Source organism: Mobula birostris, chromosome 13, assembly GCF_030028105.1.
Source record: "Mobula birostris isolate sMobBir1 chromosome 13, sMobBir1.hap1, whole genome shotgun sequence".
NCBI lineage: Eukaryota > Metazoa > Chordata > Chondrichthyes > Myliobatiformes > Myliobatidae > Mobula > Mobula birostris.
The window spans coordinates 8,326,310-8,380,023 of NC_092382.1; the positions used below are offsets into that span (position 1 = coordinate 8,326,310).

Below are 53,714 nucleotides of genomic sequence, written 5' to 3' on the forward strand. Positions count from 1 at the left end.
TAATTCTGCAGCACCTCATATTGATGAAACGAGTGAGGACATTGAGTATCACTATGCACAGAGCTAAAGGAAAACAGAATTTGGGAGCCAACTGTGCGACGAGGCATTGATAATGGCACATGCACCGTTCATCAAAAATGGAAAAATCGATCGAGAGATTCTCGATTGTATAAAGTTGAAAATAGATATCAATGGAGAATCAGTCCACGACGAACTCAAAGTGAAATTGATAACAAAATGATTCTGATTAGGAACATGATTTCTTGTGCACCGGATGGAGCACCATATATAACAGGTTGCCATGCTGGTTTCGTGGAATTTATGAAAATGAAATTGCAAGTCTATTGTGTCATTCATCGTTACCATCCCGCAGCTACTGGGCAGCGGGCAGGTGCCGTAAAATCTACGTTTAATGATAAATATGAAGTTAAAGCAGAATATCTTTCTCATGTTAGCATATGGTAGCCATGTTTTTACACTATGGGGGCGATGGAAAGTATATTGTGCTTAAGTAGGACGTTGGAAAGTAAGAAGGTGCTTTAGGAGGGCGTTGGTAAGTATGAAGGTGCTTCATGAGGGCGTTGGGCTAAAAAGGTTGGCAAACACTGCTATAGAAGAAAGAGTTAGCCAACGGATAAGCATAACTGTCCATGGATGAAATCTCTGCGATCTGAGCAGACTAGGTGTCAACGAGAAAGCGTTCAAAGACTGGCTCAAATTTGTAGACGTCTTCCCAGAAACAGAATGTTTCCTTGTAGCAATACAGGACTAGGTGCTTAAGACAAAGACATCAAAAATGCACAATAAAAAAAACTAACAAATTCAAGATGATAAAAGTCGAATATGCCATGTGAAACCAGAAAATATCCTGCAGTACCTTGCAACAGATTAATTCAACCTTACACAAGTACAGGCAAACATCTTTCACCAAAATCTTGCTTTAACATGCAAAACATTCTATACAATATTATACAGTAAATACAACCCTAATCGAGTTTTGGAGTCTCTTATGACCAATCTATTACTAGAGATGGGGCAATACCTGGTACCCGTCGGATCTAATATTACAGGGTAATAGGGATGGTCATTCCGAACACACACACCGCATGAAAATCAGTAAGTAAGAAACACCAGAAGTATGCTGACTTGAAAGAGGAAAATGAAAGGCAGTGGTATATGAACATTGTCCCATTTGTGATATACACGACTGGCATCATTCTAAAGTCACCACACAACAGCATTAAACAATGCGACCCGCACGACAATATCTATGTAAATCTCCAGACAGCCACAATACGCAGCACCATCAGAATCGGCCGAAAGTTCCAAGCGATTGAGAAATCAGTGGGCTTCTCCGTGTACATGTCCATACCGCAATTTTTATCAGATTGAGCTGAGATAGAAAATAAAAATAATAATAAATATGCGATTCTACCTGAGTGAATGCAGAGGAGAGTCAACACGCAATTTGATCGGATGGAAATTTATTAAAAATCAGGAAGTGAGATGACATCATTTTCTTTGAAGCAGACTAGGCATCGGAGGTTTCCGTGAAAATTTTGGCAATTATGCATGAGTTCTGTGGTGTTAAACATACCCCCGCAACATCTTTGTCTAATGCGACGGACAAGTGCGAGCTTTACTGTAAGTTCGTGCAGTCTGTTGACTTTTTTTTCCATTTCATTCTTATGCAAGAGACCGAAGTGACTAATGAGTTGCATTTTTGCCTGTTTGGTCTTGAATGTCCCCAGAGCCTGTCTCGCTTTATCATGACCGAAAAGGGTCTGGCGGTGGCGAGCGCGGAAATATGGTGGAAAACTAAACATTAAAGGTAGGATGAGTTTAATAATTGGTAGCAGTGGAGGTGGCGGGGTGCGGGTGTCGGAGAGTCTGTTCCTGTGCTGCGTCTCTCTCTCGGGCTCGAAACCAGATTTACTCTCCCCGCTGCCACCTTCTCCGATGATCATTGGTTCTGCAGAGTCAAGATCGGAAACATTGCGAATCCCTCCGAGAAGAGATTAGATATGTTGTTTGTTAATTTGTTGAATAATTGACGTGAGCGGATATTTCGCTGTGCTAATGGACTGCTCTCTGAACTTGGACTGAGTTACCCCACAAATAAATGTGTTTGTACAACAGCTTAACATCATCGGCATGTCTCCGGAGTGTTGAAAAGTGTATTCAGAATCGTTGTAGTCATTCCGATCCAACCCGGCGATGGTGTAATAAAGGAATTCGGCAACACTCACCGACCACAGGATGATGAAGCTGCCGGAGATGGTGAGAAGTAAGATCACAGACCTCCTCCTGCTCTCCATCTCCGGGTCACTGCGGTTCTCCGCCTTGCTCTGACCCCTCAGCCCCTTACGGACGCGACTAGTCACTAAAATGTGTCTGACTGTCAGAGCGTTAAACAGGAGTATTAACACGAATGGGAGTAACGGCGTTAGGACGGTAGAAAGCCGGTCATATCCCACCCACTCGGGATCCGTACAGTAGCCCGGTATTTCAGTACAGTCCCGGGGTATAATGTCGACTACTTTCACAGGACGATATATAAAGAAGAAGGGCACATTATTAAAACAGAACAGAACGCCGGTTGTTGTCAGAACCACAGCCGCAGTTTTCCCGGTGCAATACTTTATTTTCCACTTCTGGCAACAAATGGCGACAAACAGGTCAAACGTGAAGCTGACGGTGAACCAGACAGAACAGTCTGTGGCTGCCTCTCCCAGGGCAGCGATCACACCGCACACGGGGGTGATGTCCAGGAAAGTCACGGGGAGGTAATAATAACAGACCCGCCACAATATCACCGCAAACACGATGGTCAGTAGATCCGCCCCTGCCGTGGCCATCAGGTAGCGAGTGGTGCGGGTGGAGAGGCCGCACTTTCCCTGGGACAGGATCACCATCGCCACTAAATTCACTGGGAAACAACCGAGAGCGCGAGTGAATTACTGTCTGTCCACTCCGTGGGTCTCGGGACAGGGAGATGCTGGAAACGGAGAGCAGCTCATTCCCGGAGGTTTAAAACGGGGAAGGCACGATCGCCGGCGCCTCAAAGGTGCCAATACCGGGAGAAACGTTACGGTCCGGGGCGCTGACTGCACTGCAGGGTTCGGGAAGGAGACCGGGAACGCTTTGGAAAATCAGTGTAAATCTCTGTCCATCAGGTTTCCGACTGATGTGCAAAGCCGAGAAAGCCTCGGCAACTTTCTCAGCCACAGTGATTCCCGCGGTCCCGTCACATCTGTTCACAATGTCCGGTGCCGCTCAGCCCCGCTGTCTCCGACTTTGTCCATGGATAGTTTCTAAAGCTCGTTGCAGATTTACTTCCCCCGTTCGCAGGCATCGATCTCCTCATTGGCCTCCGCCCACACGGGCCCGGCTCGGCTCGGCTCGGCTCGGCTCGCTTATTTTAAAATCCGCAGCTACTCTTCGTCGCGGTTCCTTCACACTCTGTCAGGGGTTCGGATCAGAAAGTTCCCATGTTGGTTTTATTTAATATTCTCCCTGACCAGCTCCGAATTACTGCGACGTTACTCTAAATGCTCCGGTGCTGGTTGTCCCGGAGCGGAGTGTCGCCGCTAACTTACCCCGTCTGACGTGTATCGGACCCCGCTGTGTCGGCTCTGAACTCCCTCTTCACCACATCGATATGGAAACAAACCCCGGGAAACAAAAACGCACAGCCACTCTCATTTAATTTTTCCAAACCCCCGTAACTCTCGGGTTCTAATATACAGTTGGTGTCATTTTCAGGATATAAATATACATTTTTTGTCAATAAAAGACTCCGGAATGTTGATTTGGTCCCTCAACCAAATTGTTGACACAGTTTGGGAACAACGGGGCTCCGAGCACTGGTTCCTATAATACCGACTGGGACATCCTGCAGGCCCAAGAAGAGTCTGATTATTCCTTGTATCTAACACACACAGACACCAGGAACAGCATCAGTTCACTCGGCCACTCTAGCACGTCCTGTCATTCAATAAGATCAGGGCCCCAAACACCACTCCCTTCCCCACTTTGCCCGGACCATCGGCCCCGCTTGCAGGGCAACAGTCTGCCGGTGTTTGCCCCCCAATGTGGTGAATCCCTCTGCTCGCCACCACCGTGGGCTCAGACATTTCCACAGATGAGCCCCTCCTGTCCCCACCGGGACAAACATCCTGTCCGCCCCCTCTCTCACCATCTTCATCCTTTCAATAGCCCGCCCCCTCCCTCCCCGGGGAACCGGCATCAAACCGACGGGCCGAGCGGTCTCCTCCTACCTCTCAGCGATACATCAGACTCCGGCCGCAGGAGACGCTTCACAAACGCCCCCACCTTCGCTCGGAGGAAAGAGGAAATGAATCAGAAAGCGGACATTTACTTTGGGATTTGTTCCGCTTTTACTGGGAGGTCACTTCGGCAAGGAGTCAGGTCGGCGGGGTAACGCCCCCTCGGCTGGTCCGCCTCCACTATTGGGCGTAAACAGTGATTGACATTGCCTTGGGCCAATGACTATAGCGCAGCGGCGGTGAGGGGTCTCGTGGTCGGTAGAACCATAGAAAACTACAGCACAGAAACAGGCCATTTGGCCCTTCTCGGCTCCGCCGAACCATTTTTCTGCCTAGTCCCACTGACCTGCACCCCGACCATATCCCTCCGTACACCTCCCACCCATGTACCTGTCCAAGTTTTTCTTAAATGTTAAAAGTGAGCCCGCATTTACCACGTCATCTGCCAGCTCATTCCACACTCCCAACACTCTCTGTGTGAAGAAGCCTCTCCCCCCCCCCACAAAATGTTCCATATATAACCATATAACTATTACAGCACGGAAACAGGCTATCTCGGCCCTTCTAGTCCGTGCCAAACTCTTAACCTATCCTAGTCCCACCGACCTGCACTCAGCCTATAACCCTCCATTCCTTTCCTGTCCATATATCTATCCAATTTAACTTTAAACGACAACATCGAACCTGCCTCGACCTCTTCTGCTGGAAGCTCGTTCCACACAGCCACCACTCTCTGAGTAAAGAAGTTCCCCCTCGTCTTACCCCTAAACTTTTGTCCTCTAGCTCTCAACCCATGTCCTCTTGTTTGAATCTTCCCCACTCTCAATGAAAAAAGTCTAACTACGTCAACTCTATCAATCCCCCTCATAATTTTAAACACCTCTATCAAGACCCCCTCAACCTTCTACGCTCCGAAGAATAAAGACCCAACTTGTTCAACCTTTCTCTGTAACTTAGGACATGAAAACCAGGCAAAATTTTAGTAAACCTCCTCTGTACTCTCTCAATTTTATTGACATCTTTCCTATAATTCGGTGACCAGAACTGTACACAATACTCCAGATTTAGCCTTACCAATGCCTTATACAAATTGAACATCACATCCCAACTCCTATACTCAATGCTCTGATTAATAAAGGCCAGCAAACCAAAAGCTTTCTTCACCACCCTATCCACATGACATTCCATCTTCAGGGAACTACGCACCAATATTCCTGGATTCCTCTGTTCTACAGCATTCTTCAATGCCCTACCATTTACCATGTATGTCCTGTTTTGATTAGTTCTACCAAAATGTAGTACCTCACATTTTTCTGCATTAAACTCCATCTGCCATCTTTCAGCCCACTCTTCTAACTGTCCTAAATCTATCTGCAAGCATTGAAAACATACCTCATCATCCACAACTCCACCTATCTTAGTATCATCTGCATACTTACTAATCCAATTTACCACCCCACCATCCAGATCATTAATATATATGACAAACAACATTGGACCCAGTACAGATCCCTGAGGCACACCACCAGTCACGGGCCTCCAACCTGACAAACAGTTATCCACCACTACTCTCTGGCGTCTCCCATCCAGCCACTGCTGAATCCATTTTACTACTTCCATATTAATGCCTAACAATTGAACCTTCCTAGCTAACCTTCCACGTGGAACTTTGTCAAAGGCCTCACTGAAGTCCATATAGACAACATCCACCATTTTACCCTTGTCAATTTTCTTAGTAACCTCATCAAAAAATTCAATAAGGTTTGTCAAACATGACCTTCCACGCACAAATCCATATTAACTGTTCCTAATCAGACCGTCTATCCAGATAATTATATATACCATCTCTAAGAATACTTTCCATCAATTTACCCACCACTGACGTCAAACTCACAGGCCGATAATTGCCAGGTTTACTCTTAGAACTTGAGAAACTCAGTTACAGAGAAAGGTTGAATAGGTTAGGACTTTATTCCCTGGAGCGTAGAAGAATGAGGGGAGATTTGATAGAGGTATATAAAATTATGATGGGTATAGATAGAGTGAATGCAAGCAGGCTTTTTCCACCGAGGCAAGGGGAGAAAACAACCAGAGGACATGGGTTAAGGGTGAGGGGGGAAAAGTTTAAAGGGAACATTGGGGGGGCTTCTTCACACAGAGAGTGGTGGGAGTATGGAATGAGCTGCCAGACGAGGTGGTAAATGCGGGTTCTTTTTTTAACATTTAAGAATAAATTGGAGAGATACATGGATGGGAGGTGTATGGAGGGATATGGTCCGTGTGCAGGTCAGTGGGACTAGGCAGAAAATAGTTCGGCACAGCCAAGAAAGGCCAAATGGCCTGTTTCTGTACTGTAGTTTCTATGGTTCTATGGTTTTCTATGGTAACCCTTTTTAAACAATGGAACCACATTTAAACTTTTTAAACTTTTCCCCCTTCACCCTTAACCCATGTTCTCTGGGTTTTTTTTCCCTCCTCCAGCCTCAGTGGAAAAAGCCTGCTTGAATTCACTCTATCTATACCCACCATAATTTTATATACCTCTATCAAATCTCCCCTCATTCTTCTACGCTCCAGGGAATAAAGTCCTCACCTATTCAATCTTTCTCTGTAACTCAGTTTCTCAAGTCCAGGCAACATGCTTGTAAACCTTCTCTGCACTCTCTCAACTTTATTAATATCCTTCCTGTGATTTGGTAACCAAAACTGTACACAATACTCCAAATTCGGCCTCACCAATGCCTTATACAACCTCATCATAACATTCCAAGTCTTAAACTCAATACTTTGATATACAAGGGCGAATGTAGCAAAAACTCTCTTTACGACCCTATCTGCCTGTGTCGCCACTTTTAGGGAATTTCTATCTGTATTCCCAGATCCTTCTGTTCTACTGCACTCCTCAGTGCCCTACCACTTACCTTGCATGTTCTACCTTGGTTAGTCCTTCCAAAGTGCAATACCTCACACTTATCTGCATTAAACTCCATCTGCCATTTTTCAGCCCATTTTTCCAGCTGGTCCAAATCCCTCTGCAAGCTTTGAAAACCTTCCTCACTGTCCACTACACTTCCAATCCTTGTATCATCAACAAATTTGCTGATCCAATTTACCACATTATCATCCAGATCATTGATATAGATGACAAATAACAATGGACCCAGCACTGATCCCTGTGGCACACCACTAGTCACAGGCCTCCACTCAGAGAAACAATCCTCTACTACGACTCTTTGGCTTCTTCCGTTGAGCCAATGTCTAATCCAAATTACCACCTCTCCATGTATACCGAGCGACTGAATTTTCCTAACTAACCTCCCATGTGGGACCTTGTCAACGGCCTTACTGAAGTCCTTGTGGACAGCATCCACTGCCTTCCCTTCATCCACTTTCCTGGTAGCCTCCTTGAAAAACTCCAATAGATTGGTCAAACATGACCTACCACACTCAAAGCCACGGTGACTCTACCTAATAAGTCCCTGTTTAACTAAATGCTTGTCGATTCTGTCTCTTAGTACTCCCTCCAATAACTTACCTACTTACCGGCCTATAATTTCCCAGATTACTTTTTGATCTTTTTTTAAACAACGGAACAAAATAAGCCATTCTCCAATCCTCTGGCACCTCACCCGTAGACACCGACATTTTAAATATATCTGCCAGGGCCCCTGCAATTTCAACACTAGTCTCCTTCAAGGTCTGAGGGAACACCCTGTCAGGTCCTGGGGATTTATCCACTTTAATTTGCCTCAAGATAGCAAGCACTTCCTCCTTTTCAATCTGTACAGTTTCCATGATCTCACTACTGATTTCCCTGAATTCCATAGACTTCATGCCAGTTTCCTTAGTAAATACAGATGCAAAAAAATACATTTAAGATCTCTCCCATTTCTTTTGGTTCCGCACATAGCCAACCACTCTGATATTCAAGAGGACCAATTTTATCCCTTACAATCCTTTTACTCTGAATATACCTGTAAAAACTCTTCGGATTATCCTTCACTTTGATTGCCAAGGCAACCTCATGTCTTCTTTTAGCCCTGTTGATTTCCTTTTTAAGTATTTTCTTGCACTTTTTATACTCCACAAGCACCTTATTTACTTCCTGTTTCCTATATATACATAGAATAGTACAGCACAGTACAGGCCCTTCGGCGGACGGAACACATCACTTGTGACCACCTTTCAGGGACCCAAACAGTCCTTCCTGGTGAGGCAACACTTCACTTTTGAGTCTGTTGGGGTCATCTATTGAATCCGGTGCTCCCGGTGAGGCCTCCTCTACATCGATGAAACCCGACGCAGATTGGGGGACCGCTTCATCGAGTACCTCCGCTCCATCCGCCACAACAGACAGGATCTCCCGGTAGTCACCCACTTCAACTCTGCTTCCATTCCCATTCAGATATGTCCATACACGGCCTCCTCTACTGCTACAATGAGGCTAAACTCAGGTTGGAGGAGCAGCACTTCATATACCGTCTAGGTAGTCTCCAGCCCCTTGGTTTGAACATAGAATTCTCCAACTTCCGGTAATTCCCTCCCCCTCCCTTCCTCTATCCCTATGTAACTCTGCCTCTCCCCCAGCTGCCTATCACCTCCGTCATGGTTCCGTCTCCTTCTACTACCCATTGTTTTCCTGCCCATCACCTCCCTGCTTCCCCTCCCCCACCCCTTTGTCTTTCAAATTCCTGGTTTTTCAACTGAACCTACCAGCCTTCTACTACCAACCCTCCTCCATCTTCTTTATAGGGCCTCTGGGACAGTCCCTCGTCAGTCCTGATAAAGGGTTCCGGCCCAAGACGTCAATTCATCGTTTCAACGGATGCTGCCCAACCTGCTGAGTTCCTCCAGCATGTTGTGAGTGTCAGTAGGATCTTTATTCTTTTTAAGAATTAGAGAAATAGAAGCTTCATAAAACGATTGTGGTAATTTACCTAATCTGATTGATTCTTTGAATATTCTAGACAACCAAGGAGAGAGAATAGTGGAAAATTTAAATTTTATTATTTGAAATTTTAATTTTAATTTTTATCCGATATTTATATCGTTGATTAAATTGTTATATTATACCCCTGTAGCTTCGATTTGTACTAATAATCAAAGATCTCCCTTTCATCGTCTATCTCGGGGTACTAGGCAAGGATGCTCTCTAGTCCATTATGATTTAATATTGCCCTTGAACCTTTAGCAATTGGTATCCGAGACTCGCCCAACATTTTTGGTATTACCCGCGAAAATGAAATACATAAATTATCATTATATGCAGATGAGTTGTTATTATATATCTCTAATCCGGAGAAATCAATTCCTGTTATTTTATCTTTGTTGGCTCAATTTAGTAACTTTTCTGGTTATAAATTGAACCTTAATAAGAGTGAACTATTTCCCCTAAGTAAGCAGGTTCCTATTTATGGATGTTTGCCATTTAAATTGGTTATTGACTCTTTTATATATTTAGGGGTTAAAATCACAAAAAGGCATGAAGATTTATTTAAAGTTTTTTTTTACCTTTAATTAATCAGATTAAACTTTTGTTTACTAACTGATCAGTCGGATCAATGCTATCAAGATGATTATTTTGCCTAAATTTTTATATGTATTTCAATTGGTACCAATTTTTATTCCAAAATCTTTCTTTGATAATATTCATTCAAAAATTTCCTCATATATATGGTAGAACAAAAACCCACCAATGGGAATAGCACAGGTCCTGAATCCTCTGTTGACAGCGGTGGGGTAGGGTCTGGTCACGTGATTAGTAGCCCAGCCGTTAAACTGATAAAGCTCGAGCTTTCCAGCGCCTGGGTGACGTAAGACATGTGAGAGCAGATGTGCTTGAAATGGGGGAGATGCATTTGAGAGCAGAGTTGCTAGTGGCGGAAGGGTAGCCCCTCTCACTCCATCCTCCCACTGCCCCACTAGGAATAGGGTTCCCCTGGTCCTCACCTACCACCCCACCAGCCTCCGGGTCCAGCATATTATAATCCGTAACTTCCGCCACCTCCAACGGGATCCCACCACTAAGCACATCTTTCCCTCCCCCCCCTCTCTCTGCTTTCCACAGGGATCGCTCCCTACACGACTCCCTTGACCATTCGTCCCCCCCCATCCCCACTGATCTCCCTCCTGGCACTTATCTGTGTAAGCAGAACAAGTGCTACATATGCCCTTACACTTCCTCCCTTACCACTATTCAGGGCACCAGACAGTCCTTCCAGGTGAGGCGACACTTCACCTGTGAGTCGGCTGGGGTGATATACTGCGTCCGGTGCTCCCGGTGTGGCCTTTTATATATTGGCGAGACCCGATGCAGACTGGGAGACCGCTTTGCTGAACACCTACTCTCTGTCCGCCAGCGAAAGCAGGATCTCTCAGTGGCCACCCATTTTAATTCCACATCCCATTCCCATTCTGACATGTCCATCCATGGCCTCCTCTACTGTAAAGATGAAGCCACACTCAGGTTGGAGGAACAACACCTTATATTCCGTCTGGGCAGCCTCCAACCTGAGGGCATGAACATCGACTTCTCTAACTTCCGCTAATGCCCCACCTCCCCCTCGTACCCCATCCGTTTTTTTATTTTTATACACACATTCTTTCTCTCACTCTCCTTTTTCTTCCTCTGTCCCTCTGACTATACCCCTTGCCCATCCCTTCCCCCCACGCTTGTCTTTCTCCCCAGATCTCCTGTCCCATGATCCTCTCATATCCCCTGTGCCAATCACCTATCCAGCTCTTGGCTCCATCCCTCCCCCCCCCCCCCCCGCTGTCTTCTCCTATCATTTTGGATCTCCCCCTCCCCCTCTCACTTTCAAATCCATTACTCACTCTTCCTTCAGTTAGTCCTGACGAAGGGTCTCGGCCCGAAACGTCGACTGTACCTCTTCCTAGAGATTCTGCCTGGCCTGCTGCGTTTACCAGCAACTTTGATGTGTGTTGCTTGAATTTCCAGCATCTGCAGATTTCCTCGTGTGTGCATTTTTTTTTTAGTTTAGTTGATTAATTCTGTTTAGATTAGTTTTTTTGGGGTTTTTTTTTCCTTTTTTCATGTTTTTTTAGATTTTTTCTTTGTTTTATATGATTCATTTATATCCTATACGATTGGGAGTTTTATTATTTAAGTATTATCTGGCTTTATAATCACATGCTAATTACAACAATATATTCCCAATAACTTTGTACTACTATTATGTTATGTTTATTTTTATGAAACTAATAAAAAGATTGAAAAGGAAAGAAAGGAAATGGAACTGATGCTTGCTGAAAGCTTTCATGGCGCCGTAATTCCCCATAACTCCCTGCGCCCAAAACTTCGCCGTCGTCGAAGCACAGATCAAATGCGCAGGCGTCAGTATTGTGACGTTGCCGAATATCACGCATGCGCGCAGTACACGGAAGGCCTCAGCAGCCCGATAGCAGGTAAGAACGAGTCTCCAGGGTGCTGGGGAAAGGTGAGGGTTGGGGTGCGGGGGGAGACATGGAAAGGGGAGAGCGGAGGGGGAGGGACAATTGCTGTGACTCCGGACACCATGACCCGCAATCCCGGGATAGTCCTGCTCTCTTCCCTCTCTCTCAGCCCCACCATCCGTACACGGGCCCCGGGGAGCTTCCGGCTGATGAGGGAATGGGAACCGATGGGTCTCTCAGACAGAGCTGAGCTCCAGCTGTCTAAATGCAAGGATCGGGAACTCGGAGAAAGGGAACAAAATCTTTTACATCAGCTGTTGTGAAAATCACCTTTGTTCTGCCTCCAATCACAAACAAGAGAAAATCTTCAGAGAGGGCACAGTTTTAAGGTGCTTGGAAGCAGGTACGAAGGAGATGTCGGGGTGTTGTGTTCTTTATACGTACCGTGGGTTACTAATAACAAACCATATTCTGCAGAATTGAACTTGTATTTAACAGCAGCAAAACCATGTTTTACACTGTCATGCTTCTCGATCATTCTTCATTTCTGCTCATGTTGGGAACTCTGTCCAGTCACGTCCTGACACGTGATATCACCACAAGGGGTAAGTTTTTTACACAGAGTGGTGAGTGCGTGGAATGGGCTGCCGGCCACAGTGATTAAGCTGGATACAATACGGTCTTTTAAGAGGCTCCTTGATAGGTACATGGCATGTAGAAAAATACAGGGCTATGGGGAACTCTAGGGAATTTCTAAAGTAAGTAATGTTCAGCACAGCATTGTGGGCCGAAGGGCCTGTATTGTGCTGTATAAATGGGGAAGTCACTTACCCATGACCTCTGGTTGTCATCCCACCCAACATCAGTGGTAAAAGCTGCTTGCATTTACCCCATCGATACCCTCATAATTTTGCCTACTTCCAACAAAGCCTTTTTTAGGTGGATAAGATGATGAGGGGTATTGATCGTGTGGATAGCCAGAGGCTTTTCCCAGGGCTGAAATGGCTAACGTGAGGGGCATAGTTTTAAGCTGCTTGGAAATAGATACCGAGGGGATGTCAGGGGTAAGTTTTTTTACACAGAGAGTGGTGGGTGTGTGGAATGCACTGCCAGCAGTGGTGGTCGAGGCAGATACAATAGGGTCTGTTAACAGCCTCTTAGATAGGTACATGGAGCTTAGAAACATAGAGGTCTATGTGCTAGGGAAATTCTAGGCAGTTTCTAGAGTAAATTTCATGGTTGGCACAACACTGTGGGCTGAATGGCCTGGAATATGCTGTAGATTTCCATGTTCTATGTTGAACGGCGAAATAACTTTGCCTATCCTACAATCCTCTGATAACTCTCCCTTCACTAAGGATGATTTAATTATCTCTGCTGGGGCCCAACGATTTCTGCACTTGCCTCCCATGGGGTCCGAGGGAGCACCTTGTCATGCCCTGGAGATTTATCCACCCTCTTCTTTAATCTGTGCAGGGTCCATGATTTTAATGCCGCTTTTCCACACTCTCATTGACACTGTCTCCATCTGAGTAAATAGGGATGAAAAGAATATTTAAGATCTCCACCATCTGCTTTGGTTCCAGACATGGATTGCCATTCCGGTCTTCCAGAGGACCAACTTAGTGCCTTGCAATCCTTTTGCTTTTAATCTATCTCCAGAATCCCTGAGGATTATCTTTCATCTTTTCTGTGAGGGCAATCTCATGCCTTCTTTTAGCCATCCTGATTTACTTCTTATGTGTTCTCTTGCATTTCTTCTACTCCACAAGAACCTACCTGCCTATCCCTGTTCTGCAACTCCATTTTGTGCTTCACCAGGGTCTCGATATCTCTTGAAAACCAAGGTTCCATACAGTTTCTATCCTTACCTTTTATTCTGAGAAGCACATACCCGCTTTGTACTTTCAAAATTTTGCTTTGAAGGCCTCAATTTACCAAGCACGCCTTTGCCATAAAGCAGCCTGTCCCAGGCCACAGTTGCCAGACCCTAGTGTATTAATTCCAGGTGTTGATCCATGCCCTGAACCCATCCGCCTTTCCTACACTGCTCCTTGTATTGAAATATACAGGGCTCAGCCTATTCACTGCACCATGCTCAACTTTTTCATTCCTGACTTTGTCTGAGGTCTGAACAACAAATGTCACTGCAAACCCTGCACTATCTGTTCTGTTATTCAGGCTCCCATTCCCCCTGCAACTTTAGTTTAACACCCCCCCCCAACCCCACCCCACACCATGCAGCTCTATCACCCCTTTGGCTTTCATCTCCCAGATCAATAAAAAGGAGGTGCATACCAGGTACAGGCAGATCAGAACAAATGGGTAATTATGAAATACAGGGAATTCAAGTGAACACTTATGAAAGACAAAGAAGGCATGAGGTTGCCCCAGCAGACAAGGTGGAGGAGAATCCTCATGGATTCTGCAGATATGTTCAGTGTGAAAAGATTGCAAGGGAAAAAATTAATCCTCTGCAAGATCAGAATGGTAATCCATATGAGGAGACAAAATAGATGTGAGAGATATTTTTTGCTCAGGAGATGAACGCAGAGTCTATAGAAGTGAGGCAAAGCAGCATCAAATTCCTAGATCCTGTACAGATTACAGAGGTGGAATATGAGAGGTGGATCAAGAAGGTTCAGTCACTCAGCATTCAAGATGAGATAGTAAATTGGATGAGACACTGTCTTTGGGAGAAGCCACTGTGTGGTAGCAGATGGTTGCCTCTCTGACTGGAGGCCTGTGACTAGTGGTGTGCCACAGGGATCAGTGCTGGATCTGTTGTTGTTTGTCATCTATATCAGTAATCTGGATGATAGTGTGGTTAATTGGATCAGCAAATTTGTAGCTGACACCAAGATTGGTGGTGTAGTGAACAATGAGGAAGACTATCATGGCTGCTGTGCGATCTGGACCAACTGGGAAAATGGTTTGAGAAATGGAAAATGGAATTTAATGCAGACAAGTGTGAGGTGTTGCACTTTGGTATGACCTACCAAGGGAGGTCTTTCACAGTGACTGGTAGAGCACTGAGGAGTGTTGTAGAAGAAAGGGATGTGGGAATATAAGTCCTCAATTCACTGATGTTGGGGGAGTCCAGAACCAGAGGCCACAATTTGAGAATAAGGGGTAGGTCATTTCGAATGGAGTTGAGGAAAAACTTTTTCACCCAGAGAGTTGTGAATCTGTGGAATGTTCTGCCTCAGAAGGCAGTGGAGGCCAATTCTCTGAATGCTTTTAAGAAGGAGTTGGAGAGATCTCTTAATGATAGCAGAGTGAAGGGATATGGGGAGAAGGCAGGAATGGGGTACTGATTGTGGATGATCAGCCATGATCACAGTGAATGGCAGTACCAGCTCGAAGGGCCAAATGGCCTACTCCTGCACCGATTGTCTATTGAAAATGGTGTCATAGATGTGATGGAAAGAAAGATTTTGGCCCATTGGCCTTCATGAACCAAAGTACTGACAACAATAGATAGATGTTATCTTGACTTGTGGAAGACATTGGTGAGGCCTAATTTGGAGTATTGTGTACAGTTTTGGTCACCTACCTACATGAAGGTTGTAAAAGAGGTTGAAAGAGTTCAGAGAAAATTCACAAGGATGTTGCCAGGTCTGGAGGACTTGGGTTATTAGGAAAGATTGAACAAGTCCGGACTTTATTCCTTGGAACATAAAAGATTGAGGGGAGATTTGATGGAGGTATACCACTATTATGAGGGGTATAGATAGGGTAAATGCAAGCTGGCTTTTACCACTGAGATGGGGTGGGACGACAATCAGAGGCCATGGGTTAAGGGTAGAAGGTGAAACGTTAAGGGGAACATGAGGGGAAACTTCTTCACACAGATGGTCATCCAGGTGTGGAATGAGCAGCCAGCACAAGTGGTGCATGCGAGCTCAATTTCAACATTTAAGAGGTTTGCATAGGTACCTGGATGGTAGGGGTATGGGAGTGGGCAGATTAAATAGTTCAGCACAAACCAGATGGCCCAAAGGGCCTGTTTCTGTATTGTAATTTTCGATGACTGTGACAAGAACCTGAAATAATACAAAAATTCCCTCTAAGTTCTTTTAACAGCTGTGCAGACCAACCATTCATCTCAGCAGGAATTTTGTATATGGTGTTAAAACTGTGGCACTTTTAAGTTAATAATGCATAAAAGAAAATCCCAGGTGCATGACAAGAAAGACAATTTGTCTGATACTCTTTCAGTTACTGTGGGGCCAGGCACCCATGCTGCTCAGCAGGAACAGGGAATAATACAAATGGAGAGAGGCAAACTGAGCCAGGTCACAGATTGGAGATGGCAGAAATGCCCCATTCTTATAGAGACAGGAAGAGCATCAAGGAATTGATGGCCATTCCAGATACCAGCACTGTGCCCAGTCAGAAGATGATTTCTCTCTCCAACTTGGGTTGAACCTCATTGCAACAGTGTGATACCAGATCAAACCTTGAGAACTCAAGTAATCTCATCTGAAATTTGGTCCTAACCCAATGATGGATTTTGTAAATCTTTTTACAGGTTAAAAACGAGATGGAATTTAGCTCCTAGGATTTTAAACCCAGTACGCCAGTTTTGCTGTCTCTGTCCAGATGTTTGAGAAGTGGAGCAAGGATTTCAATCAACCATCCTTCCAGCTCAGACTGTGGGGAGGGATTCACTTGGTCATCTGACCGACTGGCTCGACCGTCATTTTACACAGGGGAAAGGCCGTTCACCTGCTCAGACAGTGGGAGTGGATTCACTCGGTTATCTCAATTGAAGGTACATCAGCAAGTTCACACTGGACAAGGCCATTCATCTGATCTGTGTGCGAGAAGGGATTCAGTCGGTCATCCCACCTGTGGACACACCAGGCAATTCACACTGGGCAGAGGCTGGTCATCTGCTGAACTTGTGGGGAAGGATTCACTCGGTCATCTGACCTAATGGCTCACCAGCGAGTTCACACCGGGGAGAAGCCATTCACCTGCTCAGTCTGTGGGAAGAGATTCACTCAGTCATCCAACCTACTGGCACATCAGCGAGTTCACACTGGGGAGAAGCCGTTCACCTGCTCAGTCTGTGGGAAGAGATTCACTAATTCATCCACCCTACAGAGACATCAGCGAGTTCACACTGGCGAGAAGCCATTGACCTGCTCAGTCTGTGGGAAGAGATTCGCTGATCAATCCACCCTACAGAAACATCAGCGAGTTCACACTGGGGAGAAGCCGTTCACCTGCTCAGAATGTGGGAAGAGATTCACTGAGTCATCCAGCGTACAGAGACATCAGCGAGTCCACACTGGGGAGAAGCCATTCACCTGCTCAGTCTGTGGGAAGAGATTCACTGAGTCATCCAACCTACGGAGTCACCAGCGAGTTCACACTGGGGAGAAGCCATTCACCTGCTCAGTCTGTGGGAAGAGATTCACTAATTCATCCACCCTACAGAGACATCAGCGAGTTCACACTGGCGAGAAGCCATTCACCTGTTCAGTCTGTGGGAAGAGATTCACTGATAAATCCACCCTACAGAAACATCAGCGAGTTCACACTGGGGAGAAGCCATTCACATGCTCAGAATGTGGGAAGAGATTCACTGAGTCATCCAGCCTACAGAGACATCAGCGAGTCCACACTGGGGAGAAGCCGTTCACCTGCTCAGTCTGTGGGAAGAGATTCACTAATTCATCCAGCCGACAGAATCATCAGCGAATTCACACTGGGGAGAAGCCGTTCACCTGCTCAGAATGTGGGAAGGGATTCACTCAGTCATCCAACCTACAGAGTCATCAGCGAGTTCACACTGGGGAGAAGCCGTTCACCTGCTCATTCTGTAGGAAGGGATTCACTAATTCATCCAGCCTACAGAATCATCAGCGAGTTCACACTGGGGAGAAGCCGTTCACCTGCTCAGTCTGTGGGAAGAGATTCACTCAGTCATCCAGCCTACTGAGTCATCAGCGAGTTCACACTGGAGAGAAGCCGTTCACCTGCTTAGAATGTGGGAAAGGATTCACTCAGTCATCCAAACTGCTGGCACACCAGTCAGTTCACACTGGGGAGTGGCCGTTCACCTGCTCAGACTGTGGGAAGGGATTCACTTGCTCATCTAAGCTAATGGCTCACCAGCGAGTTCACACTGGAGAGATGCTGTTCACCTGCTCAGTCTCTGAGAAGAGATTCACTGAGTCATCCAACCTAGTGGCACATCAGCGAGTTCACACTGGGGAGAAGCCGTTCACCTGCTCAGTCTGTGGGAAGAGATTCACTCAGTCATCCACCCTACAGAGTCATCAGCGAGTTCACACTGGAGAGAAGCCGTTCACCTGCTCAGTCTGTGGGAAGAGATTCACTCACTCATCCACCCTACAGAATCATCAGCGAGTTCACACTGGGGAGAAGCCATTCACCTGCTTAGTCTGTGGGAAAAGATTCACTCAGTCATCCACCCTACAGAATCATCAGCGAGTTCACACTGGGGAGAGGCCATTCACCTGCTCAGTCTGTGGGAAGAGATTCACTCAGTCATCCAACCTACAGATTCATCAGCGAGTTCACACTGGGGAGAAGCCGTTCACCAGCTCAGAATGTGAGAAAGGATTCACTCAGTCATCCACCCTACAGAATCATCAGCGAGTTCACACTGGGGAGAGGCCATTCACCTGCTCAGTCTGTGGGAAGAGATTCACTCAGTCATCCAGCCTACAGAGACATCAGCGAGTCCACACTGGGGAGAAGCCATTCACCTGCTCAGTATGTGGGAAGAGATTCACTGAGTCATCTAACCTACTGGCACATCAGCGAGTTCACACTGGGGAGAAGCCGTTCACCTGCTCAGTCTGTGGGAAGAGATTCACTAATTCATCCACCCTACAGAGACATCAGCGAGTTCACACTGGCGAGAAGCCCTTCACCTGCTCAGTCTGTGGGAAGAGATTCGCTGATCAATCCACCCTACAGAAACATCAGCGAGTTCACACTGGGGAGAAGCCATTCACCTGCTCAGAATGTGGGAAGAGATTCACTGAGTCATCCAGCCTACAGAGACATCAGCGAGTCCACACTGTGGAGAAGCCATTCACCTGCTCAGTCTGTGGGAAGAGATTCACTTGCTCATCTAAGCTAATGGCTCACCAGCGAGTTCACACTGGAGAGATGCTGTTCACCTGCTCAGTCTCTGAGAAGAGATTCACTGAGTCATCCAACCTAGTGGCACATCAGCGAGTTCACACTGGGGAGAAGCCGTTCACCTGCTCAGTCTGTGGGAAGAGATTCACTCAGTCATCCCTCCTGCAGAGTCATCAGCGAGTTCACACTGGGGAGAGGCCATTCACCTGCTCAGTCTGTGGGAAGAGATTCACTCACTCATCCACCCTACAGAATCATCAGCGAGTTCACACTGGGGAGAAGCCATTCACCTGCTTAGTCTGTGGGAAAAGATTCACTCAGTCATCCACCCTACAGAATCATCAGCGAGTTCACACTGGGGAGAGGCCATTCACCTGCTCAGTCTGTGGGAAGAGATTCACTCAGTCATCCAACCTACAGAGTCATCAGCGAGTTCACACTGGGGAGAAGCCATTCACCAGCTCAGAATGTGGGAAAGGATTCACTCAGTCATCCCACCTACTGGCACACCAGTCAGTTCACAATGAGGAGTGGCTGTTGTTGTGAATCTGTAGATTTCGTTTGTTGTGGACTGTCATTTTGAGAGAGAGAGAGAGATTAAGAATGGTAATCAGTCTGACTTGCATCTTGTTTACATCGCTCACAGCTTGTTTAGTTTTAACCAAGGACACAGATACTCAGTCAGACAGAGATGAAGGAGGAAAAATGGAAGGTTCGAAACAAGGGAACTACTGGCCAAGGGTCACTGTTTCGAACTTTCCTCTGCCCATAAGGGTGGGTTAATTATCGATTCAGCATACATTGAATGTGTGATTGTCATCTCGTTTGATCCATAGGAGTGGATCTGATTTGGGGTATCCTGTGAAGACCACTTATGTGTTAACCCTTGCCTGGGTGTGGTGTGGAAATTCACTTGAAGACGATACCTCTTGTGACAAGTCACTTTTGGTGATAATTTGTATGTGGATTTGGAACAATGACGGATAAAATCTACAGCGACTGTTCCCTCGTTTTACCACCATGGATGCTGTGGAATTCAACGTTATTGCCTTCTTTCGACATTTACCCTGGATTACAAATATCTCTCTCTCCTCAACTATTCTGTGGTTGTACTGAACTTTCATAGTTTACCATCTCAAGACTCCAAGCCCTGTTTCCCCCGAGCTCAATAGTTTGGGAGTTATATTTACCCACATATATACATATAACACTGTTAACTTTTGTTTATCTTGCTTAAGTTACGATATTGTTAGTAGGTACTAATAAAGATAGTGGATTTAACATCAAAAACAGACTCTAGGTGTAGTCTATTGCTGCTGACTCATTTCTATAGTGTTACAGGGTCAAAATTGGGGCCTGCATCCGATATAGGAAAAGATTTGGAGGTGTATTAATTAGTTATCGGTTTCATTGGAGTAATCCCTTTTGATTTATTTGTGTATGGAAAATCAGCAGCAATGGATGTTGATTGATGTCTGGAAGTGCCAACCTCTGAGGCGTTAGAGGACACCAGAAGGATTGAGTTGCTGAGTATTGCTGAAAGGTTAAAACTTGTGAAGGTGAAATCGACAATGAGGAGGTCACAGATGCAGAGGAAAATAGCTGAGTATTATGTATCTGAGGGTGTGTTTAAAGTGCAGGAGTTGGAGGTGTTTCCTGAAAGTAAACCTAGTGAGCTAGAGCTCCCGCACAAGTTAGAAAAAATAAAGATAGAGGCTGTGGAAAGGCAGAGACAGGTTGAGACTAAAGACGCAGAAAAACAGAGAGGAAGCAGAAAGACAGAGGCTGTTCGAGCTGGAAAAGGTAGAGAGATTGCAGCAAAGGGGTCTAGTGTTAGACTCTGGTGATAAGTTTGAGGCCAGTCGGGAAGTTAAATTAGTGCCTCCATTTGACGAGGCAGAGGTTGATAAATACTTTCAGCATCTTGAGAAGTTTGCTCAGGGTTTAAAATGGCCAAAAGAGGTTTGCCCTATTCTCTTACAAAGTGTAATTAAGGGGAAGGCTCAGCTAGCCTATTCTGCTTTGACAGTTGATGAAGCAGCTGATTATGACATAGTGAAACAGGCTGTGCTCAAAGCTTATGAGTTGGTCCCAGAAGCATACAGGCAAAAGTTTAGAAATTTGAGGAAATCTATGAACCGGACTTATATGGAATGTGCTTATGAGAAGTTTGTGTGTTTTGACCGCTGGTGCAGACATAACAATGTAAATGATGATTTTAACAGCTTGAAAGAGTTGGTTTTAATTGAAGAATTCAAAATGTGTGTCCCTGATGACATAAAGATGTATTTAAGTGAAAAGGATGCTGCCACTTTGCAGGAGTCTGCTAGATTAGCAGATGTGTTTGCTTTAACTCATAAGGTTAAGTGTACCCAGAATAAGAGCTTCCAAAAGAGTAGCAGGGATAACCAGGGTAAACCAGAAATTAAAGCTGGGACTAGTGACGAGACTAAGGATGAAGGGAAGCAGTTGAAGGAGAAATATTCTGGTCTGCCTTGTTACTATTGTAAGAAAGCTGGTCATATGGTGGCTAATTATTCTGTCCTGAAGAAGAAAAAGGAAAAGGAGGCAGTCCCACATGCCTGTGATCAGTATGTTGAAGCACCTATAAACCCACAGGGTTCTGAACATTCTGCTGAGGCTCAGTTAAGGACTGAGAGGTCTGACTGAGTTAAGTAGGGATTCCATCATTTTATGTCAGATGGGTTTGTATTAGTAATGGAAGGGTCAACCCCGGTACCAGTGAACATTCTTCGAGATACTGGGGCTTCTCAGTCACTTATATTAGACAGCCTTCTAAAGTTTAGTGGTGAGACTAACATTGGTGAGGTAAATCTTATTAAAGGCATTGGGGGCAGCATTGTTTCTGTGCCATTGCACAAGGTAACTTTACAGTCAGGGTTTGTTTCAGGACCTGTTAGGATCGGATTATGCTCCAGTTTACCGGTGGAAGCTGTTACTTTGCTGTCAGGGAATGACCTGGCAGATGGTAAAGTTGTTCCTGCAGTGCAGTTGACAACTAAGCCAACCACTGACGACCCACAGATGGATTTTAATATTTATCACAGTAACTCGAAGTATGGCTAAAATGTCTGCCAATGCAGACGGTTCTGTGCAGCATGATTCTGATACCCATGATAGCCAAAATCAGGTTGACCAGGATTCAGGTTATGATGACTTGTCAGGGACCTTTCAGCCTTCATTGTTTCAACAGGATTCAGGTAGTAAGTCTGATGAGAAAAATTTATCCCTGTCTAGGAAGGAGTTTATAACAGAACAGAACCAAGACCCTGAGATTGAAGCTTTATAAGAAACATCTCTCTCAGATGATGAGATTAAGAAAATGTCAGTAGGGTATTATCTTCAGGAGGGAGTGTTAATGAGGAAGTGGAGGCCACCTGCTATACCTGCGAGTGAGAAATGGGCAATTGTTCACCAAGTTGTAGTTCCTAAAGTTCATAGGACTGAAATTTAAACTTTGGCTCACAGTATGCCCTTCGGTGGCCATTTCGGAGTGAATAAAACTGTAAACAGGATTATGAAAGAAGTTTACTGGCCGAATTTGAGGAAAGATATTGTGACCTTTTGCAGAACCTGTCACACTTGTCAAGTTGTGGGTAAACCTAATCAGGTCACCCCAGTGGCCCCACTCCGGCCTATGCCTGCATTCAGAGAACCCTGTTCCAAATTTATAGTGGATTGTGTTGGCCCATTGCCAAAGACTAAAGCTGTCCATCAGTATTTACTAACTATTATGTGTACTGCATCCAGATTCCCAGAGGCAATACCTCTCAGAAATATTAAAGCTAAAACTGTGACGAAGGCTCTTAAGTTTTTTTTTACTTTATTTGGTTTGCCTAAAGAAATCCAGTCTGATCAAGGAAGTAATTTTACATCTGGATTATTCCAGCAGGTATTTTATGAACTGGGAGCTAAACAAATTGCATTGTCTGTGTAGCATCTGGAATCACAAGGGGCTTTAGAAAGATTTCATTCTACTGTCAAAAAATGATTAAGACATACTGTGTTGAAAATAGAAAAAATTGGGATGAAGGAATACATTTGCTTTTGTTCACCGTAAATGCTGATTTATACTTGTGCGTTCGAGATACGCCATATCCTACACCATAGGCCTGATTTAATTTTTGCGTAGCGAGCATGCATAGTTGTGTCTGCATTGCTCTGCACTTCACCACCAAAACGCAAGTTGGCGGTGGGGTTTCTCTGACACTGTTGAGCTTCTTTGTGAGAGACATGGACGACGAGATGCATTTCAAATATTTTCCCATGTTGGCAGGTAGATTTGATGATCTGGTTCATTGTCTCCAACCATTTATTTTGCATCAGTGTACAGACATGGCAGAGAAAAGCAACTAGAAATGCAATGCTACCAAGCAGACCAATCACAGTTGTTGCGGTCTGCATCGCCGCGACGCGTGAGTTACTTTTTTGAGGAGTTGCACGTTACCCTGCAGCGTAGGGTGCAGCGTGGGTATGGCGTAGGGTACGTGGTGCCTATGGCGTACACTTGACGCACAAGTATAAATCAGGCTTAAGAGAGTCGGTACAAGAATCATTGGGTTTTAGTCCATTTGAACTTGTATTTGGTCATAGAGTGAAGGGACCTTTGACCTTGTTAAAGGAACAGTGAATTGATGGGGATGTACATGTTAACTTGTTAGACTATGTTTTGAAGTTCAAAAATAAACTATACCAAGCCTGTCGTCTAGCGAGACAAAACTTAAAGATTTCTCAAAACAAAATGAAGTGTTGGTTTGATAAGCGGACCAAAACAAAAGAAAATACTAGGTGGGGGATAATGTGCTTGCCTTATCTCCAATGTTGACAAGTCCACTTCAAGCAAAATTCAATGGACTGTATGAAATAGTCTCTCAAATTAATGATGTGAATTATGTTATTAAAACACATGACTGACGTAAACTAACACAGGTGGTACACATCAATATGATAAAGCCTTATTCTGGCAAGCAGGCACCATCGGTGAGTGTTGTCAAACATATAAATCTGACAACCCTGAGAATGAAACAATTGACTCGCGTGAGAGTTTTCACAAGCCAAACATGGTCCCAGTTAGGCTAATGAACTCGGTTGTTCTCGAAAACACTGACAACAAGTTGGCTCATCTGCAGCCAAAGCAACAACAACAGCTGAAGGAATTAATTCTGAAGTTTAAAGGTTTATTTCCTGGTGCTCCCAAGCAAACCATGGTCGCAGTACATGATGTAGATATAGGTCAAGCCAAACTGATTAAGCAACACCCATATCACATGAACGTAGAAAAGTGTAAAGTGGCTGAGCAAGAAATTGAATATATGCTGAAAATGGTATTATTAGGCCTTCAACATCAGATTGGAGCTTACCCTGCGTTATTGTGCTCAAACCTGATGGTAGTGTTAGATTTTGCACTGATTATAGGAAGGTAAATGCAGTAACAAAAACAGATGCCTATCCTATCCCTAGGGTGGATGATTGCATTGATAAGGTTGGAAAAGGTAATTTCTTACAAAGATTGATCTGTTGAAAGGGTATTGGTGTGTTCCATTGATGGACTGAGGTAGAGAAATTTCTGCATTTGTGACACCTTCTGGGTTGTATGAATACAATGTTTCACCATTTGGAATGAAATATGCTCCAGGAACATTCCAGAGAATGATTGATTCTGTAATTCAAGGGTTAGGACACACAGATGCCAATATTGATGACTTAGTCACAGGGAGTGACACTTGGGAAGAGCATATCTCTGCTGAAAAGCTGTTTGACAGGCTTTCCAGGGCCAATCTTACAGTTGACTTAGCTAAGAGTGAATTTGGCCATGCCACTGTGATCTGTCTTGGCTGTGTTGTAGGTCAAGGCAAGTTGGCTCCTGTGCGAGCAAAATCCAGGCAATTTCTGAAGTTCCTATTCCGACTGTGTGACGAAGGCCCGTCACTGATTACAGATGTCGCATGGCACACTCGGTAAAACACCCAAAGGGTCATCCACACACATTATTCCCCTCTGTTATTGTGGTGAGTGCACGTATCACAATAAATCAACAGTCACAATTTTACACTCATCCCCAGCAGTAATAGGTATGAAAAAAAGAAACACACTATGTCACAGTTTTATTATCTCAGGTCAATTTATTCATATTCATCTTTCCAATAAGTGTTTTGCCGAAGAGTCATGATAATCTGACGTCTCTCTCCTCCACAGTCACTGGGTCTGAAACAGAGCTGCTGCATAGAGCTGTCTTATATAGAGGCAGCAGCAACCTGCACAGGTGTGCCGATGGTGGAGGATACCATCTTTACCTGGGACAAGGGTTATGTTACCTAATTACTCATCTTGTGGTAAAGTTTTGGGGTTTATTTAAGTTATTTAACCGGGAAATGGTGAATCCTATGATGAAGTCTATGTGTTTATTGTGAGAACTGGTGGTAGAGTTTCAGATTGTGTGAAATGGAAGATAATTGAGTCAATTAGCTTCAGGTTGGTCTAGGGGGATTGGCTTAGCTGTTGTAAGCCTTGGGTTACCAAGGCTTTGGGTTCTTTTTTTGTCTAGTCTGAGGGTGGCTGTTAACTGGACAGGTGACAATTGCAAGCTGTATATATATATAGTTTTTTTTTTAAATTTCTTGTTTTCATGTGGACATCCAAGTTTTTGTTTTTCCACTCTTTTTGTAAATAAAAGCACCACAATCTATTTTTGCCACTCAAACCATCTTGTTATTTTTCTTAGACAGTTGACCCACAGTTTTTGTGACAGACTGGTAAGAAGGCTCTTGAAAGGTTTCTGGGAATGGTTGGATATTATCGTAAGTTCTGTAAGAACTTTGCTGATATCGCTCTTCCTCTGACTAATCTCCTGAAGAAGGGTGAAAAGTTTGTTTAGACCGAGCCTTGTCAGGAAGCATTTGATCGATTGAAAGTTATTATTTAGGATTAGGCCAATCAATGTAGTGTCGTCAGGAAATTTAATGAACAGATTGGTGCTGTGGGTGGCGACACAAGTCATGGGTGCACAGAGAGTAAAGGAGGGGGCCAAGGAGACAACCCAGTGGGGCATGTGTTCTGAGGGTAAGAGAGACAGAGGTGAGGGAGCCCACTCTTACCACCTGCCGGTGATCTGACAGCAAGTCCAGGATCCAGCTACACAAGGCAGGGTGAAGGCCGAGGTCTCTGAGCTTCTTGTCAATACTTCACGCTTTCATATGGCTAAAGCTCTGCCCATGACTGCAAGGAACTGCAGAGAACTTTGGTCTCATCTGGGAACATCATAGAAACAAGCCTCCCCTCGATGGACTCTTTCTACACGTCCCCTGCATTGGAAAAGCAGGCTGTGTACTCAAAGATGCTGCAAACCCAATCCCCCATCGCGGAATAGATACAAAAGCCTTAAAACGCGTACCACCAGGCTCATGGATAGCTTCCTGTTTGCGATTGTAAGCCAAATTAATGGTCTCCGGTCCAATAAAATGGACTCAACCTCACAATGTAACTCGACGTGACCCTGCCCCATATGTCTATCTGCACTGCACTTTCTCTGCAGCCATAATGCTTTGTTACAGTTATTGTTTTGTCGTATATCAGCTCAATGTACTGTTGTAATGTATCGATCTGTGTGGATGGTAGGTCAGGCAAGATTTTCACTGTAGCTCAGTACGTGATAAGAATAAACAAATTCCCCCTTTTAATTTTGTGGAAATATTAGATAGACTGAGCTTCTGCTTTGGAACCACAAAGGGAAACTTAACACAACTGAGGAACACAAATAAATAGAAAAGGCTTCAATCTCGCATTACGATCTGCGGTAACCGGGATCAGGTGACCGGTGATGTGTCTCCCAGACCAATTATCAGAATCAGGTTTAATAGCAGCGGCAGATGTCATGTAATTTGTTGTCTCTGCGGCAGCAATAGAACCTAATTCATAACAATAGATTTTAAAAATTGTGATTTAAAATAAGAATATACATATTAAATAGTTAAATTATATAAGTAGTACAAAACAAAAAATTTAAAAATGTAATACTGTAAACTTTTAATTGTGTGGAACTATTTGACTGAATGGGTTGTTGCTTTGGAAATTCTGGAGTGAAGCTGAACTAAACTGTACTAAAGTATAACTAAACTTATGAAAAGCTCAGATAAATACAAAAGGCTAAGTTCTCACATAAATGGGTCATATAGCCAGAAACATTGGCTGCTCTTCAGCAGGTAAAAACAGTGGAATGAGGCCTAATCCCAGGCCTCAGTCCAGTGGTTATGGTTTGAGGCCTAGGACGAGGTGAGAGAAAGCATTTGGCACGGACTAGAAGGGCCAAGATGGCCTGTTTCTGTGCTGTAATTGTTATGTGGTTATATGGAAACATGCTGAAAATATTGCAGAATAAATCATTGTCCACCCACAACGAGAGGACGTGATAGATCCGGATCTCACTGCCTTTTCTGAACGGGCGAAAGATGAAGCTACACGTACACTCCAGCAGTGACTGGCAGATGCTGCAGATTTGTGGAAAAACATGAACAGGAAACAGGATCACGTGATGGGTGGAGGGTCTCCCATCTGATCCGGTGACTCTGCTCCTCGCCCCTCACACGCTGCCCGACCCATCTGCCGCATTTCCCACATTATTCCATATTTACACCAGATACATTTTTACTTCTTCCCTCCATATCTTCCCTGTCCCTTTCCCTCCACCCCAAGGTCACAGAGTCACGGGCTCGATTCCCATCCTGGTCCAACACACAATTCAGACCCAAAACGGAAATGTGCAGGTTTCATTTAAATCCGTCCATGTTTGTAAACACTCATTTCTATTCACATTCCTCCAGCCTCACTGGACAGGAACACTGAAACATCAAGTGAGAAACAGCAGGAGGTGGCCATTCATCTCCTCTAACCATCAACAAGATGATGGCTGCTCTCCCATCTCAGCCACATGTTTCTGCACGATCATTATTTCTTCCATCCCTCTGGTCTCCACACATCTGTCGGCCTTTGTTTTATGTGAGGACGATCACTGAGTCTTCACCGCCCTCTGTGGTGGGGATTTACAGACATTCACCACCCTCGGAGTGGAGACATTTCCCCTCATCTCAGTCCCGGACAGTCCACCCCCTTTTTCAGAGACTGGGATCCCTGGTTCAGCCGGTAATGATGTTGTGCATTTCAATGTGTTCACCTCTCAGTCCTCAATTCTCCAAATGAAAGGGTTATTGCATTTGATCTTTCTTCATATGATGACCCCACCACTCCAGGGATCAGTCTGGTGAATCTTCATTGCACTCTCTATAACAAATACTCTCTAACCTCTTTGTTAATCCTCTATGGAATTAATTTCCATCTTCTGCAGCCCCGTGTTGCCCCAACCACTCACCTCCCACCCCCGTCACTATTTCCACCTTCCCACCTCCCCCTCACCTGGATCCACCTCTCACTCCCCAGCTCTTGCCCCATCCCCACCCCTCACCTCTTTTCTCGGACTATTTCCCGTCCACTCTCAGTCCAGAGGGAGGGTCTCGGCCCGAAATGTTGACGGTCCATTTCCCTCCACAGATGCTGCCCGACCCGCTGAGTTCCTCCGGCAGTTTGTTCTTTGGTCTGTGTGACCCGTGTTAGTGTGGGGAGCGGGATTTTACACCATATTCCCGGTACAGTCTCAACAAAACACAAATAATTGTCACTTTGCCCGGACCATTGGCCCCGCTTGCAGGGCAACAGTCTGCCGGTGTTTGCCCCCCAATGTGGTGAATCGCCACCACCGTGGGCTCAGACATTTCCACAGATGAGCCCCTCCTGTCCCCACCGGGACAAACATCCTGTCCGCCCCCTCTCTCACCGTCTTCATCCTCTCCCTCCCCGGGGAACCGGCATCAAACCGACGGGCCGAGCGGTCTCCTCCTACCTCTCAGCGACACATCAGACTCCGGCCGCAGGAGACGCTTCACAAACGCCCCAACTTCCCTCGGAGGGAAATGGAAATAAATCAGAAAGCGGACATTTACTTTGACGGTTGTCCCGCCCTGACGGAAAGTTCGGGAGACGGTGTCAGCGGGGGTAACGCCCTCTCGGCTGGTTCGCCTTCGCTATTGGCTGGAAGCAGTGATTGACATCGCTTCGTACCAATGGGAATAGCGCAGCGCGTGACTCCTCTGTTGACACCGCTGGGGAAGGGGCTGGTCACGTGATTAGTAGCCCGGCCGTTAAACCGACCAAGCTCGAGCTCACCAGCGCGCGGGGCACAAAAGGCCCCGGATGATCGGTTGAGGTGAGAAGGGGTCTCCGGGTTGGGGGTCTCACCGGGCGGCGTTTCCAACACCGACTTCGGGTAGTTGCTGTGACTCCGGACTCCGTGACCCGCAATCCCGGGACAGTCCTGCTCTCTTCCCTCTCTCTCAGCCCCACCATCCGTACACGGGCCCCGGGGAGCTTCCGGCTGATGAGGGAATGGGAACCGATGGGTCTCTCAGACAGAGCTGAGCTCCAGCTGTCTAAATGCAAGGATCGGGAACTCGGAGAAAGGGAACAAAATCTTTTACATCAGCTGTTGTGAAAATCACCTTTGTTCTGCCTCCAGTCACAAACCAGAGAAAATCTGCAGATGCTGGAAATCCGAGCAACACACACAAATTGCTGGAGGAACTCAGCATTAGTACTCTTTTCCATAGATGCTGCCTGGCCTGCTGAGTTCCTCCAGCATTTTGTGTCTGTTGCTTGTTCCACCCCCTCTTGTTCTGGACTTTCTACCCGTGAGAACATGTTTTGTCCCACTCTCTCTGGGTACATAATGATATCAAACACCTTTGTCCAGGGCAACAAGTAGCTTTCACATCACAAATGTGCCAGACTCCAATGAGACAGACTACTGCCCTTCCCTTCATATTCATTGGCATTGCCATCACTGAGTTCACCACCGTCAGTCACCTGGGGGAGGGTTCAGGGGAAATATTTATGTACAATACAGAAACTGGTGTTACCTGTGTGTATTGTGGTGATGTAAAAGTTGCTGGAGAATTTGCAAGTGGGAAGAAATGGAGTGATATTTGAAATCTGCCTTTTTCAAGCATCATTTAGCAAGCAAATCACATATGGACAGTGTGCAAAAGCTGTGGTGAGAAAATCCTTCATTACCCACTACGGGCCTGCTACATAGGTTATGTGAGAGTGCAGATGAACTTGATCAAACCTAGAGGACATCAAAGTTTTTATTGACAGTGATTGCTAGCTGTTAAAATGAATAGCTCAAAATATAAAATTTAGTGCCCACACATTGTCACCAGGCAAAAAATTGCACAGCACAAGATTTTTCCGCACACTAGTCATTACAAATTAGAGGGGAGACCTCCAGTGTCCCCGATGCCCTCACCTACAAGATGTGCACCCAGCTGCAGCTTGTAACCCTGCACTTTAAATAGTTGGAACTTGAAATGGATGAATTCTGGATCATCTTGGAGTCGGAGGGGGTGATTGATATGACATGAAGAGAGGTGAGTTACACCCAACGTGCAGGACACAGGAAACTGGGTGAGAGTCAGGAAGGGGAATGAGGGTAAACAGCCATTGCAGGAGACTCTTGTTGCCATCCCCCACAACAACAGGTAGACCACTTTAGAAACTCTTGGTGGGGATTACCTGACTGACCAAAGTCAAAGGGATGATAGGGGATTTGTTAGTTGGGGAACAGAACTAAAAGGGAATGAATATCCTAATGGTAAGGCTTGCTAGTGCATACCTGTGGGGTGGGTGGTTAAACTGAAGTTACAGGGAGTATTGGAGCCAGAATGATAGAACAGATAGTGAAGAGGGTGAATTGAATTGAATTGACTTTATTATTTTCATCCTTCATATACATGAGGAGTAGAAATCTTTGCATAACGTCTTCATCTAAATGTGCAATTTATAGTAACTTATAATAATTAATATGTACAACAGGGCATTCAGTGTAACATAGAAATACAATTGTACCAGCATGAATGAATCAGTCTGATGGCCTGGCGAAAGAAGCTGTCCTGGAGCCTGCTGGTCCTGGCTTTTATGCTGTGGTAGTGTTTCCCGGATGGTAGCAGCTGCAACATTCTGTGGTTGGGGTGACTCAGCTCCCCAATGATCCAACGGGACCTTTTTACACAATAATGTTAATATCCTGGATAGGGGAAAGTTCACATATACAGTTGGGCTGGGCTGTCTGCACCACTCTCTGCAGAGTCCTGCGACTGAGGGAAGTATTGTTCCCATCTCAGACAGTGATGCAGACTCTCAGGATGAGCTCAATTGTGCCCCTGTAGAAAGTTCTTGGGATTTGAGGAGCCATACCAAACTTCTTCAACAGTCTGAGGTGAAGGAGGCACTGTTGTGCCTTTCTCACCACACAGCCGGTATGAACAGACCAGGTGAGATCCTCGGTGATGTTTATGTCGAGGAATTCAAAGTTGTTCACCCTCTCAACCCCAGATCCATTGATGTCAATAAGGGTTAGCCTGTCTCCATTCCTCCTGTCGTCCACAACCAGCTCCTTTGTTTTTGTGACCATGAGGGAGAGGTTGTTTTCTTGACACCAGACAGATGTTGTTCAGATCTCAAAGAAAGTCAGTAATCAAAAGGTTGAGCATGGTGCAATTTACTCTCCTAAGCTGTCTATATCACAATGCAAGAAGCATTGGAGGAAAGCCAGATGAGCCCAGGACAGGGAATTATGATATTACTGGGAGTTGGTTGCTCCCAACAGTGAGGGATTTAGAGGAACAAATTTGTAGAGAGATCGCAGACTGTGCCAAGAAACAAGGGTTGAGATTGTAAGTGGTTTTAAATTTCCATATATTGACTAGGACCCCACACCATAAAAGGACAAGATGGAGTAGAGCTTGTCAAATGTGCCTTTAATCAGTACGTAGAATTTCCAGCATAGAAACGTAGAATAAGCGATTAGGAAATGATCCAGAATTAGTGACAGAAATTAGTGTATGGGAACACTTTGTATCCAGTGATCATAATGCCATGAGATGTTTTCAGCCATCTTCTGTTGGTTTTTCAAAGTTTCCAAATATTTTTTGCTCTATTATTTGCCATCTCTTTGGCTTTTATGTTGGCTTTGGCTTTTCATTTCAGCCACGGTTGTGTCCTCCTGCCTTTAGAGTGCTTCACTGGGATGTATCTACCGTGCACTCAGCTCCCGAATTGCTCCCAGAAACTCCAGCCGCTGCTGCTCCATTGTCACTCCTACCAGTTTCCCCTTCCAGTCAAGTCATAGAAACATGGAGAAGTTCAGTGTGGAAACAGGCCAGTTGCCCCATCTAGACAATACTAGAAACATTTAAGCCGTCCAATGCAATGCCCTGCACCAGTACCATAGCCCTCTATACCCTCACCACCCAGGTACCTGTCAAACTTCTCTTAATGGTGAAATCAACCTCACATGCAGCACTTGTGCTGACATCTCATTCCACACTCTCAGAATTAATTCAGTGAAAAGGATTTCCACGTGTTCCTGTTAAATTTTTGTTAAATGGGGAAGTCACTTACCCATGACTTCTGGTTGTCATCCCACCCAACCTCAGTGGAAAAAGCCTGTTTGCATTTACCCTATCTGTACCCTCATAATGTTGCCTACTTCCAACAAATCCTCAAAGCAGTATATAATTTCCTTGTTTATGCCTTTTTTAGGTGCATAAGATGAAGAGGGGCACTGATTATTGTGTGGATAGCCAGAGGTTTTTTTTCTCCCAGAGTTGAAATGGCTAACACGAGGATCATAGTTTTAAGGTGCTTGGAAATAGCTACCACTCTCTGAGTAAAGAAGTTCCCCCTCGTGTTACCCCTGAATTTTTGCTCTTTAACTCTCAACTCTTGTTTGAATCTCCCCCATTCTCAGTGGAAAAAGCCTATCCACGTCAACTCTATCTATCCCCCTCATAATTTTAAACACCTCTATCAAGACCCCCTCAACCTTCTACGCTCCAAAGAGTAAAGACCCAACTTTTTCAACCTTTCTCTGTAACTTAGGAGATGAAACCCAGGCAACATTTTAGTAAACCTTTTAGAATGCACGATTTCTCTCCCTCTTTCACCAAATTTCAATCCCTCATTATGATATTGTAGCCATTATTGGGACTTGGTTGCGCCCGACAGTCTGAGGGATTTAGAGGAATAAATTTGTAGAGAGATCGCAGACCATGCCAAGAAAGAAAGGTTGATTCAGTAAGTGATTTTAACTTTCCATATATTGACAGGGACTCCCATACTGTAAAAGGACGAGATGGGGTAGAGTTTGTCAATGTGCCCTTGATCAGTAGGTAGAACTCCTGACACAAAAGTGTGCAACGAGCTGTTAGGAAATGATCCAGGGCTGGTGACAGGAATTAGTGATCATAATGCTATGAGATTCAAAGTAAGTATGTGAAAAGATGGATCTGGACCACGGGTTGAGATTCTACGTTGGAGAAAGGTCAATTTTGAACGTATCAGAAATGAGCTGACAAGTGTGGTTTGGGACAGACGTTTTCTGGCAAAGGAGTACTTGTAAGTGGGAGGCCTTCAGAAGTTAAATTTTGAGGGTGTAGAGTTTGTATGTGCCTGTCAAAATAAAAGTTGAAAGGTAACTGGTGCAGGGAACCTTGCTTTTCCAGAGATATTGAGGCCACGGATATTTTGTTCCTCCAAATGCCTCAGACTGTTTGGTGCTACCAAGACCCGTTAATGACTACAGTATCATAATTCCACGCACTGAGCTCATTGGACTGTTTTTTAGTCATCTTCTGTTGGTTTCTAATAGCTTCCCAATAGTGTTTGCTCTTTTGTTTGCCCTCTCTTTGGCTTTTATGTTGGCCTTGGCTTCTCATTTCAGCCACAGTTGTGTCCTTCTGCCTTTCCAATGCTTCCACTTCTTTGGGATGTATCTATCACTCGGCTCCCGAATTGCTCCCAGAAGCTCCAGCCATTGCTGCTCCGTTGTCACTCTTACATTTTCCCTTCCAAACAAGTTTGGCCATCTTCTCTGTCATAGAAACATGGAGAAGTTCATTATGGAAACAGACTAATTGTCCCTTCCAGTCAATGCCAAAAAGCATTTAACCTGTCTAATGCAACTATCTGCACCGGAACCATCGCCCTCCATACCCCTACCATCCAGGCTCCCATCCAGACTTCTTTTAAATGGTGAAACTGAGCTCATATTCACCACTTGTGCTGGTACCTCATTCCACACTCTCACGACCATTTCAGTAAAGAGCTTTTCCAAATGTTCCAGTTAAATTTTCACCTTCCCCACTTACCCATGACCTCTGGTTGTCATCCCACCCAACCTCAGTGGAAAAAGCTGCTAGCGTTTACACTATCTATACACTCATAATTTTGTATACTAACAAATCCTCAAAGCAACGTATACTTTCTTTGTTTATATTAGGAACCTTTTCTAGGTGTATAAGATGATGAGGGGCATTGGGCCAGAGGATTCTTTCCCAGGGCTGAAATGGCTAACACGAGGGGCAGAGTTTTAAAGTGCTTGGAAATAGATACCAAGCGGATGTCAGGGGTAAGTTTTTTTACACAGAGAGTGATGGGTGTGTGGAATGCACTGCCAGCAGTGGTGGTCGAGGCAGATACAATAGGGTCTTTTAATAGCCTCTTAGATAGGTACATGGAGCTCAGTAAAATAGAGGTCTATGTGCTAGGGAAATTCTAGGCAGTTTCCAGTGTAAGTTTCATGGTTGGCACAACATTGTGGGCTGAATGGCCTGGAATATGCTGTAGATTTCTATGTTCTATGTTGAACAGCAAAATAACTTTGGCTAACCTACAATCCTCTGATAATCCCCCGTCGCTAAGGATGATTTAATTATCTCCGCTAGGGCCCTGACAATTTCTGCAGTTGCCTACCGTAGGGTCCGAGGGAGCACCTTGCCATGCCCTGGCGATTTATCCATGCTGATCTGCCTCAGGATAGCAAACATCTCCTCTTTTTTAATCTGTACAGGGTCCATGATGTTAATGCCGCTTTTCCACACTTCCACAGGCTCTGTGTCCATCTCCTGGGTAAAGGAAAAGGAAAGGTACATTGCATCCGGAGTTTCTCCGGTTAGCGGGCGATTCCCTCTACGCCTCTCTGACGTAGTGGGGAACCGCGTACGAGGCAAGTTACAGCGGTGGTTTGCCATTGCCTTCTGCTGGGTGAGTTTCCAAAGAGATCACCAGCTCGTAACCCAGCACGGATGGAAAGCGTGCAGGGGAGCCGGCTGGATTCGAACTCGGGACCTTTCATCCCAAAGTCCGTCACTGATGCCACTACGCCACCAACCGTGTCTCTCCTGAGTAAATAGAGGTGAAAAAAAATATTTCCCATCTGCTTTGGTTCCAAACATGCATCGCCAACTTTGTCCCTTGTAATCCTTTTGCTCTTAATCTATCTCTAGAATCCCTTAGAATTGTCCTTCATCTTTTCTGCAAGGCCAGCCATCCTGATTTATTTCTTATGTGTTCTCTTGCATTTCTTATACTCCATAAGAACCTACCTGCCTATCCCTGTTATGCAACTCCATTTTGCGCTTCACCAGGGTCTCAATATCTCTTGAAAACCAAGGATCCCCACAGTTTCTATCTTTACCTTTTATTCTAACAAGCACATACCCGCTTTGTACTTTCAAAGTTTTGCTTTGAAAGCCTCCCATTTACCAAGCACACCTTTGCCATAAAGTAGCCTGTCCCAGGCCACCGTTGCCAGATTCTAGTGCCATAATTCCAGGTGTTGATCTATGCCCTGAACCCATCCGCCTTTCCTACACTGCTCCTTGTATTGAAATATACAGGCCTCAGCATATTCACTGCACCATGCTCAACTTTTACATTCCTGACTTTGTCTGAGGACTGAACAGCACTATCTCCACAACACCTCCACTCTCTGTTCTGTTATTAGAACATAAAACATAGAATAGTACAGCACAGTACAGGCCCTTCGGCCCACGATGTTGTGCCGACCCTCAAACTCTGCCTCCCATACAAACCCCCACCTTAAATTCCTCCATATACCTGTCTAGTAGCCTCTTAAACTTCACTAGTGTATCTGCCTCCACCACTGACTCAGGCAGTGCATTCCACGCACCAACCACTCTCTGAGTAAAAAACCTTCCTCTAATATCACCCTTGAACTTCCCAGCCCTTACCTTAAAGCCATGTCCTCTTGTATTGAGCAGTGGTGCCCTGGGGAAGAGGCGCTGGCTATCCACTCTATCTATTCCTCTTATTATCTTGTACACCTCTATCATGTCTCCCCTCATCCTCCCTCTCTCCAAAGAGTAAAGCCCTAGCTCCCTTAATCTCTGATCATAATTCATACTCTCTAAACCAGGCAGCATCCTGGTAAATCTCCGCTGTACCCTTTCCAATGCTTCCACATACTTCCTGTAGTGAGGCGACCAGAACTGGACACAGTACTCCAAGTGTGGCCTAACCAGAGTTTTATAGAGCTGTATCATTACAACGCGACTCTTAAACTCTATCCCTCGATTTATGAAAGCTAACACCCCTTAAGCTTTCTTAACTACCCCATCCACCTGTGAGGCAACTTTCAGGGATCTGTGGACATGTACCCCCAGATCCCTTTGCTCCTCCACACTACCAAGTATCCTGCCATTTACTTTGTACCCTGCCTTGGAGCTTGTCCTTCCAAAGTCTACCACCTCACACTCCTCCGGGTTGAACTTCATCTGCAACTTCACAGCCCATTTCTGCATCTTATCAATGTCTCTCTGCAATCTTTGACAATCGTCTACACTATCTACAATACCACGAACTTTGTGTCATCTGCAAACTTGCCAACCCACCCTTCTACCCCGACATCCAGGTCATTAATAAAAATTACGAAAAGTAGAGGTCCCAGAACAGATCCTTGTGGGACAGCACTAGTCACAATCCTCCAATCTGAATGTACTCCCTCCACCACGACCCTCTGCCTTCTGCAACCAAGCCAATTCTGAATCCACCAGGCCAAACTTCCCTGGATCCCATGCCTTCAGACTTTCTGAATAAGCCTACAGTGTGGAACCTTATCAAATGCCTTACTAAAATACATATAGATCACATCCACTGCAATACACTCATCTATATGCCTGGTCACCTCCTCAAAGAACTCTATCAGGCTTGTTAGACACGATCTGCCCTTCACAAAGCCATTCTGACTGTCCCTGATCAGACCATGATTCTCTAAATGCCCAGAGATCCTATCTCTAAGAATCTTTTCCAGCAGCTTTCCCACCACAGACGTAAGGCTCACTGGTCTATAATTACCCGGACTATCCCTACTACCTTTTTTGAACAAGGAGATAACATTCGCCTCCCTCCAATCCTCCGGTACCATTCCCGTGGACAACGAAGACATAAAGATCCTAGCCAGAGGCTTAGCAATCTCTTCCCTCACCTCGTGAAGCAGCCTGGGGAATATTCCATCAGGCCCCCAGGACTTACACATCCTAATGTATTTTAACAACTCCAACACCTTCTCTCCCTTAATATCAACATGCTCCAGAACATTAACCTCACTCATATTGTCCTCAGCATCATCAAGTTCCCTCTCATTGGTGAATACCGAAGAGAAGTATTCATTGAGGACCTCGCTCACTTCCACAGCCTCCAGGCACATCTTCCCAACTTTATCTCTAATCGGTCCTACCTTCACTCCTGTCATCCTTTTTTCCTTCATATAGTTGAAGAATGCCTTGGGGGTTTCCTTTGCCCTACAACCCAAGGCCTTCTCCTGCCCCCTTCTTGCTCTTCTCAGCCCCTTCTTAAGCTCCCTTCTTGCTTCCCTATATTCCTCAATAGACCCATCTAAACCTCATGTATGCTGCCTTCTTCCACCTGACTAGATGTTCCACCTCACTTGTCACCCATGGTTCCTTCACCCTACCATTCTTTATCTTCCTCACCGGGACAAATTTATCCCTAACATCCCGCAAGAGATCTCTAAACATCGACCACATGTCCATAGTAAATTTCCCTGTAAAAACATCAACCCAATTCACACCTGCAAGTTCTAGCCTTATAGCCTCATAATTTGCTCTTCCCCAATTAAAAATTTTCCTGCCCTCTCAGATTCTATCCTTTTCCATGATAATACTAAAGGCCAGGGAGCAGTGGTCACTGTCCCCCAGATGCTCACCCATTGAGAGATCTGTGACCTGACCCGGTTCATTAACTAGTACTAGATCTAGTATGGCATTCCCCTTAGTCGGCCTATCCACAAACTGTGACAGGAATCCGTCCTGGACACACTTAACAAACTCTGCCCCATCTAAACCCTTGGAACTACTCAGGTGCCAATCAATATTAGGGAAGTTAAAGTCACCCATGATCTCAACCCTGTTATTTTTGCACCTTTCCAAAATCTGCCTCCCAGTCTGCTCCTCTGTATCTCTGCTGCTATCAGGGGGCCTATAGAATACCCCCAGTAGAGTAACTGATCCCTTCCTGTTCCTGACTTCCACCCATACTGACTCAAAAGAGGATCCTGCTACATTACCCACCCTTTCTGTAGCAGTAATACTATGCCTGACCAGTAATACCACCCCTCCTCCCCTTTTTCCACCCTCTCTATCCCTTTTAAAGCACTGAAATCCAGGAATATTGAGAATCCATTCCTGCCCTGGTGCCAGCCAAGTCTCTGTAATGGCCACTACATCATAATTCCATGTATGTATCCAAGCTCTCAGTTCATCGCCTTTGTTCCTGATGCTTCCTGCATTGAGGTACACACATTTCAGCCCTTCTACCTTACTGTCTTTACACCGTTTATTCTGCTTCTCTTTCCTCAAAGCCTCTCTATATGTTAGATCTGGCTTTACTCCATGCACTTCTTTCACTGCTCTATCACTCCGGGTCCCATCCCCCTCGCAAATTAGTTTAAACTCTCCCGAACCATGCTAGCAAACCTACCTGCAAGGATATTGCTCCCCCACGAGTTCAGGTGCAACCCATCCAATCTGTACAGGTCCCACCTTCCCCAGAAGAGATCCCAATGATCCAAAAATCTAAAACCCTGCTCCCTGCACCAACTCCTCTGCCACACATTCAACTGCCATCTCCTCCAATTCTTACCATCTCTGTCACGTAGCAGTGGCAGCAATCCTGAGAATGTCATCCTTGAGGTCCTGTTCTTCAGCCTTCTGCCTGGTTCCCGAAACTCACATTTCAGGACCTCATCCCTCTTCCTGCCTATGTCGTTGGTCCCAACATGTATCACGACTTCTGGTTGCTTTCCCTCTCGTACCAGGATGTCGTGCACCTGGTCAGAGACATCCCGGACCCTGGCACCCGGGAGGCAACAAACCATGCGGGTCTCCTTTTCATGTCCACAATATCTCCTGTCTGCTCCCCTGACTATAGAGTCTCCAATGACGACAGCTCTCCTCTTCTCCATCCCACGCTTTGCACCACCGGGTCAGACTCAGTGCCAGAGGCCCTGCCACCGTGGCTCACACCTGGTCGGTTGTCCCCGACAACAGTATCCAGGACAGTAAACTTATTATTCAGGGGAATGGCTACAGGGGTGCTCTGCACTACCTGTCTGCTCACCTTCGCTTTCCCCCCTCTGACTGTCACCCAACGACCTGCTTCTGACAGCCTAGGTGTGACTACCTCCATGTAGCTCTCATCTATGACTGCCTCATTCTCTCCTATGTGTAGAACGTCATCCAGCTGTTGCTCCAGATTCCTTACACGGTCTTCCAGATCACTCAGCCATATGCACTTCTGGCAGATGTGACTCTCCGGGAGAGGGGCGTTCCCCCAAGGCTGCCACATCTCACATGGGAGGCACATTACCATCTCAGGAGACATTGAAAAGACTAACTGCGAGCAAGCTGGTCCTCCGCCTCTTCTCGTCGAAGCCACTCGAGTCAAAGCCTCAAAGCTCCACTCCTTCACTGGCCCACTCACTCACTGTCCGCTTTGCTTGAGCTACCCGTCTATTTATCTGGTTAAGCTTTTCAAAATACTTGGTCACCTGTCCTCAACTGCCCAATCAGCTGCTTTCTGCTGAGTCTGAGCTATTCAAATCTTGACTGTCTAATCAACGGCTTTCTGCTGATCAATTTAAATCTTGATTGACTTGACTGCACAGCCCAACTGCCCAAAACTGCCAGAATCTCTCGAGTCAAAGCCTCAAAGCTCCACTCCTTCACTGGCACGCTCACTCACTGGCCGCTTTCCACAGGTTCCCATTCCCCCTTCAACTTTAGTCTTACCCCACCTCCCACCTCTTACCCCACCTCCCACCATACAGCTCTATCACTCCTTTGGCTTTCCTCGCCCAAATCAATAAAAACAAGGAGGTGCACACCAGGTACAGGAAGACAGGAACAGTTGGGGTACTTATGAAGTACAGGAAATTCAAGTGAACACTTATGAAAGAAATAAAAGAAGGCATGAGATTGCCCCTGCAGACAAGGTGAAGGAAAATTCTCATGGATTCTGCAGATATGTTCAGAGGTAAAAGATTGCAAGGGAAAAAATTAATCCTGTGGAAGATCAGAATGGTAATCCATATGAGGAGACAAAACAGATGGGGGAGATCTTTTCTGCATCCGTATTTACTCAGGAGATGGTCACAGGGTCTATAGAAATGAGGCAAAGCAGCATCAACTTCCTGGACCCTGCACAGATTACAGAGGTGGAGGTGTTTGCTGTCTTAGGGCAAATTAGCGTGGATCAATCCCCAGGGCCTGACAAGTTGTTCCCTGGGACTCTGCAGAAGACAAGTGCAGAAATTGTCGGGGCTCAAGCACAGATATTTAAATGATCCTTAGAGACTGGTGAGGCACTGGAGGATTGGAGGACAGCCAATGTTGTTCTGCTGTTCAAGAAAGGCTCTAAAAATAAACTAGAAATTATACGTTGGTGAGCCCGACGTCAGTAGTGAGAAAGTTATTGGAGACGGATGTACAAGTATTTGGATTGATGTGGACTGATTAAGGATAGACAGTATGGCTTTGTGCATGGTAGGTCATGTCTAACCAATCTTATAGAGTCTCTCGAGGAAGTTATCAGGAAAGTGGATGAAGGCAAGGCAGTGGGTGTTGTCTACATGGACTTTAGCAAAAGCACTCCACAAGTTCTCATATGGGAGGTTGGTCACGAAGGTTTAGTCACTCAGCATTCAAGATGAGATAGTAATTTGGATGAGTCACTGTCTTTGGGAGAAGCCAGTGTGTGGCAGCAGATGGTTGCCTCTCTGACCGGAGGCCTGTAACTAGTGGTGTGCCACAGGGATTAGAGCTGGATCTGTTGTTTGTAACCTATATCAGTAATCTGAATGTTAACATGGTTAGCTGGATCAGCAAATTTGTCGATGGCACCAAGAATGGGGTGTAGTGGACAGCGAGGAAGACTATCATGGCTTGCAGTGCGATCTGGACCAGATGGAAAAATGGGTGAAGAAATGCAAAATAGAATTTAATGGAGACAAGTGTGAGGTGTTGCATTTTGGTGGGACCAAGGTCTTACACAGGGAATGGTCAGGCACTGAGGAGTGCTGTAGAAGGAAGGGATCTGGGAATACAGGTCTATAATTCACTGAAAGTGGTGTCACAGTTAGATAGGGACAGAAAGAAAGATTTTGGCAAATTGGCCTTCATGAACCAAAGTACTGAGTACAGGAGATGGATGTTTTGTTGACATTGTACAAGACGATGGTGAGGTCTAATTTGGAGAATTGTGTGCAGTTTTGGTCAGCAACCTACAGGAAGATGTAAAAGAGGTTGAAAGAGTTCAGAGAAAATTCACAAAGGTGTTGCCAGGTCTGAAGGACTTGGGTTATAGGGAAAGATTAAACGGTCAGGACTTTATTCCTTGGAACGTAGAAGATTGAGTGGAGATTTGATGGAGTATATGACAATTATGAGGGTTATAGATAGGGTAAATGCAAGCTGGCTTTTACCACTGAGATGGTGTGGGACTACAACTGGAGGCCATGGGTTAAGGGTGAAAGGTGAAACGTTAAGGGGAACATGAGGGGAAACTTCTTCACATAGACAGTCATCCGGGTGTGGAATGAGCAGCCAGCACAAGTGCTGAATGTGAGCTCAATTTCAACATTTAAGAGGTCTGTGCAGGTGCCTGGATGGTAGGGGTATGGGACTGGGCAGTTTAAATAGTTCAGCACAAACTAGATGGTCCAAAGGGCCTGTTTCTGTGTTGTAATTTTCTATGACTGTGACAAGAACCTGAAATAATACAAAAATTCATTCCAAGTCCTTTTAACAGCTGTGCAGACCAACCATTCATCTCAGCAGCAATTTTTTATATGACATTAAAACTGTGGCACTTTAAGTTAATAATACATAAAAGAAAATCCCAAATGCATGTCAAGAAAAACTATTTGCGCGAGAGTGTTTCAGTTACTGTGGGGCCAGGCACCCATGCTGCTCAGCAGGAACAGGGAATAATACCAATGGAGAGAGTCAAACTGAGCCAAGTCACAGATTGGAGACGGCAGAAATGTCCCATTCTGATAGAGACAGGAAGAGCATCAGGGAATTGATGGCCATTCCAGATACCAGCACTGTGCCCAGTTAGAAGATGATTTCTCTGTCCAACTTGGGTTGAACCTCACTGTAACAGTATGATAGTTCAGCACAAACAAAAGGGCCTGTTTCTGTGTTGTCCTTTTCTGTGACAGTGAAAAGAACCTGAAATAATACAAAAATTCACTCTAAGTCCTTTTCACAGCTGTGTGGACCAACCATTCATCTCAGCAGGAATTTTTTATATGGCATTAAAACTTAAAACTGTGGCACTTTAAGTTAATAATACATAAAAGAAAATCCTCGCTGCACGTCAAGAAAGACTATTTGTGTGAAAGTGTTTCAGATATGATGGGGCCAGGCACCCATGCTGCTCAGCAGGAACAGGAAATAATACCAATGGAGAGAGTCAGACTGAGCCAAGTCACAAATTGGAGATGGCAGAAATGCCCCATTCTGATAGAGACAGGAAGAGCATCAGAGAGTTTGATGGTCATTCCAGATACCAGCACTGTGACCAGTCAGAAGATGATTTATCTCTCCAACTTGGGTTGAACCTCACTGTAACAGTGTGATACCAGATCAAACCTTGGCAACTCAAGCAATCTCATCTGAAATGTTGTCCTACACCCATTGATGGATTTTGTAAATCTTTTTACAGGTTAAAAACGAGGAGGAATTTGCTTCCAGCAATCTCAAACACGGCACACCAGTTTTGCTGACTCTGTCTAGATACCTAAGAAGTGGAGCAAGGGATCGGCCATCCTTCCTGTTCAGACTGTGGGGAGGGATTCTCTCAGTCATCTGACCAACTGACACACCCGTCATCTTACACAGGAGAAAGGCCGTTCTCCTACTCAGACAATGGGAATGGATTCACTCGGTTATCTCAATTGAAGGTACATCAGCAAGTTCACACTGGGCAAGGCCATTCATCTGTTCTTTGTGTGAGAAAGGATACAGTCGGTCTTCCCACCTGCGGACACACCAGTCAGTTCACACTGGGTAGAGGCTGGTCATCTGCTGAATTTCTGGGAAAGGATTCACTGAGTCATCTAACCTAATGGCTCACCAGCGAGTTCACACTGGGGAGAAGCCATTCAGCTGCTCAGAATGTGGGAAAAGATTCACTCACTCTTCCGCCCTACTGGTACACCAGCGAGTTCACACTGGGGAGAAGCCGTTCAGCTGCTCAGAATGTGGGAAGAGATTCACTCAGTCGTCCCACCTACAGAGTCATCAGCGACTTCACACTGGGGAGAAGCTGTTCACCTGCTCAGAATGTGGGAAGAGATTCACTCGGTTATCCCACCTACAGAATCATCAGCGAGTTCACACTGGGGAGAAGCCGTTCACCTGCTCAGAATGTGGGAAGGAATTCACTCAGTCGTCCCACCTACAGAGTCATCAGCGAGTTCACACTGGGGAGAAGCCATTCACCTGCTCAGAATGTGGGAAGACATTCACTCATTCATCCAACCTACAGAGTCATCAGCGAGTTCACACTGGGGATAAGCCGTTCACCTGCTCAGTCTGTGGGAAGAGATTCACTCGGTCATCCCACTTACAGAGTCATCAGCGAGTTCACACTGGAGAGAAGCCGTTCACCTGCTCAGAATGTGGGAAGGGATTCACTCAGTCATCCCACCTACAGAATCATCAGCGACTTCACACCGGGGAGAAGCTGTTCACCTGCTCAGAATGTGGGAAGGGATTCGTTCAGTTATCCAACCTACAGAGTCATCAGCGAGTTCACACTGGGGATAAGCCGTTCACCTGCTCAGTCTGCGGGAAGAGATTCACCCACTCTTCCAGCCTACTGGTACATCAGCGAGTTCACACTGGGGAGAAGCCGTTCACCTGCTCAGAATGTGGGAAGAGATTCTCTGAGTCATCCCACCTACAGAGTCATCAGCGAGTTCACACTGGGGAGAAGCCATTCACCTGCTCAGAATGTGGGAAGAGATTTACTCAGTTATCCAACCTACAGAGTCATCAGCGAGTTCACACTGGGGAGAAGCCATTCACCTGCTCAGTCTGTGGGAAGGGATTCACTCGGTTATCCGACCTACAGAGTCATCAACGAGATCAGACTGGGGAGAAGCCATTCACCTGCTCAGTCTGTGGGAAGAGATTCACTCGGTCATCGGATCTACAGAGTCATCAGCGGGTTCACACTGGGGAGAAGCCGTTCACCTGCTCAGTCTGTGGGAAGGGATTCACTCAGTCATCCAACCTACAGAGTCATCAGCGAGTTCACACTGGAGAGAAGCCATTCACCTGCTCAGTCTGTGAGAAGAGATTCACTCACTCTTCCGCCCTACTGGTACATCAGCGAGTTCACACCGGGGAGAAGCCGTTTACCTGCTCAGAATGTGGGAAGAGATTCACTCGATCATTCACCCTACAGAGTCATCAGCGAGTTCACACGGGGGAGAAGCCGTTCACCTGCAAAGAATGTGGGAAGGGATTCACTCAGTCATCCCAACTACTGGCACACCAGTCAGTTCACAATGGGGAGTGACCGTTGTTATGAATCCCTAGGTTTCATTTGCTGTGGGCTGTCATTTTAAGAGGGAGAGAGATTAAGGCGGATCAGTCTGACTTACATCTTGTTCACATCACTCGCAGCTTGTTTAGTTTTAACCGAGGACACTGACACTCAGAGTCAGGTGGAGATAAAGGAGGAAAAATGGAAGGTTCAAAACAAGGGAACGAGTGGCCATGGGTCACTGTTTAGAACTTTCCTATGCCCACAAGGGTGGGTTAATTATCGATTCAGCATACATTGAATGTGTGGTTGTCACCTCGTTTGATCCATTGGAGTGGATCTGATTTGGGGTATCCTGTGAAGACCACTTATGTGTTAACCCTTGCCTGGGTGTGGTGTGGTAATTCACTTGAAAACGATACCCCTTGTGACAAGTTACTTTTGGTGATAATTCGTATGTGGATTTGGAACAATGATGGATAAAATCTACAGTGACTGTTCTCTCGTTTTACCACCATGGATACTGTGGAATTCGACATAATTGCCTTCTCTCAACATTTACCCTGGATTACAAATATCTCTCTCTCATCACCTATTCTGTGGTTGAACTGAACTTTCATACTTTACCGTCTCAAGACTCCAAGCCTTGTTTCCCCCAAGCTCAGTAGGCTGGGAGTTATATTTACACACATATGTACACATACCTCTGTTAACTATTGTTTATCTTGCTTAAGTTACTATATTATAAGCAGATACTAATAAAGATAGTGGTTTTAACATCAAAACCAGACTCCAGGTGTAGTATATTGCTGCTGGTTCATTTCTAAAGCATTACGGTTTGTAAAAAAATTGGGGCCTGCGTCCTGGATATGAACAGATTTGGGGGCATATAGATTACTTCTCGACTTCATTGGTGAAATCCCTTTTGATTTATTTGTGTGTAGGAAATCAGAAGCAATGCATGTTGATAGATGTCTGGAAGCGCCAACCTCTGAGGCATTAGAGGATGCCAGAAGGATTGAGTTATTGAGTATTGCTGGAAGGTTAAAACTTGCTAAGATGAAATTGACAATGAGGAGGTCACAGATGCAGAGGATAATAGCTGAGTATTATGTATCTGAGGGTGTGTTTAAAGTGGAGGAGTTGGAGGTGTTTCCTGAAAGTAAACCTAGTGAGCTTGAGCTCCCATACAAGTTAGAAAAAATAAAGATGGAGGCCGTGGACAGGCGGAGGCTGTGGACAGGCAGATGCTGATTGAGGCTAGAGAGGCAGAAAAACAGAGAGGAAGCAGAAAGGTAGAGGATGTTCAAACTGAAAAAGATAGAGCAATTGCAGCAAAGAGGTCTAGCGTTAAACTCTGGTGATAAGTTTGAGGGCAGTCAGGAAGTTAAATTGGTACCCCCATTTGACAAGGCAGAGGTTGATAAATACTTTCAGTATTTTGAGAAGGTTGCTCTGAGTTTAAAGTGGCCAAAAGAGGGTTGGCCCATTCTCTTACAAAGTGTAATTAAGGGGAAGGCTCAGCAAGCCTATTCTGCTTTGACAGTTGTTGAAGCAGCTGATTATGACATAGTGAAACAGGCTGTGCTCAAAGCTTATGAGTTGGTCCCAGAAGCATACAGGCAAAAGTTTAGAAATTTGAGGAAATCTGTGAACCAGATTTATATGGAATTTGCTAATGAGAAGTTTGTGTGCTTTGACCGCTGGTGCACATATAAAAATGTAAGTGGTGATTTTAACAGCTTGAAAGAGTTGGTTTCAATTGAAGAATTCAAAAGGTGCATCCTTGATTTAGATTTAGATGAAAAGGACGCTGCCACTTTGCAGGAGTCTGCTAGATTAGCAGATGAGTTTGTTTTAACTCATCACGTTAAGTTTACCCAGAATAAGAGCTTCCAAAAGAATAGCAAGGATAACCAGGGTAAACCAGAAATTAAAGCTGGGACTCGTAACAAGAGTGAGGATGAAGGGAAGCAGTTGAAGGAGAAATATTCTGGTCTTACTTGTTACTATTGTAAGAAAGCTGGTCATATGATGGCTAATTGTTCTGTCCTGAAGAAGAAAGAGGAAAAGGAGGCAGTCCCACATGCCTGTGATCAGTATGTTGAAGCACCTATAAACCCACAGGGTTCTGAACATTCTGTTGAGGCTCAGTTAAGGACTGAGAGGTCTGACTGAGTTAAGAAGGGATTCCATCATTTTATGTCAGATGGGTTTGTATTAGTAATGGAAGGGTCAACCCCGGTACCAGTGAAAATTCTTCGAGATATTGTGGCTTTTCAGTCACTTCCATGAGACGGCGTTCTAAAGTTTGGTGATGAGATGTACAATGATGAGGTAAATCTTATTAAAGGCATTGGGGGCAGCATTGTTTCTGTGCCATTGCACAAGGTAACTTTACAGTCAGGGTTTGTTTCGGGACCTGTTAGGATTGGATTATGCTCCAGTTTACCAGTGGAAGATGTTACTTTGCTGTCAGGGAATGACCTGGCAGATGGTATAGTTGTTCCTACAGTGCAGTTGACAGCTAAGCCAACCACTGACAACCCACAGATGGATTTTAACATTTATCGCAGTAATTCGAAGTATGGCTAAAATGTCTGCCAATGCAGACGGTTCTGTGCAGCATGATTCTGATACCCATGATAGCCAAAATCAGGTTGACCAGGATTCAGGTTATGATGACTTGTCAGGGACCTTTCAGCCTTCATTGTTTCAACGGGATTCAGGTAGTAAGTCTGATGAGAAAGATTTATCCCTGTCTAGGAAGGAGTTTATAGCAGAACAGAACTGAGACCCTGAGATTGAAGCTTTATAAGAAACATCTCTCTCAGATGATTGGATTAAGAAAATGTCAGTAGGGTATTATCTCAAGGATGGAGTGTTAATGAGGAAGTGGAGGCCACCTGCTATACCTGCGAGTGAGGAATGGGCAATTGTTCACCAAGTTGTAGTTCCTAAAGTTCATAGGACTGAAATTTTAACTTTGGCCCACAGTATGCCCTTCGGTGGCCATTTTGGAGTGAATAAAACTGTAAACAGGATTATGAAAGAAGTTTACTGGCCGAATTTGAGGAAAGATATTGTGACCTTTTGCAGAACCTGTCACACTTGTCAAGTTGTGGGTAAACCTAATCAGGTGACCCCAGTGGCCCCTCTCCGGCCTATACCTGCATTCGGTGAACCCTTTTCCAAATTTATAGTGGATTGTGTTGGCCCGTTGCCAAAGACTAAAGCTGTCCATCAGTATTTGCTAACTATTATGTGTACGGCATCCAGATTCTCAGAGGCAATACCTCTCAGAAATATTAAAGCTAAAACTGTGACGAAGGCTCTTAACAAGTTTTTTACTTTATTTGGTTTGCCTGAAGAAATCCAATGTGATCAAGGAAGTAATTTTACATCTGGATTATTCCAGCAGGTAGTTTATGAACTGGGAGCTAAACAAATTACATCGTCTGCGTACCATCCGGAATCAAAAGGGCCTTTAGAAAGATTTCATTCTACCCTCAAAACAATGATTAAGACGTACTGTGTTGAAAATGGAAAAGACTGGGATGAAGGAATACATTTGCTTTTGTTCACAGTAAAGGCTGATTTATACTTGTGCGTTCAGGATACGCCGTATCCTACACCATGGGCCCAATTTAATTTTTGCGTAGCCCTCCGCCGTAGGGAGCATGCGTAGTTGTGACTGCATCGCTCTGCACTTCACCACCAAAACGCAAGTTGGCGGTGGTGTTTCTCTAACACTGTTGAGCTTCTTCATGAGAGACATGGACGAGGAAATGCATTTCAAATATTTTCCCATGTCGGCAGGTAGATTTGACGATTTGGTTCATTGTCTCCAACCATTTATTTCGCATCAGTGTACTGACAAGGTGGAGAAAAGCAACCAGAAATGCGATGCTACCAAGCGGACCAATCACAGTTGTTGCAGTCTGCGTCACCGCGACACGAGTTACTTTTTTGAGGAGGTACACATCACCCTACGGCGTAGGGTACATGGTGCCTACGGTGTACATTTGATGCACAAGTATAAATCAGGCTGAAGAGAGTCGGTACAGGAATCACTGGGCTTTAGTCCATTTGAACGTATTTGGTCATAGAGTGAAGGGACCTTTGACCTTGTTAAAGAAACAGTGGATTGATGGGGAGGTATATGTTAATTTGTTAGACTATGTTTTCAAGTTCAAAAATAAACTACACCAAGCCTGTCGTCTAGCGAGACAAAACTTAAAGATTTCTCAAAACAAAATGAAGTGTTGGTTTGATAAGCGGACCAAAACAAAAGAAAATACATGGTGGGGGATAATGTTGACAAATCGTCTTCAGGCGAAATTCAATGGACTGTATGAAATAGTCTCTCAAATTAATGATGTGAATAATGTTATTAAAACACACGACTGACGTAAGCTAACACGGGTGGTACACATCAATATGATAAAGCCTTATTCTGACGAGCAGGCACCATCAGTGAATGTTGTCAAACATATAAATCTGACAACCCTGAGAATAAAACAATTGACTCGTCTGAAACTTTACACAAGCCAAATATGGTCCTGGTTAGGCTAATGAACTTGGTTGTTCTCGAAAATATTGACAACAAGTTGGCTCATCTGCAGCCAAAGCAACAACAACAGCTGAAGGAATTAATTTTGAAATTTAAGGATTTATTTCCCAATGTTCCCAAGCAAACCACGGTCGCAGTACATGACGTAGATATTGGTCAAGCCAAACTGATTAAACAACACCCATATCGCATGAACTTAGAAAAGTGTAAATTGGCTGAGCAAGAAATTGAATATATGCTGAAAATGGTATTATTAGCCCTTCAACATCAAATTGGATTCACTCTGCGTTATTGTGCCCAAACCTGATGGTATTGTTAGATTTTGCACTGACTATAGGAAGGTAAATGCAGTAACAAAATCAGATGCCTATCCTATCCCTAGGGTGGATGATTGCATCGATAAGGTTGGAAAAGGTAATTTCTTACAAAGATTGATCTGTTGAAAGGGTATTGGTGTGTTCCATTGACGGACTGAGGTAGAGAAATTTCTGCATTTGTGACACCTGTGTTGTATGAATACAATGTTTTGCCGTTTGCAATGAAATATGCTCCAGGAACATTCCAGAGAATGATTGATTCTGTAATTCAAGGGTTAGGACACACAGATGCCTATATTGATGACTTAGTCACAGGGAGTGACACTTGGGAAGAGCATAACTTTGTAGTAGAAAAGCTGTTTGACAGGCTTTCCAGGGCCAACCTTACAGTTGACTTAGCTAAGAGTGAATTTGGCCATGCCACTGTGATCTGTCTTGGCTGTGTTGTAGGTCAAGGCAAGTTGGCTCCTGCGCAGGCAAAATCCAGGCCATTTCTGAAGTTCCTATTCCGACTGTGTGACGAAGGCCCGTCACTGATTACAGATGTCTCATGGCACACTCGGTAAACACTCAAAGAGTAATCCACACATATTATTCCCCTCTGTTATTGTGGTGAGTGCACGTATCACAATAAATCAACAGTCACAATTTTACACTCATCCCCAGCAGTAATAGGTATGAAAAAAAGAAACACACTATGTCACAGTTTTATTATCTCAGGTCAATTTATTCATATTCATCTTTCCAATAAGTGTTTTGCCGAAGTGTCATGGTAATCTGACGTTTCTCTCCTCCACAGTCACTGGGTCTGAAACAGAGCTGCTGCATAGAGCTGTCTTATATAGAGGCAGCAGCAACCTGCACAGGTGTGCCGATGGTGGAGGATACCATCTTTACCTGGGACAAGGGTTATGTTACCTAATTACTCATCTTGTGGTAAAGTTTTGGGGTTTATTTAAGTTATTTAACCGGGAAATGGTGAATCCTATGATGAAGTATATGTGTTTATTGTGAGAACTGGTGGTAGAGTTTCAGATTGTGTGAAATGGAAGATAATTGAGTTAATTAGCTTTTGGTTAGTCTCGGGGGATTGGCTTAGCAGTTATAAGCCTCAGGTTACCAAGGCTTTGGGTCATTTTTTTTTCTGTTTAGTCTGAGGGTGGCTGTTAACCAGACAGGTGACAATTGCAAGCTGTATATATATATAGTTTTTTTTTTAATTTCTTGTTTTGATGTGGACATCCAAGTTTTTGTTTCTCCACTATCTTTGTAAATAAAAGCACCACAATCTATTTTTGCCACTCAAGCCATCTTGTTATTTTTCTTAGACAGTTGACCCACAGTTTTTGTGACAGACTGGTAAGAAGGCTCTTGGAAGGTTTCTGGGAATGGTTGGATATTATTGTAAGTTCTGTAAGAACTTTGCTGATATCGCTCTTCCTCTGACTAATCTCCTGAAGAAGGGTGAAAAGTTTGTTTGGACCGAGCCTTGTCAGGAAGCATTTGATTGATTGAAAGTTGTTATTTGGGATTAGGCCAATCAATGTAGTGTTGTCAGCAAATTTAATTAACAGATTGGAGCTCTGGGTGGTGACACAGTCATGGGTGCACAGAGAGTAAAGGAGGGGACCAAGGAGACAACCCTGTGGGGCATGTGTGCTGAGGGTCAGAGAGACAGAGGTGAGGGAGCCCACTCTTACCACCTGCCGGTGATCTGACAGGAAGTCCAGGATCCAGCTGCACAAGGCAGGGTGAAGGCCGAGGTCTCTGAGCTTCTTGTCGATACTTCACGCCTTCGTATGGCTAAAGCTCTGCCCATGACTGCAAGGAACTGCAGAGAACTTTGGTCTCATTTGGAAACATCATAGAAACAAGCCTCCCCTCTATGGACTCTTCCTACACTTCCCCTGCCTCAGGAAAGCAGACCGTGTACTCAAAGATGCCCACAACTTTGGACATTATTGCTGCAAACCCAATCTCCCATCGGGGAAGAGATACAAAATCCTTAAAGTGCGTACCACCAGGCTCATGGACAGCTTCCTGTCCGCGGTTGTCAGCCAAATTAATGGTCTCCAGTCCAATAAAATGGACTCAAACTCACAATGTAACTCGACGTGACCCTGCCCCGTATGTCTATCTGCACTGCACTTTCTCTGCAGCCATAATGCTTTGTTACAGTTATTGTTTTGTCGTATATCAGCTCAATGTACCGTAGTAATGTATCGATCTGTGTGGATGGTAGGTCAGGCAAGATTTTCACTGTAGCTCAGTACGTGATAAGAATAAACAAATTCCCCATTTTAATTGTGTGGAAATATTAGACAGACTGAGCTTCTGCTCTGGAACCAGAGAAGGAAACTTAACTGTTGTCATTTCTGAGGAATGCAAATAAATAGAAAAGGCTTCAATCTCACATTACGATCTGCGGTAACTGGGATCAGGTGACCGGTGGTGGGTCTCCCAGACCAATTATCAGAATCAGGTTTAATAGCACCGGCAGATATCATGTAATTTGTTGTCTCTGCGGCAGCAATAGAACCTAATTCATAACAATAGATTTTAACCATTGTGATTTAAAATAAGAATATACATATTAAATAGTTAAATTATATAAGTAGTACAACATAAACATTTTAAGAATGTAATACTGTAAACTACTTTAATTGTGTGGAACTATTTGACTGACTGGGTTGTTGCTTTGGAAATTCTGGAGTGAAGCTGAACTAAACTGTACACATTTATGAGAAGCTCAGATAAATACAAAAGGCTAAATTCTCACATAAATGGGTCAGACACCCAGAAACATTGGCTGCCCTTCAGCAGGTAAAAACAGTGGAATGAGGCCTAGTCCCAGGCCTCGGCCCAGTGGTTATGGTCTGAGGTCTGGGACGAGGTGAGAGTAAGCATTCGGCACGGACTAGAAGGGCCAAGATGGCCTGTTTCCATGCTGTAATTGTTATGTGGTTATATAGAAACATGCTGAAAATATTGCAGAAAAAACATTGTCCACCCACAACGAGAGGACGTGACAGATCCGGATCTCACTGCCTTGTCTGAATGGGCGAAAGATGAAGCTACACAGACACTTAGAGCAGTGACCGGCAGATGCTGCAGATTTGTGGAAAAACGTGAACAGGAAATGGGATCACGTGACGGGTAGAGGGTCTCCCACCTGAACCGGTGACTCTGCTCCTCGCCCCTCACACGCTGCCCGACCCATCCGCTGCATTTCCCACATTATTCCATATTTACACAAGATACATTTTTAGTTCTTCCTCTAGATCTTCCCTGTCCCTTTCCCTCCAGCCCCAGGTCACAGAGTCACAGGCTCGATTCCCATCCCGGTCCAACACACAATTCAGACCCAAAACGGTAATGTGCAGGTTTCATTTAAATCCGTCCATGTGTATAAACACTAATTTCTATTCACATTTCTCCAGCCTCACTGGACAGGAACACTGAAACATCAGGTGAGAAACAGCAGGAGGTGGCCATTCAGCCCCTCTAACCATCAACAAGATGACGGCTGCTCTCCCATCTCAGCCACATGTTTCTGTCCGATCCTCATTTCCTCGATTCCTTCGGTCTCCACACATCTGCCGGCCTCTGTTTTATGTGAGGATGATCACTGAGTCTTCACCACCCTCTGTGGTGGGGATTTACAGACATTCACCCCCCTCGGAGTGGAGACATTTCCCCTCATCTCAGTCCCGGTCAGTCCACCCCCTTTTTCAGAGACTGGGATCCCTGGTTCAGCCGGTAATGATGTTGTGCATTTCAATGTGTTCACCCCTCAGTCCTCGATTCTCCAAATGAAAGGGTTATTGCATTTGATCTTTCTTCATATGATGACCCCACCACCGGGGATCAGTCTGGTGAATCTTCATTGCACTCTCTATAACAAATACTCTCTAACCTCTTTGTTAATCCTCCATGGAATTAATTTCCATCTTCTGCAGCCCCGTGTTGCCCCAACCACTCACCTCCCACCCC

The 53,714-nt window shown here is 45.0% G+C and overlaps 2 protein-coding genes across 2 annotated transcripts; both read left to right on the forward strand.

Annotated features, from left to right (window-relative positions):
• Positions 1-16,838: 16,838 nt before the first annotated feature.
• On the forward strand, positions 16,839-45,590 carry LOC140207441 (uncharacterized; the record flags this gene model as incomplete). Its single annotated transcript, XM_072275964.1, has 4 exons — positions 16,839-17,738; positions 18,999-19,215; positions 29,104-29,113; positions 43,634-45,590. Coding segments are annotated over 4 exons (2,358 nt in total), but the record flags the coding sequence as incomplete, so codon positions are not given.
• LOC140207377 (uncharacterized) lies at positions 17,964-18,833 on the forward strand (the record flags this gene model as incomplete). The annotated part of the gene is made up of 1 exon (XM_072275918.1): positions 17,964-18,833. A coding segment is annotated over one exon (870 nt), but the record flags the coding sequence as incomplete, so codon positions are not given.
• Positions 45,591-53,714: the final 8,124 nt, after the last annotated feature.